The sequence below is a fragment of the Prionailurus viverrinus genome, chromosome D2 (genome assembly GCF_022837055.1).
Source record: "Prionailurus viverrinus isolate Anna chromosome D2, UM_Priviv_1.0, whole genome shotgun sequence".
Taxonomy (NCBI): domain Eukaryota; kingdom Metazoa; phylum Chordata; class Mammalia; order Carnivora; family Felidae; genus Prionailurus; species Prionailurus viverrinus.
The window spans coordinates 88,265,806-88,334,302 of NC_062571.1; the positions used below are offsets into that span (position 1 = coordinate 88,265,806).

General features: G+C 53.6%; 5 protein-coding genes across 7 annotated transcripts in view; 3 read left to right on the forward strand and 2 right to left on the reverse strand.

Moving 5' to 3' along the window:
* The window catches only part of ECHS1 (enoyl-CoA hydratase, short chain 1), a 7,893-nt gene extending 6,431 nt beyond the window's left edge, over positions 1-1,462 (reverse strand). Inside the window, exons 1-2 of the mRNA XM_047825259.1 lie at positions 1,312-1,462; positions 1-155 (exon numbers count right to left, since the gene is read on the reverse strand). The exon at positions 1-155 is cut by the window's left edge and continues 43 nt beyond it. Coding sequence (XP_047681215.1) covers positions 1-155; positions 1,312-1,399 — 243 coding nt within the window. The 5' untranslated portion in view covers positions 1,400-1,462. The remainder of the gene's footprint in view (positions 156-1,311) is intronic.
* A 9,072-nt stretch (positions 1,463-10,534) lies between these two features.
* On the forward strand, positions 10,535-21,428 carry PAOX (polyamine oxidase). Its single transcript, XM_047825258.1, has 7 exons — positions 10,535-10,782; positions 11,374-11,860; positions 14,084-14,283; positions 16,191-16,443; positions 17,920-18,032; positions 18,637-18,794; positions 21,013-21,428. The coding sequence occupies exons 1-7, from the start codon at positions 10,599-10,601 to the stop codon at positions 21,148-21,150; spliced, it is 1,533 nt and encodes a 510-aa protein (XP_047681214.1). The 5' UTR covers positions 10,535-10,598; the 3' UTR covers positions 21,151-21,428.
* A 2,411-nt stretch (positions 21,429-23,839) lies between these two features.
* MTG1 (mitochondrial ribosome associated GTPase 1) lies at positions 23,840-39,887 on the forward strand. Of its 3 annotated transcripts, none has more exons than XM_047825171.1 (11): positions 23,840-24,055; positions 25,093-25,173; positions 28,066-28,157; positions 30,807-30,887; positions 31,427-31,483; positions 31,836-31,926; positions 33,831-33,892; positions 34,331-34,427; positions 34,811-34,892; positions 38,727-38,817; positions 39,231-39,372. In XM_047825171.1, the coding sequence occupies exons 1-11, from the start codon at positions 23,944-23,946 to the stop codon at positions 39,237-39,239; spliced, it is 855 nt and encodes a 284-aa protein (XP_047681127.1). In that variant the 5' UTR covers positions 23,840-23,943; the 3' UTR covers positions 39,240-39,372. The 3 variants fall into 3 exon arrangements, with proteins under 3 accessions (XP_047681127.1, XP_047681125.1, XP_047681126.1); XM_047825169.1 differs by having other exon boundaries at positions 23,842-24,055; positions 38,727-38,839; positions 39,231-39,887; XM_047825170.1 differs by having other exon boundaries at positions 23,843-24,055; positions 25,093-25,157; positions 28,053-28,157; positions 38,727-38,839; positions 39,231-39,887.
* Positions 39,888-41,509: 1,622 nt separating this feature from the next.
* SPRN (shadow of prion protein) lies at positions 41,510-43,657 on the reverse strand. The gene is made up of 2 exons (XM_047825172.1): positions 43,440-43,657; positions 41,510-42,745 (listed from the first exon to the last, which is right to left on the reverse strand). The coding sequence occupies exon 2, from the start codon at positions 42,728-42,730 to the stop codon at positions 42,293-42,295; it is 438 nt and encodes a 145-aa protein (XP_047681128.1). The 5' UTR covers positions 42,731-42,745; positions 43,440-43,657; the 3' UTR covers positions 41,510-42,292.
* Positions 43,658-61,867: 18,210 nt separating this feature from the next.
* On the forward strand, positions 61,868-62,844 carry LOC125148374 (olfactory receptor 287-like). Its single transcript, XM_047826415.1, has one exon. The coding sequence runs from the start codon at positions 61,868-61,870 to the stop codon at positions 62,792-62,794; it is 927 nt and encodes a 308-aa protein (XP_047682371.1). The 3' UTR covers positions 62,795-62,844.
* Positions 62,845-68,497: the final 5,653 nt, after the last annotated feature.

Genomic DNA, 68,497 nt, shown 5'->3' on the forward strand with positions numbered 1-68,497 from the left:
AGCGGGGTCCTCCTCAAAGGCGTCCAGTGCCTGGTTGAGCTCCGTTATCAGGCCATTGCAGAGCGCGTTGAGTGCTTTGGGGCGGTTCAGTTGGATCAGCCCCACGTTGCCGTCCTTCCCCTTCTTTTCTGTGATGAGGTACTGAAAGTCGGCACCTGGGGTGAGAGGGGACAAAGGGATTTCCATTCACGTAGGCATCGAACTAGCGGGACTTAACCCGTCAGGGGACGGAGTGACCCTGACATGTCCCCGGCCCAGTCCTCAGGCAGCAGCACACAGCTTTCAGCCTCATGGGTGGCCTCTGTACCAGTCTCTACCCTCACAGAAGTGTGAACATTTCCTTAAGCTGGAAAGCAAACCCAACAATAAATAGCAGCCCACGGCGGCCTTCCTTCTCCTGCATGTGCTGGTCAACACTGCCCAGAACCTGCACTAGGGACATCCCGTGACCCTGCAGAAACAAGGGATGGGGACATAGGTTCCTTCAACAAGTGCCAACTCGGTGGCAGAACCAAGCTGCGGACAGAACACAGCAGGAGGCACACACAGGGAAAAGGTGACTGCCGCGGCCGGGAGGGTCAGGCCGCTCAGATTTGGGGGGTCAGTAAGGCCTGGAGAGGAAGAAGTGTAACCTGGGAAACCACAGGTGTGTGTGGGGTGAGGATCGGCACCTACCCTGGGGGTCGGTTGGGGAGCGACACGGAAAATACTTAGGAGCAGCACGAATGCTGCCTGGGAAACGACTGCTGACTGCAGGTCAGGGGCAGAAGGGAACCTCAAAGAAACGGAGGGTAAGACCACGGGCCGTGGCAGCGGGCAGTCACGTGGGTACCTGCGTGGGTACCCTCCAAAGGAAGAGGAGGCAGGGATTCGCCCAGCTCAGGGACAAGCCAAGCGCTCCTCGGGAGGCCCGCGCCCCAGCTGAAGGCTGAGTGCGGGACGGGCCGGCCAGACCTGGGGCAGCAGCGGACACGGGCGGCCCGCACTGGAGGCCTGCCGGACCAAGCACGTGGCCGTTTCCAATCCCGAGGCCCCAACTGCACCTTCTCTTGAACTCCCGAAAACCAACAAGCAAACTGAAACGGCCAGCGGTCTCGGCACGTGGTCCTGATCCCAACTGAGGGGGCACCACTAACACCAGAGCCCAGCGGGGGAGGCGGCAGGTGCTGAGGGGCGGGGTCAGGCCCTGGCGGCGACTGCGGGTGCTGAGGGGTCAGCTCCGGAGTCGAGCAGGGTCAGGCCCGGGAGTCCCAGGTGCGGCCGCGGTGCCGGGCCCCCACCCCGGGTCCGCGCCCTCGGCCCCGCACTCACCCGAGGCGAAGGCGCGCAGGGCCGCGCAGCCGAGCCGGGGGTGCAGCGGGCCGCGGACGCAGGGCAGCAGGGCGCGCAGGGCTGCCATGGCGCTCTGGGACGAGTCGCCCCGCCCCGCGGAGCCGCCCCCGGCTCCGCCAGTCAGGGCCCGGCCCGCCTCCTGGCCGGCGTCGCGAGAAGGCGAGGGCATCGCGAGACCAGCGGCGTGCCGGAAGGGGGCGTGACGAGGCCGGGGGAAGGGGTCGAGGCTCGAGGAGCCAAACCCGGCGCGCGGGTGGTGGCGGTGGGCTGAGGGATTTCGGGGGGCTCCGGGCGGCGGACACCAGCCCTGAAGATGCCGAGGGCCAGGCCCGCCGCTGTCTGACCGCCCGTGGGGACCCCAGTCAAGCCGCCTGACGTGCCCAGGAAGGTCGCCAGGGGCTGCCGGGGCCTCTTCTTGACCTTGACCTTTAGCCTTCGGCCCTTGCTACCCCGTTCCGGACGTGTCCCCCCACTTCCGGGACGAGCCCCCACGCGGCTTTCCCGGAGGCCGGGTTCGGGGCAGGGCTCGCAGGCGCGGGGTCCCAAGCCTGTGCGCCCTTGGGGACGCCCTGGGTCTCTCACCCGCCTCCCCCCCCCCCCAACAGTCCTGCACGACAAGCGTGACCGCGGGGTCGCAAAGAAGCTGAACGGAGTGATGGTTCCTGAGCGCTGTCCCGGGGGTGGCTGGCATTCTGTTGGTGCTTCGCCCCCGCAGCCCCGCGCGCTCGGCGCCGCGGAGACATTGTGCTGTCCCTGGCCCGCGTGCGCTCACGGTGGGGCGTCCCTGGCTGCACCTCCCGCGCACACGGTGCGGTGCGTCCCGGGCCCTCGCGCTCGGTGTTGCATAGTCCCCAGCACCGAAATTTTTGTACGTGTAGGTCTAGACAGCGTGCGTGCGTCACCGCACTGATTGTTTACACTGGCGGCCAGGTAGCTACTGAATACTAGATTATGGGTAGCTTTATAAAAGTAATATTTAACTAAATTTTAAGAATGACCTTGTAAGTTTAAATTCTTTTGGTTGTAAGTTACGAGTGCTCAGACACCAGGCTTCCATTTGTATCTTGTGCAGGCTCTGCAAATGGAGACAAAAGACAGTCTACAAGTGGAAAGTACAATTGGAGTTTTAAGTAAATAAAAAATTCAAACCAGAACCGAATACTCGGCAAGGTTTATTTCAAGGCTGAGGGTGGAATAAAGACCTTTTCATGCAAACAGAAACATTGCCAACTCTGTGCTAAAGGAGACTCCGCGTGGGCTACACGGCTGGAACAGGCACACAAAATGAAATGGTTTCAGCATGAGAGAAGTTTCTGGGACCCCAGGGCTGGTGTTGAGGAGGGTGCCTGCTGCCCTCCATGAGGACAAGAGCACAAGTGACAGAACAAATGTATTAACCTGCAAAATAAAAGTCACTTACTTTACCAGCAAAAATGGGTTTATTTGGAAATAGCAGAGAAGAGCAATTAGGGACATGCCAGCTCTAGTCCAGTGCAACAGAGGAGAGGAACTTTAGTTTATGCAGAAGGAGGACTTTGGGAGGCACTGCCTCAAACTAAAGTCTTTTGGAGAGAAGCAAGAGTTCCTGGTGAGCGTTTCTTGGCTGAGTTGCAGGAGTGGTCCTTGTTTTTGTGCACATGCAATGTTCACCTCTTCCTGTAGGGGCCTGTAATTGATGATCCTTTATTCCCAAGGATTCTTATGTTGGGTCTGTAATTCACAATTCCTGTAATCCACATGGAGTGGTATGGCTCCCCCTTTTGGCCTCGGGACTTTTATTTTGGTGAGGTTTCTCTTATTGTGGTGTGTGTATATATACACACACACATATATGTATATATACATATATATACACACATACACACATACATATATATACATACATATACACACATATACATACATACATATATATACATACATACACACACACACACATGTTGGGCCTCAGCAAAGTTTAAAACCTTTGTATTCCAAAGGACACCACGAAGAAAGTGAAAAGACAACCCACAGAATGAGAAAAATTTTTGCAAACAAAAGATGTGATAAGGGTCTTGTGTCTAGAATATATAAAAACACTTTCAACTCCATAATAAAAAGGCAAACCATTAAAAAATGGGCAAAGGAGGGGTGCCTAGACGGCTCAGTCGAAAGGCCATGCGACTCTTGATCTTGGGGTTGTAAGTTCGAGTTCCACGCTTGGTGTAGCGGTTACTAAAAAGGAAACCAAAAAAATGGGCAAAGACTTGAACAGCAACTTCTCCAATAAAGATATACAGATGACCAATGTGCGCACAAAAAGGTGCTCAGTATCTGTAGTCACTAGGGAAATGCAAATCAAAACCACAATGGAGATCACCTCATACTAGAATGGCTATAACCAAAAAGGACAGATAATGGTAACTGTTCGCAAGGATGTGGAGAAATTGGAAGGCTTATTCACTGCTGCTGGGAATGTAAAACAATGCAGTCACTTTGGAAGGTAGTCTGGCAGTTCCTCAAAAAGTTAAACATAGTGTGACCATATGACCCAGCAATTCTACTCCTGCGTATATACCCAAGAGAATGAAAACATAGGTCTACACAAAATCTTGTTCGTGAATATTCATAGCAGTGTTATTCATAGTATCAAAAATGTGGGAAAAAAATCCAAATGCCGATCGCCTTAATGGGTAAAAATGTGGTATGTCTATACAATGAATGCATTAAAATGGATTAGAATACACAATAGAATGTTATTTGGCAGTAAAATGAGGTGTACTGACACCTGCTACAATGTGGGTGAACGATATGCTGAGTGAAAAAGGCCCCGTACTATTGTATGACTCCATTTACACAAATGTCCAGAATAGGCAGATCCATAGCGGCAGAAATCAGATTAGTAATCGCCAGGGGTTGCAGAAGGGGTGTCGTGGGGCACTGCTAAAAAGGAGGTTTCTTCTTGGAGTGACAAGCATGTTCCAAACTTGCTTGTGGTGATGGTTTCACAGCTCTGTAAACATACTGTAAACCAGTGAATTGCACACTTTAAACGGGTGAACTATATGGCATGTGAATTGTGATCAGTAAAGCTGTTTACAACTGGACAACCTGATTTACTTAGGTCACATGGGCAACATCACTGTGTAGTTGCAGCCTCGATGGCCAGGGGTGGCCCTCGGGCTGATCAGAAGCTCATGACAGAAACAAGGGTGTCCTGTGTGTGCTTGAGCTGCTGCTGGTGGCCTCAGACACAGCCAAGTAGTCCAGCCCCGGTCGTGGCCATGGGACTTTTCTGTTTCCAAGAATGTGGGACGAGGATGACAGACCCAGCTACTGCTCACAGTGCTGGTTGCAGCTATAGTTTGATTCAGGCAGTGGTGCCACAGTGAAGGGACACAGGGGCAGGAGATGTCCTTTCCTGCAGCCTGGGGACTAAGGTGCTCCCTCCCCCAGGTGTCAACCTAGCTGTCTTCTCTCCCCAGCCATAAACTCAAGTTGTGAACTTTGCCTTCTCTCCAATCACCCTCTACATGCACCCAGGCCCTCCATTCAGATGTCATCTGCATGGGCCACCACTGGGCTGGGGGCAGGGGTACACATGGAGCAGGTATTCAGTCAAGTGGTCCCTGCCTTCAAGGTGTAGGACTGTGTCAAACAAGAAGATCCAGGGGAGTGGGCCAGAATTAAGTTTGAGTCCCCCAGGCCCTGTTTTGGCCAGCTTCTTATCCAGGAATGATCAGGGCAGAATCTAACTTCCTACATAGGCCCCTGCAACCCCTCATGATCCTGATCTTACCAGTGTTGACGGAGAAAAGAGGCAGAGTTGAAGTAAAACAAAAGCATTATTTGGGGTCTCAGAATTGCAATTTGGGGAGTAGAGATTTGGGTAGCAGCCCAAATTGTGTCCTCCTAGGGAAAAAACATCAAGGTTTTTTATTTTGATCTCTTTCAAGTTTATTTATTCATTTTGAGAGAGAATGAGGGCAACAGCAGGGGAGGGGCAGAGAGAGAGGGAAAGAGAGGACCCCAAGCGGGCTCCACACTGCACAGAGCTCACAAACCGCGAGATCATGACCTGACCTGAAATCAAGAGTCTGATGCTCAACTGACTGAGCCACCCAGGCACCCCAAAAGTCAGGGCTCTTTAAAGACCAAAGGGAATGCTTGTAGGCACTGTTTGCTAAGAATTTTGATTGGTGTGGGCAGTAGGAAACTAATCTTGGCTGAATGTAATCGATTGCTAAGGCTACCACGAAGCAAAGTCTTTGTGTGCTGCGTTGCCGGTGTTTGGGCAGAGTCCTTGGAGCCCAGTTCAAAGTTCAGGGCTTTACCTGGTGAGGGCGTGAACAGGCTGTCCCCTGAAGGCCCCTGGCTCCATCTGAAAAACTCCTTGACAAACGTGACTCCATCTCATTTTACCTTTCACACCAGGAAGAACAGGCTGGCTGCTGGAGGAGGAGAAAGTCCCCACTCGTGAGGTACCAGATGCTTGCGGTATGGACATCATCAAATACCTGTTTCTGGGCAGCCACTGGCAGACGATAAAGGGACAGGATAACCGAAAACATGGCACCGGGTAGTTTCAAGGGTGACAGAGCCAGCTGACAGGACAAGGGCAGTGACGACGCGGCCTGAAAATGGGGCTGCAGCTGTGAGACCCAGCCGGCCACCTGGAGAGAGGGCTGACATCTGGCCAGTTAGTCTGCCCAGAGTGACCAAGGCCCAGACGAGGAGGTCCCCCTCACTGAAGGATGACGTGTGCCTCACGGCCCCATGGGTCGTGTCCTCGAGTGTGGCATTGTGCTGCCACATCAGGGGCAATGGGCGTGCCACTAGAAACTCTCTAACAAGCTCCAAACAAGCCACAATGACCCAGTTTTCTAGCCCTGCTTACAGGGGCTGCTTGCCACCCAAAACTAAGGCCCAGGCCAGAAGCCACGAGCTCTAAAAAAGCCCCCAAGGCCCAGTTTTTGACCAGTTTGATCCAGTTCCGGCAGCGGGCTAACCCTCCAGGTGACCTTGGGATTGTAACAGAAAACACCCGCTAGCACCCTGACAGACCCACTGTGCCCATTTAGGGAAAACAGAGGTTGCGCTGACTCCAAGAAAGCCTCCTTCTGCCCTGAAAAACCCCGCCAGCTTGCTCACTAGCCCCTTAAGTACCCTGACGCCATAAAACCCTGACCCTGAGACCTGATCCAGGAGACGGAACCTTTAGAGCACAAGCTCCCCTTCTCTATTCTCTGGTCATTGAATAAATTACTGGCTTGCCATCAAATACTATTTGGTTATTTGGCAAACAGTACTGAGTAGGAACTAGCCACTTTGATAACAGATGGGCTTCTTGGGCTCCACCACCAGCTTGACTTCAGGGGTCACATCAGGGCTCTCACCACGGGCATACCTGGAGGAGACCCAGAGACCAGCAGCCATTTTCTGGAGTTTGGGACACCAAGAGTCTTTAATCTGTGGGCTGAAGTGTCCTCAGTGGTAGACCAGACATCTGGGACATTGACCACAGCTCAGTGACCCTGCTGAGTTGAACCCTGGGGGAACCCCAGGGCATATAGGGGAACCTCTGAGGAGGAAGCCTCCTGAACCAGCGGCTTTACTCCAGGTGCTACAGTCAGGGGTAACGTTTCCCCCAAAGGGAGAGCTCTCTCTTCCAGAAAACAGGTGATACTAGGGTCAGGGTGACTGTACCCCAAACATGTTTCATTGGATTCATCAGATCGGCAGGGATGTCAGGCTGAGTGACAAGGCCAGGGGTCTGGCGGTCAGCTCTGTGAACTGGTCTTGTCCTGGCACTGCTTCTGGGTTCCCTGCAACCTCCAGTTTCCTCCTGGGGCTTTATGTCCCTGCCAGGGGCTGTGCAGGGGTCAGGTGAGCCCCTCCAGTCAGAGGGTGCACCTCTAGGGACCGGCACCCTCTGACACGCTGTGTTATCCCCACCTTTCCCTGCACCAGACAGCTGTCAAGGATCCTACTGGGGAGCAGGGATGAGGTACGGAGGGAGGAGCCCAGGGCCACCTGCCCAGCATGCAGCTGCACAAAAGCTGCCCTTCAACCACTGTGGTCCCCAGGGGCAGAGATCGTTCCTGGCAGTCACTTGTGGATGTCCCGGCCTGCTTGGTTGCCTGTATGACCGGCCACAGAAACTGTTCAGTGTTGGAAGACAGGTCAGCCTGTGGTCTGGGCACTCTGCAAGAATTCTCAGACACTGCTTCCTGCCTGTGGCAGCACCCCTCCCAACATCATTCTTTTAAGGTGCATGTATTGCTTGCATGTACATTTCATTGAGAGTCACATATTTACTCATATTTTTATGTCTACTTTCTGAATTCCACAAGGGCTGGGATTTTGCCACTATTTGGTCATTATTCAGGGGTGAGTCTTCTGCACCTTGCATCATTTGAATAGGTATTCTCATGTTTAAGAAACTGTTAAGATTACAGGCAGTGGCCCTGGTGACTGTCCGGTGCCATCCTGGCAGCAGCCTGGAAGTCTGTCTCTGCACAGAGGCACAGTTGGGAGTGCGTCTCCAGCACCCAGAAAACTGACTGTCTGCACTCTCTTCCACTCTTTGGCTCCAAAATACTAGCAGGCAGGCATGCATGCTGCATGCAGGACACTGGAAGATGCGGGGGAGACTGGCCAGCCCAGAGGAAAGACTTAGAGATACTGATGGGGCGGGGCTCCCCAATCAACAGGCCCCCTGAGCACCCCAGAGTCAAACTCAAATTTGATGAGTCCCACTTACAAGTCTAATATTTCCAAATAGCCTTCTGGTATATTCCTCCTCACAAGCAAACAAACATTACCTGATGGCATGTAAAGCGTCTTCCTGAAAGGTAGGAACGGAAGAAACAGCAAAGAGATAACTCAGAGCAAACATACCAGGCAGGAGAATGATACTGCAGTATTTCTCATTCATACCCTCAGACGTTGCTCACTTGAAGCAAGAACAGCATTTCTCTAAACACTGACATGAGTGGAAGAAGAAAGAGCTCTTGGAAATTAGACACTGTGACAGCAGAAACAAAAGCCTCATGGGAGAAATGCCTCAGAAAGCAGAGCAAAGGGTAAAGATGGAAAACAGGAGCGACTACGTTCGAGGGTCAGGCTCAGACCTCTGACATCCTAAAACAGGAATTCTAATTTTTTAAAATTTCTTTAGAGAGAAAGAGAGAGAGCACATGAGCAGGGGAGGGGCAGAGGGAGAGAATCCCCAGCAGGGTCCACACTCCCACCACCCTGGGATCACCATCTGAGCCGAAATCAAGAGCCCGATGCTCCATCGGCTGCACCACCCAGGCACCCCCTAAAATAGGGATTCTGGAAAGAGGAACTGTGGAATCGAGGAACAAGTCATTGGTAGAAATGATTGATTAGTGAAACAGCCTACGAAAGAAGTTCCCGGGAGTGAGTGACAGGCGTTTCCCGACTGAGGGCCCTTTGAGTTCCCATCACAGTGAAGGAAAATCCAGGCACTTGGAGCCACCACGTTGTGAAATTTCAATAGATGATCCTGAAAATTTGCAGGGAGGAACCAGCCTCCACTGTGGTAAAGGATTATAAATTGAAAGCCTGTGAATTTCTTTAAAAAAATTTTTTTTAACGTTTTTATTTATTTTTGGGACAGAGAGAGACAGAGCATGAACGGGGTAGGGGCACAGAGAGAGGGAGACACAGAATCGGAAACAGACTCCAGGCTCCGAGCCATCAGCCCAGAGCCTGACGCCGGGCTCGAACTCACGGACTGCGAGATCGTGACCTGGCTGAAGTCGGACACTCAACCGACTGCGCCACCCAGGCGCCCTGAAAGCCTGTGAATTTCTTAACAGCACCCCTAACAATCAAGGGAACAATGCCTTCACAGTCTGAAGGAAGAAGCCTCTAACCTAGAATTCTTTGCTTAGAGTGTGTGAGGGCAAATCGAAGACATTTTCAGGTCTGCAATAACATTAAACAAAAAAGATATCCCAGACACCTCTTCTGAGCTTCACCAAAACAGGTGAGTGAATCAAGGAAAAAGAAGACCAGATGGCCGGAGAGGGCCAGCACAGGTGGAGAGAAGGGAATCCTTCGGGAGATGGACGGGGGAAACCCAGACAGACCATCCGCCCAGACTGGAGCCGACCAAGGAGTTCGCGGCTGAAGCCTGCAGAGCCTCCCGTCCCTGGCCACCCTCGCCCGCGGGCACAGGTGGCCACAGAAAGCCCACGGAAGCCTCCGGGTGGACTAGTGCGTGGCTAAGAAGGAATGACATGCGCTAACACGTGGTTACAGGAAAGCCTTGGGCAGAGGGCAGGAACTTTCTAATTCTTGCAAGACCCTCCTGAACTAGGGGAATTCTCTAGAGAGGCCGGTATGCTTGATTAAACACTAAACGGCTTCTGGGACCAGTGGGGGGAGGGGGAAAGTGCTAGAAAGTTCTTCACTTACCTTCGTTTATCTTGAACTTCGTACATCTTGAACTTCGTACTTGATGTGTGGTACACGTGTGTATAAAGACACGTGACCACGTACACACAGAACAGTGTCGTCGCCGAGAGACTGTCGCGCAGTCCCGCTTTGTACGTGCTAAGCTCTCCCGGTCCCACCCTGACGTCACGGCCGTCCTCGACTTCCACCTATGGGCTCCACGACGCCCTAAGGTGAAGGCGCTCACCTGCTTTTCCGAGGCAGGAGAGAGGCGTCTCCTCCGCCTCCTGGTCGCCTTTCCCACGTCTCCTTGGAAAGGAGACACGAGCCGCCTGGCCGGCCGCCGGCCGCATCCTCCCCCCGTGGGGACACTCGCCCACACGGCCCAGTAGCGGGGCTTCGGCGCCTGCAACCGGGCTGGAGACACGCACGGGCGGCGCCACGCTCGCCCTTGCCCGGCCTGCACTTCTGCGCCACCAACATGGCCGGGAACCCCGAGCCCAGCCCACAGGGTCTCGTGGTGGGGCTGGCGCCTGAGCCTGGCCTCGCCCCGCGCCCCTGGCTCCTTGCTCCACCTCCGGGCCTACGCCTTCTGGCCTCGGGCCCGCAGCCCTTCGCCCGCCGCCCCCCATCCACCTGCAGTCCCGCCCCGCGCCGCTCCACGCCCACCGCGCCCACCGCGCCGCGCTTCCACCAGCCCCACCCCCGCCCCACTCCCACTCCCACTCCCACTCCAACTCCCATTTACCTCCAGTTCCGCCCCGCCCCCTCGCCCCGCCCCTCGCCCCGCCTCCGGTCCTCTGGGTGCTCTCCACACTCGAGAGCGGCGGAGACGCGCGGCGACTGCTCGGGACGGCGCGATGGAGTCGAGTGGCGGCAGCGCGGAGGCCCCGGGTCGCGGCCCGCGGGTGCTGGTGGTGGGCGGTGGCATCGCGGGGCTGGGGGCGGCGCAAAGGCTCTGCAGCCACCCGGCCTTCCGGCGGCTGCGGGTCCTGGAGGCCACTTCCCGCGCCGGCGGCCGCATCTGCTCAGAGCGCAGCTTCGGTAACGGTCTTTCTCGTAACCCCTTTCCGGACCCCCTTTCTGGAACCCAGCGGGTGTCGCCCGAGCTCTGGTCCGGCCTGCGCCTAGGGTTAACAGACCCAGAAGCCTTACCTGGTCCCCTGAGTGAATCTCCGCCCCACCCCACTTAATCAGCCAAAGTTCAATGGTCCCCGAAACTCAGCTGCCTGGTTGGCAGGGCCTGCCCCTGCGGAGGAGGGTAACCCATGTCTCTGCAGTCGCCCCTGTTGTGTCCCACAAGTAGCACCGCCCCCCACCTCTCCCCCCCCCCCCCCCCCCCGGCCCCCCCAGCCTCGGGACGACTCCCAGGTGTCCCTTTTGCCCCCATGCCTGCTCTCCACGTGTCCTCCCAGCGCAGGTGCAGGCCAGCACCCCCTCCTCAAGTGTCCCCCTTAAACCAGGTCTGAGCAGGTGCTGCCATGAAGGACTGTAATCTTTCAGGGACTCTATGACCCTGGGCTGGTTTTCAGAGCTTATTTGGGGAGGGCAGGGCTGCGTGTGATCCAGGAGAAGGGCTCAGGGGTGGCCTTTGTGGAGAGAGAACCTCAAGGTGGCATTTCCTGCCCTTCCCAGGTGGCGTGGTAGAGCTAGGTGCTCACTGGATCCACGGGCCCTCCCAGGGCAACCCCGTCTTCCAGCTGGCGGCCAGGTACCAGCTGCTGGAGGAAAAGGACTTGTCAGAGGAGAACCAGCTGATTGAGACTGGGGGCCACGTGGGCTTGCCTTCCGTGTCCTACACTAGCTCTGGGGTAAGTGTGAGCCATGAGCTGGTGGTGGAGATGGCTGGTCTGTTCTATGGGCTCATCGACCAGACTCGGGAGTTCCTGCACCTGCCGGACGCCCCAGTGCCCAGTGTCGGGGAGTACCTGAAGAGGGAGATCAGTCAGCATGCAGCTGGCTGGACGGAGGACGAGGAGACCAGGAAGCTCAAGCTGGCCATCCTCAACAGCTTCTTCAACGTGGAGTGCTGTGTGAGCGGCACCCACAGCATGGACCTGGTGGCCCTCGCACCCTTCGGGGAATACACCGTGCTGCCGGGGCTGGATTGCACCTTTCCTGGGTATGTGCCTGCCCCACCCGCCCAGTCAGCCCTCCACCCCCCGGTCCCCCTTCATGTCCCCCCACCGTCCCTCCACCCACCCAGGCCCCCCATGTCCCTCCACCCACCCAAGTTCCCCCATGTCCCCCCACCGTCCCTCCACCCACCCAGGCCCCCATGTCCCCCCACCGTCCCTCCACCCACCCAGGCCCCCATGTCCCCCCACCGTCCCTCCACCCACCCAGGCCCCCATATCCCCTCACCGTCCCTCCACCCACCCAGGCCCCTCCATGTCCCCCCACTGTCCTTCCACCCACCCAGGCCCCCCCATGTCCCCCACAGTCCCTCCACCCACCCAGGCTCCCCCATGTCCCCCCACTGTCCCTCCACCCCCCCATGTCCCCCCACTGTCCCTACACCCACTCAGGCCCCCCCATGTCCCCCCACAGTCCCTACACCCACCTAGGCCCCCATGGCCCCCCACCGTCCCTCCACCCACCCAGGCCCCCATGTCCCCTCACCGTCCCTCCACCCACCCAGGCCCCTCCATGTCCCCCCACTGTCCTTCCACCCACCCAGGCCCCCCCATGTCCCCCCACAGTCCCTACACCCACCTAGGCCCCCATGGCCCCCCACTGTCCTTCCACCCACCCAGGCCCCCCCATGTCCCCCACAGTCCCTCCACCCACCCAGGCTCCCCCATGTCCCCCCACTGTCCCTCCACCCCCCCATGTCCCCCCACTGTCCCTCCACCCACCCAGGCCCCCATGTCCCCCCACCGTCCCTCCACCCACCCAGGCCCCCATGTCCCCTCACCGTCCCTCCACTCACCCAGGCCCCCATGTCCCCCCACCGTCCCTCCACCCACCCAGGCCCCCATGTCCCCCACAGTCCCTCCACCCACCCAGGCTCCCCCATGTCCCCCCACTGTCCCTCCACCCCCCCATGTCCCCCCACTGTCCCTCCACCCACCCAGGCCCCCATGTCCCCCCACCGTCCCTCCACCCACCCAGGCCCCCATGTCCCCTCACCGTCCCTCCACCCACCCAGGCCCCTCCATGTCCCCCCACTGTCCTTCCACCACCCAGGCCCCCATGTCCCCCCATCATCCCTCCACCCACCCAGGCCCCCATGTCCCCCACAGTCCTTCCACCCACCCAGGCCCCCCCATGTCCCCCCACTGTCCCTCCACCCCCCCATGTCCCTCCACTGTCCCTACACCCACTCAGGCCCCTCCATGTCCCCCCACTGTCCTTCCACCCACCCAGGCCCCCCCATGTCCCCCACAGTCCCTCCACCCACCCAGGCCCCCCCATGTCCCCCCACTGTCCCTCCACCCCCCCATGTCCCTCCACTGTCCCTACACCCACTCAGGCCCCTCCATGTCCCCCCACTGTCCTTCCACCCACCCAGGCCCCCCCATGTCCCCCACAGTCCCTACACCCACCTAGGCCCCCATGGCCCCCCACCGTCCCTCCACCCACCCAGGCCCCTCCATGTCCCCCCACTGTCCGTCCACCCACCCAGGCCCCCCCCATGGCCCCCCACAGTCCCTCCACCCATCCAGGCCCCCTCTGAAGTCGTGACCTCTCCACGCACCCAGGCCCGCTCCATACACCCTGGGACTTCTTCCATTTACCTCAGGTCGAGCTGGGAAGCAGGGGAGGGTGACAGGGTCAGGGGGATGTTAGTCTTCCCTGGTTTAGAGAGATCGCTTGTTTCTCTAGTTTTGCTCATTTAGGAAAAATAATTATTTTCAAGAAAAGGTGTTTAGAAGAAGGCAGTGCGTCTCACAGAGCTTTCTTCTGCCCGTGTTTACGAGGCCCCTTATGTGCTAAGTGCTGTGTGAAGGCTTCAGCCCCCGTGATGGACAGACAGCCCACCCCTGTGGTGGGTGGCTGTCCTGCCCTCCCCCCCCCCCCCCAGCATTCCAGAGACCCTCGAAGGCTTGTCCGTCTGGGCTCTGTCTGCCTGGGCTGTCCAGGCATTCACCCCAAGGTTCCTGGCAGAGGAGGGCATCTGTGATCAGAAGTAGGGGGCCAGGCCGGGCAGGGAGGAGGCCTTCTCCCACGATTGCCTCCATTTGCTCATGCTCGTGGACTCCTCCTGGTTGCCCCGACTGAGGTGGACTGGAAACCACCAGGGGCAGGGGTGGGGGGAACCCTTGCCCTCCTCCCTCCTTCCCTGCAGGGCACTTCCTCCAGTGGCTTCCTCTGAAGACACCAGCGCTTCTGTCTCTCCTAGGGGCTACCAGGGGCTCACAAACCGCATAATGGCCTCCTTGCCCGAGGACGTGGTAGTTTTTAACAAGCCTGTGAAGACCATTCACTGGAATGGGTCCTTCCGGGAAGCCTCTTCTCCTGGGGAGACGTGTCCGGTGTTGGTGGAGTGTGAGGACGGAGGCTGCTTCCCTGCACATCATGTCATTGTCACTGTGCCCTTAGGTAAAGCTGCTTTCCCCCACGGGTTTCCCTCTGGTCACCCATCCCAGGTGCCCTGGCCTCTGGCTCTCTCCCACCTCAGCTGGCTCTGTGGTGTTTGTTCGGCTGCTAAGCTCGTATTTTCGTTGTAGTCCTGGACAGGATTATTCTAATGTGTTTTGTAGCAACTGCATGCTTTGGAATTGAGTTTCACAGTAAGAGAAAGCCCACGTGTTGCTTCTTCAGGGGTCATTTATGGACAGGTTGGGATTGCCTCCAGGGGTTCCCCAAACCCTGCTTTCTTGGACACGGCAAAGGGTGTGACAGCCAGGTCTCAGGTTCAGTCCTTGTATGATTGACAAAGGAGTCAAGTAGAGGGTTCCGTTTAATTCTAGATCTGATGCCCTAGACAGAAGCCATTGGTGGGAGTTGGAAATTTGACAAAGGATGGGAGCGGCTGGGAGCCGCGCCGTGTCTGTGCTATCTCACTTACTCCCCACACTTAGTTGTCCAAGTTCACCAGCCTAGCAAGGCCAGAGCTGCTGTAAGATGAAGAGTCCCCCCAGCCCGGTGGCTACAGCCTGCACCCTGGGGTCCCTTCAGGACACAGCTTGCTGAACACCTAGTTCTTTCTCCCACATGTGGAATCGTACTGGACATATTAGCATAGTCTTCGGCTGCTCCTCTCTTGCCAACCCTGTCTTTTTGGTTAATACAACTTGTGTCAGTGTTTCCAACTCAGCACATATAGATCCGTGACGTGGGTTTTCCCCCCCACCGATGTCTGTGTTCATTCACTGCTGTGGTGTGTGCTGAGCCTCTGCTATAATCAGCAGGTGCATTACTGTGAATGTTGATATTGTTCACAAGGAGCCAGGACACCTGTCACGTAGCCACATAGTTGTTTCTTATTTGAAGATGTCATTACTCAATATTACTTAAAATCGGTGTAAGTTTCGGTTATTTTCACTTTTTCTGTTTTACGTAACGTTTCCCACGTGCATTTAAACACACTTGTGTGGGACACCTGGGTGGTTCAGTCGGTTGAGCATCCAACTCCTGATTTCAGCTCAGGTCACGATCCCAGGGTCGTAAGATGGACCCCTGTGTCAGGCTCTGTGCTGAGTGTGGAGGCTGCTTGAGTCTCTCTCTCTCTCTCTCTCTCTCTCTCTCTCTCCCTCTCTCCCTCTCTCCCCCCCTCTTTCTCTCCCTCTCCCTCCCTCCTCTCTCCATCCCTCCCTCTGTCCCGCTCCCCTATGCACGCACACACACACTCCCTCTCTCTCAAATAAAATTCAAAACCCCCAAAACCAAAACAAACAAAACACATGTGCGAACGTGTCTGTGGCATGGCTTGCAGTAGAGGAACTGCTGGGCAGACGGGGACTGTGCCGGAGGGCACGTGACCCCCCTGTGGCTCTGCTTCCTGTTGGGCTGTTTGTCCTTTACTCACTGCCTTTCAAGATATCTCTGTCTTAAGGAGATTGGCTTGTGCTGCAAACATCTCACCTCGTTGTTTGACTCTGGGCAAGATATAATTTTTTGTCATGCAGATACTCTTTCTGTAGCTTCTGGATAAAGCCTGTTTGTTGTCTCCTCCAAACCAATCCACGTCAGCATGGACTGCAGACGTCACGAGGTGGAAGGTTTAGAAGGGGAAACTGTCCTGAGAACGGTTCGGGGGTGTGCCACCGGCACCTGCCTGACCAGCTGGCCACGGGGCCCTCTGTGTCCCTCCACGGTGGTGCTGCTCGCTGAGGCTGAGTCCAGAGATGGCCAGAGCCAGCCGGGCATCTGGGAGCCCAGTTGAGCTGGGGCTGGTGTGGGTCCCTGGAGGCCTCTTCTCTGACTCCTCTGACGGGGGTCGGGGTGTGACTCTCGCCTCCAGGTTAAGAGATGTGGTGTAAGTTGGGTCCACTTATGAATTCCAGGTTTTCTTAAAGAACGTCTGGACACCTTCTTTGAGCCCCCGCTGCCCACCCAGAAGGCAGAAGCGATCAGGAAAATAGGCTTTGGGACCAACAATAAAATCTTCCTGGAGTTTGAGGAGCCCTTCTGGGAGCCAGACTGCCAGTTCATCCAGGTGGTGTGGGAAGACACGTCGCCCCTGCAGGACGGCGCCTCCGAGCTCCAGCACGTCTGGTTCAAGAAGCTTATTGGCTTTTTAGTCCTGCCTTCCTTCGAGTACGTATGCTTCTTGAGTTTCTCTGAGGAAGCTTCAGGTGTGAGCTCTGAAGGGGCTGGCTCGTTGGCCTTAGTTTGGTTGAGAATCAGCGGTGTGTTGGTTCACTGGGAGGTGTTTCTGGAGGATTTCTGGGTGGGATCCCAAGGGCAGCCAGAGCCTGATGACAGACACCAGGGGGCTAGCCCCTGCAGGGACAGACAGAAGCCTGCTGTGTGCAGCTTGTCGTATCTCCGGGCCTGGGGGCCTGGAATGTGCCGGTGGCCTGGCAGGAATGTTCAATCAGTAAGAAAGTATTTCCTGAAATCCCCAGGAAGCTGGGGCATGTAGGGTTCAGGAGGAATTTGAAACATGGATGTGTCTGTAGCTGGAAGACAGTATTTAAACCTGTTGCAGTAATTGAGCAAATACCCTTACAAGTCATGGAATCAAAGACCCATCAGTGGCTAAATTGTGTGGCCCAGCCATAAAACATAAATAACGTGGCAACTCTGGACTCGGTGTTTACTCAGAAATAAGACCATGAATAATTTGGGGGGGGTGCTGATTTTTCCAGCAAGATCAAAAGACGTGGTTAGTATGTTGTGGTCCAGTTTCTACACAGAGACGGGGTAGGATCGGGGACCATGTTCTTGGCCTGGAGGACAAAACACAGGCATGCCTGCCGGCATAGAGCATCCCCAGTGGTCATGAGAGTAGGATGTACGGGCTCCTCCAGCCTACGAGGGACCCTGCATGTCTCCTTTGCACTGAGGATGAAGCTGACTCCAGGGCTCAGAAATGTGGCCGTGGTTGTGTGGATGGGTGGTGGAGCAGTGGCTTGGGGGGCCCGGCCAGCTTCCCTACGCCTGGCTCTCTGGCCTATGCTCTGTGCTCAGGACATTGGTGGGCATGACAGTCCTGGGGACACGTCGTGGCTCTCACACTTTGTGGTCTCAGGAACCCCCTTTATACTCTTTAAAAGTATCGAGGATCCCAAAGAGCTTTTGTTTATGTGGTTGTATCTGAGCATTTACCAATTAGAGATTAAAACTGAGAAATTTAAAAATTGTTATTTTTAAATGGTAAGCCTATACCATGTTAACATAAATATCATTTTTAAATGAAAAGTAACTATTTCTTAAAAAAATTTTTAAAACATTTTATTTATTTTTGAAAGACAGAAAGAGAGAGTGAGCCGGGGAGGGGGAGAGAGAGAGAGAAAGGGAGACACAGAATCCGAAGCAGGCTCTAGGCTCTGAGTTGTCAGCACAGAGCCCGGTGCAGGGCTCGAACCCACGAACCGTGAGATCATGACCCCAGGGAAAACAAGAGTCCATGCTTAACTGCCTGAGCCACCCAGGCGCCCTGTGAAATGAGCTCTGACCTCACAGAACCCTGGAGTTTGTGGCCCACACTTGCAGAACTGCCCGGCACAGGTGACTGTGGCCACAGCTGGCTGGGGGCCAGGCATGTCAGGGGTGTGTCTCCCCACGCAGGTCTGCCCACGTCCTTTGTGGGTTCATCGCTGGGCTGGAGTCCGAGTTCATGGAGACCCTGTCCGACGAGGAAGTGCTTCTGTCTCTGACCCAAGTGCTCCGCAGGGTGACAGGTACCGGGCACGGGTGCGGCCAGGGCACCACCTGGGCCCCTTGGTGAACTCTGTAGGGCAACCAGGGCACCAGCTGTGCAGAAGTGAACTGGGAGCTGTGAGCCTCTAGGACAGTCCTCCCTTCTATTAGTGGGGTCACTCGAGTGTTCATCTCTGAGGAACCGAAATGGCTTTGCGAACACTTTCCACTTCTTTTTTTCTGTTTCTGGGGGTTCTGAGTTAAGCAAAGCGGGTAAGACAGAGGCAGCCCTCTGATGAATACATTCGTGGCTTGGGTTTCATTCCGGGTAGTTTCCTGACTTTCCAGCTGCGGGGTCTTTTTTTTTTTTTTTTTTAATTTTTTTTAATGTTTATTTATTTTTGAGACAGAGAGAGACAGAGCATGAACGGGGGAGGGCCAGAGAGAGAGGGAGACACAGAATCCGAAGTAGGCTCCAGGCTCTGAGCTGTCGGCACAGAGCCCGACGCGGGGCTCGAACTCGCAGACCGAGAGATCATGACCTGAGCCACCCAGGCGCCCCGTCCAGCTGCGGGGTCTTAAATGGAAGAGCGGCTGGGGCCAGGCGGCCCACGGTGCAGGGGTAACGCGTGTCTCTGGGTTCAGGAAACGCCGAGCTCCCCGCGCCCAGGAGCGTGCTGCGCTCGCGCTGGCACAGCGCCCCGTACACCAGGGGCTCCTACAGCTACGTGGCGGTGGGCAGCTCCGGGGACGACGTGGACCTGCTGGCGCAGCCCCTGCCTGCGGACGGCGCGGAGGCGCAGGTGAGGCGGCGGGTGGGCGGAGTCCGTGGGCTTCTTGAAATTGTGAACTGTTACGCATGTATTATTTTATCAGAATTCTACATGCGCATAGACTGAAGCATCAGAGAGTTCGGCAGTGCTGGCTAACAAAATAAAATAACACGAGATATAGCAGGCTGGTGGAGGGCCCGACACCCCCTTCCCACACTATTCTGGCGGAGTCTCCTCTCCAGGTTTATCACATCTCCAAATAACGCGTCTACCTGCCCCAAAGCATGCAGTCGTGGAACACTTCGAATGTGTGCTCAAGCAGGTGGAACCTTTGGGTCTCCATCTCCGACTTCTGAGCTGTCAGGTGGCGGCGGTCACTCACCTCCCCCAACCCCGTGATCGTGAAGCGTGCCCCACAGGTGACATCATCTTCCTGCACATATTTCCGTGTGCGTCTCTAAAGGATGAGGGATGCCCTCTGAAGATGTGTCACTATAACATCGTTATCGCAGTTACGAATTTACACTAATTCCTCCATATTGTCCAACACTGTTCAGTTTTCCATGTGCTTTATGATCTCTTTTCGGTTTGCTTGTTTGATAACGTTGCTCCTTGAATTTTCACTTTTAAGCATCACTGAATTCTCGCTATGGCCGATAAGGTGTTAGCTCTCTTCACTCCTGTGCCCCCCAGCTCCCCATGCGTGCAGCAGTACTTTGGGTGAGGCCCTGTCCACCCCTGGGTGCAAGGAAACTGCGGCTCCTTTTCCTGCCTCTTTGTAGATGTGAGCGTGTTTCTCAGTGTGAGTGTGTGCAGCATGTATGTGAGCATGGGAGAGAGTGTGCAGGCTCATTTTCTTTGCCTGGGTTCTGCTGTTTACATTGTCTCCCGCTTCCTTCCCTCGGGCCAGAGTCAGCTCCAGCCCCTTCAGGCACCGCTGTGGCCTGCCCCCCCCCCCCCCACGCCCCGTGCCCATGCCCTACCTGCCCGGAGCCCACACCCTGCCTGCCTGCCCCCAGCCCCACCCTTACTGTGTTGGAGCATTTATTCCAGTAGCTTCCTGAGGAGGGGGTGCATGGAGGTAAATGTTTAGGGAAAGTTTGCAGGTGTGGAAATGTCTTTTTTCTACCCTATACTTAGGTGGTCCAGTCCTGTCACTACAGAACCAACCACCCTAAAACCTACTGGTACAAAACAGATACTTTATTATGATGACAGATCCTATAGGTGGGCACAAGGGACCGTGTGGTTCTGCCATTTGATGTCTGGGGTCTCAGCTGGGAAGACGACCTATGGGGATCACGCAGGGTTGGGGCGGGGGTCATCTGAGGCCTCTTCTCTTGCACAGCTGCCCTGGGCAGGGACCCTGACTGGAGTGCCTGCCCGTGGCCTGTGTGGCCCTGGCTTCCTCACAGCATGGCACCTCATGCGGCTGCCCATGTGGTGCCCACGACTCTTAGCACAGGTGTGCCCTGGAGCAGGACGCTGCTGGGTGCCAGACGGTGCGGCTGGGCCACACTCCACTGCCCAGCGCGGTCACACGCTTGCCCAGATTCCCGGGGCGGGACGCAGAGCCTACCTTTCAGTGGGAGGCGTCTCCAAAAACTTGTAGCCGTGTAAGAGCCACACACTGGGTGTAGACCCTAGTTCGAGAGTCACTGCCCTCAGGTGTGGAAGACATTCTCCGGTGCTGCAGTGGGGAAGTCCGGGGACATTCAGGTTCCTTTCTTTCCTACCTCCTAGGAAGCTTGGAAGAACATTAGGGCCCTGCTCTCACCAAGCACCTGCCCCACTCCCCCACACTGACGCCACCCTGCACCTTGCCTCGCACCTCACGGAGCTTCCACCCTGCGACTGCTGTCAGCTGGGAGAGTCTCTTAGATTTGCTTTCTTCTCTCTGTTCTTTTTTCTTCTCTTTTTCTTGCTGAGATTTCTGTTGTTTGGATGCTGGACTGGTCCTCAAATTTTCTTATCTTTTTCCCTCCTAATTTCCATCTCTTTGGTTTGTCACTCTGCATTTTGGGCGATGTTCTTTAACATTGCATCCCAAACGGTCTGTTGAATTTTCCATTTTGCAGTAACATTTGGTTCCAGGCGTGTTTGCTCATGTTTCCGGATGTCTTGGGGCTCCGTGGGATTAGTGAAGAATACAGCCACGCCCTTGCCCCCAGCTCTGTGGCCACGGTGGCAGTCGTGTGGCCACAGCCTGACTCCTGTGCCCTGTGCTAACCCCGGCTTCTCTTTCCAGGTCCTGTTTGCAGGGGAAGCCACACATCGGGCGTTCTACTCCACCACGCACGGGGCTCTGCTGTCTGGCTGGAGGGAGGCCGACCGGCTCATCGCTCTGTGGGACACCCAAGCGCAGCTGCCCGAGCCCCGGCTCTGAGCCCTGCTCCTTCCATTCCGAGCTGGGCTCTGCCCCTCCTGTGCTGGGGGAGGCTGCCACCATCCTTTCTCTGACAGCGTCTGGCCTGGCCAAGATTTGGGGATATTAATGACAGCCTTCCTTTTTTTGGCGACTGGGGACAGCTCTCATTTCTCACGTGTATCATGGAGTCTGGTCAGGGCCGAGCTTGAGCTGAGTGCGAGGTCTTCCTGGAGAAGTGTGACGCAAGGCGCCAGCACTGCTGCTGAGGGCGTGCACATAAAGTGTGTTAAAGCCTCCGTGTGTCCTCATCCTTCCACCTCAGGGCTGCAGCATCTGTCGCTTCTGTCTTCGCCTGGTCCCAGGCTGGGGTCCCTGCAGGGCCCGGTGCCCCCTCCCCTGAGTTCCCTGGACTTTGGGTGCTGTGGTCGCCCCTGGTCCCAGGCATCTCCTGGTGTCCCGAGCTCTCATTGCTGGTGCTCAGGACCGTGCTGACGAGATACCTTAGCAGACACCCATGGCGTGCTGGGCTGGGTGTCGGCCAGGTGGCGGGAGCCATGAGTGCACGGGGCACCCCGTCCTGACTTGGGGCCAGAGGTTTTCTGGAGGAAGTGGATGAACAACAAGTCCTCACGAACGCAGAGGAGGGGGACAGCTGGTGTGTCAGGGTGAGTGGGGAGCATGCCAGTGCAGCGGGCAGTGTTGGGGTGAGAGTGTGGGGATGCCCTGGGTGTTCTGCTCAGCTGACCTCAGCTTCCCTTCCTCCAACTGTCCCAGCGAGGGGGTCGAAGTACCTCCATTTTCACAGCTGGGGAAAGCACAAAATACCTAGAGGTCGAGTTCAGTAATTGCCCAGTCTCACGACTGCCGGCGTAGAGCTTGGGCATCGTCCCAGGACAGGCCCTGAGGGGAGGCAGGTGTGGCTAGAGGGTGGCACTTTGGAGGAGGCACTTTGGCCACCCTCAGAGGGTGCCTCTGAGGCAGGAGCCTCAGAGGCCTGGACTCTATGCTGCAGGCGGTGGGGCTGCTGGCCCTGCACCCACTTTGAAGTCAGTGGCTTGTGCCTGTCCTCATCTCTGGCTGCAGTCTGTGTCCTGCTCTGGGGTGGGGGCATCCTGGCTCCGGGGGTGAGTGTATGTGTGTTCGGAAGAAGGGCTTTGGGGCCAGGCCTGTCTGGGCTCTTCTCCAATCCCGAGTGGTGCCCAACATGCCCTCGGCCCCAGCACACTCTGCACAGGCCCTTCTCATACCTTCCCCTCCCAGATCAGGTTGCCCCTCCAAGGGGTCTTCCTTGCCTCCACCCTAGAGCTCTGTATGTGTGTCTACTGCTGTGTGTCACTGGAGTGATTTTGCACGGGACACCTACCAGTGAGCTTTGTTTTTTTTTTTTTTAATGTTTATTTTTGAGAGAGAGAGAGAGAGAGAGAGAGAGAGAGAGAGAGAGAGAGAGATAACGAGTGCACAAGCGGGGGAGAGGCAGAGAGAGGCAGACACAGAGTCTGAGGCAGGCTCCAGGCTCTGAGCCATCAGCACAGAGCCTGACGAGGGGCTTGAACTCACGATCTGTGAGACCATGACCTGAGCCGACGTTGGACGCTTAACCAGCTGAGCCGCCCAGGTGCCCCAACAGGGTTTTACTTTAGTTTTACAGTCCTATCTATGAGAGATTGCAGCTTCCCTCAGGCGCAATGATCTGTATTGTTGACATCCATCCAAGAGTTCATTGAGCCACATGCTTTTGGGAGACATTTCTTGTATCCAGAGTGACAAAGGCTGTCCTCTTGGTGGGATGGCTGCTCTGTGATGGGGGGCTGAGGGCTGGGTCCTCTTCTGGTGACTAACTCATCTGGAGGCCACCTGGGAAGGCTGGTGGATTTGTTTCTCCCATGGTGGATTTGTTTCTCAATCTCTGGAATGTTTAGTGCTGAGAATTAGGAGGTTTAAGACCATCACAGTAGTGACATTTTTGTGCGGAGAATCCAAGCATGTTTGCAATTTTAGGAACTTGTTTCAAAAATTACATTTAGAGTAATATTCTTGTACCCAGTGTACGCTGAGTAGCTGGTTGGACTCAGATTAAAGCTAAAACCTGGGGCGCCTGGGTGGCTCAGTTGGTTGGGCCTCTGACTTCGGCTTAGGGCACGATCTTGTCCACACGTGAGTTGGAGCCGCGTGTGGGACTCAGGGCTGACAGCCTGGCACCTGGAGCCTGCTTCGGATTCTGTGTCTCCCTCTCTGTCCCTCTCCTGCTCGCAGTCTGTGTCTCTCTCACCAGAATAAATAAATAAATAAATTTAAAAAAAAGCTAAAACCTGACTACATTTACACAGAGTACCCGGGCAGTGGGAATCCCAGGCTCAGTGTATTAATAGGCTTAATGTAGCAGAACTGCAGTCAGTATTTGCAAACGCTTTGCTTACAACCTGGAGTACTTGAAAAAGAGGATATTACATATATAGGGCACATTTAAAATGTTTGAAAATTTTAACCAAGTTTGTAAAAAGAGGTCAAACATTGGCAGGGGACAGCTAAGTTATATTACAGTTATACTCAGAATACATTTAGGGAAGAACTGGAAAACACTAACGTATTCACGAATTCTCGGGACCCCTGAGAGTCTCCAGAGTGCACAGGCCCCAGGTGGGCTCGTAGACCCGCCCCCTGGGCTCCTTCCGGCGCACAAAGAAGCGTAGTGCGCACGCGCAGACCGCGCGTCTGTCTCCTGAACCCCGGAACCACGGGGCCGGATGGTGGGCCGGTCGGAGAGGTCCGTCGAGGGAGCCGTTCCCCCGCGGCGCTCTGGGTCGCGGCGCCATGAGGCTAGCCTTCCGCGCACTGGGCGGCGCCGCCGGGGTCGCCTGGCGAGAGAGCTTCCCCCTGGGCGGTCGCGACGTGGCGCGCTGGTTCCCGGGCCACATGGCCAAGGGTGAGCGGGGCCTGGAGGGGCCGGTGTTTGCGCGGTGAGGCCCGGTGGCCCGGGCGCCCGCTCGCTCGTCAGGCTGTCCGCGCGCGGGGCGGGAGGCGGCGGCGGCCCGGGGGCGGACCTGAGCCCCGAGCCCCAGCAAGTGCCTTCTGCCACTTTGTTCCCCCAAGCCTCCGTTTCCACATCTGAGTCCACAGAGACGTACTTTTCCGAGTCTTGTTTTGAGCACTCGATGAAATGGTGGTAGGAAAGCCCTCGCCGAGCTGCAAAGTATTCAGCTATTATCGTTGCAACACCTTTAAGACACGGCCACTGCTGTCTTCTGCCTGAAGCCCTCGAGGAGTTTCTTACTGTTGATTTGTAAAAATGGGCCCGAGAAGACGCGCGGGGCCGGCGCGGTCCTCCGTGTCAGCGATCGCCGGGTCCCGCTCCCGCAGCCCTCAGCGCGCTCTGACCTCCGCGTACGTGGTGAGCCGGTGCCCGGTGCGCCGGCCCCTGCGGAGTGCGGTGCGTCGGTGTCCGCCCTCGGGACGCGGACGTCCGAGGCTATGCGGAGGACCCGGTTGAGCGGGGGGTCACCGTGCTGAGGGACACTGCGGGGGAGCGGGTGGTTACTTTCGTTGTGGGTGTTGTTCCTGGTTAACGGTTAAGGGGGAGTTCACTGCTGTGCGAGTGGCTGAAACTTAGGCAGCAGCATGTCCCCACAGCGTGGAGGGCCCAGAGAGTCGGGTGGTCCGAGTTACCCTTTTAAGGCCGAGACCAAGACCCATAGGAGGTTAAATACTGCAGCTGGAGCCCTCCAAGTGGCTCCACCCCAGACATGCTTTTGCCCTTCAGGCAGGACCTCTTCTTTTTGGAGACACCGTTATTGAACTTGGAAGAGGCCCTCAGCAAGGGTGTATCAGTTATGGTGACTTAGGACACTGCACTCAGGTGTATTCTCTCTAGGTGGTGTGTCATTCTGGACCATTCAGCGTCACCCCATCACTCTTGAAAAGCCATAGACGCCTTCCCTTAGGCATCTTTCTTCTGTTTTCCAGGGCTGAAGAAGATGCAGAGCAGCCTAAAGTTGGTGGACTGTATCATCGAGGTCCATGATGCCCGGATATCCTTTAGTGGTGGTAATACTGTGGTTTATGATAAGAAATCTATATATACACACATGTAGGTATATGTTGTATATGTGTGTATATATGTGTGTGTGTATGTATACACACACACACACACACACACACACACATATATATATATTTGGGCTTTGTCCCTGTTTCTGGCACAGAGCTCCTAAAATCCTGGGCATTTTTTTGTAAGTTTATTTATTTTTGAGAGAGAGAGAGGGAGAGAGCGAAAACACTGACAGCAGAGAGCCCGGCGCAGGGCTTGAACCCATGAACTGTGAGATCATGACCGAGATCATGACCTGAGCTGAAGTCTGACGCCAACTGAGCCACCCAGGCCCCACAAACCCTGTGTATTTCTTAAGTGATGAGAGTGGTAAAAAATTGTCTGTTGTTAGGTGACTTTTGGAAAGCCACTAAGTCACCTAAGTTCCAGGGCTGGTTGCCAGGAGAGGTGAGAGTGGCTGGAAGTTGGATGGATTGCCAATGGCCACTGATTTCATTAATCAGGCCTATATAGTGAAACCTCAAGAAAAACCTAAAAGGACAGGGTTCAGAGAGCTTTTGGGTTGGCAAACACGTGGATACAGAGGGAGAGTGGCACATTCAGAGCACGGGAGCTCTGTGCCCCACTCCCTCATACGTCGCCTTATTCATTTCTTCTGTCTGATTTCCTGAGTTACATCCTTTTATAATAAGCCAGTAATCTAGTAAGTAAGATGTTTCTCCGAGGGCTGTGGGCTGCTCTAGCAAGCTAATTGACTCTGAGGAGGGGCTTGTGGGAACCTCCCATCTGTAACAACTTGGTCAGAGGCAGCGGTGACCAACTGGACTCGGGATTGGCACCTGGAGGGAGTGGGGTGGGGAGGTGGCACATTGTGGGACTGAGCATTAACCTGTGGGGTCTGACTCTTCCTCCAGGTAGATAGTGTCAGAGTTGAGTTAACTTGTAGGATGTCCTGGTAGTGTCGCAGAATTGCTTGGTGTTGTCCTCCTCCCCCACTCCCAACTTTATTGGAATTGGGTGTGGAATTGCAGTGGTACAGGAGAGCCCCTCCTTCCTGAATCAGGCTGTGCTCAAGGCAGCAGGAAGCATTCCTGCTTTGTAGCCTTGTCTCTGTCTGGTCCTCCTCCTGTATCTGGTCTCTGCTCTGGTCCAGTCTGCTCCCACAGTGCCTGGCAGCCTCACCTCTCAGAGTTACTGGCATTTAACTCTAAACCCTCAGTGCATGACAGAGTTCCCCCAGGAGGCTTTAAAAATCCTGGTTTGGGTCCCTTTCCAGACCGGTTAATCAGAATCTCTGGTGGGGGTCCAGGCCTTGTATTTTTCGAGCCTCCTCATTGATAGGTAGATAGCATCCATTGTCTCTGACCTCTGCCTGCCTTGCCCAGGCCTTCCAGTTGAGTCCAGCAGTCGGTTCTCGAGGTGGGGCGTGCAACCTTCATTTCGACGTTCCTGCCAGCAGGCTTTCCTCCACGCTTGAGGCGGGAACCGGCAGGGTCTGGTGATCTTGCTCATTACCATGTACTTTCCAGACCCTGTTTTTATTGTATTTGAGCTATGCTTGGATTCTCTTTATGTGGTAAAGGCATTGGTTTGAGAGTTCTTACCACCTCAGGGATAGCACATGAGGGACAATTTTCACTATTTCAAAGACTTGGAACTTTTGTAAGAAAGTACTGAGTTTATTTATTGTAGGCGAAATATTGTAGGATATCTCATGCTGGCCAGAAGTGTTTGCTGGCAATCTTACGATTATCAAAAGTGATGAACCTGTAGTTACTGTTCAGTGCTCTGTAAGAGGACACCTGTCCTGTTGGCTTCTAGATGTTTGCCCTTTTCTCCAGGACAGCAAGAATGCCTACGTTGGGTTGTGGCCCTGGGGTGGAGTCTGAATTATACAGGATTGGTTAACCCTTTAGGGAAGAGAGTAGGCAGCTTAACTGGTGCCTGGACCCAGGGTGTGCCCAAGGCCTCAGGAGTTTCACACCTGGACTCACTAGGAGATGAAGCACCGGGAAGGGGCTGAGTGTTCAGAAGATAGATATATGGGCACCCCCCTCCTACCTGCGTTGGGGTTCCACGAGGTGGGACCTGTCGTGATCCCCGAGGGTCCCTGGCTGAGGGAGGAAGGGCGTGGCAGTGCTAGTAAGGAGGCAGAACCTTCAGTGGTGGTTTCCATGGGGGACCCTCATCTCCCTGGCAGTAACCAGAGGGCGGCATTGGTTTGAGGTATACTAGTTAGGACTTTACGGGAGGCCCTTTTTTTGAGTGATCAGATCATTCATTTTGAATTCCCATATCTTGGCAACTAAACAAAGAACCCATTAATAAGACCTTCCCCTGAGCTTTGTTTTTTGTTTCTGCTGCCACCATTCCCATTTGAGGAGGAACGTGAGAACCACTGCCCTGCTTGCGTGTGGTGGTTCCATGGCAGTGAGACTGTTTCCTTCTTCTCTGCCAGGAGGGTAGGACTGGGGTATGAGGCTGGGCTGGCTGGCATGTACTTGCTTTGAGACTGGGCTTCCTCCTCTGCTCACTCCCTTCTAAAGACGTTCCTCTGGGGGCGCCTGGGGGGCTCAGTCGGTTAAGTGTCCAACTCTTGGTTTCAGCTCGGGTCATGATCTCATGGTTCGGGAGATTGAGTCCCTTGTCAGGCTCTACGCTGACAGTGCAGAGCCTGCTTGGGATTCTCTGTCTCTCCCTTTCTCTCTGTCCCTCCTCCGCTTGTGTGCACATGCTCTCTTTTTCAAAAATAAATAAATAAACCTTAAAAAAGAAAAAGATTTTCTTCTGAAGGTGGTGCCAGTATGCATAACAAGACGAGATAAAATAATGGTCTGGTGAAGCATTAAAGGAATTTTTGCCTTAATTTTGCCACATTCCACTTTCAGGCCGCAACCCTCTGTTTCAAGAAACCCTTGGGCTTAAGCCTCATGTGCTGGTCCTCAACAAAATGGACTTGGCGGATCTGAAAGAGCAGCAGGTGAAGGTCCCTGTCTCGGGCACCTCCGGCACTAGGGTTGTGTCTAGGGTCACCCTTGCAAGCAGACTCTGTGTTGATTCACTCAGGCAGGCTTGCTTTTTAGCAAACAACCCTTTGTTTGCGGAGGTATTCCCACCTGATTTCTCAAAATGACCTGCTTCCCGGGGCGCCTGGGTGGCGCAGTCGGTTAAGCGTCCGACTTCAGCCAGGTCACGATCTCGTGGTCTGTGAGTTCGAGCCCCACGTCAGGCTCTGGGCTGATGGCTCGGAGCCTGGAACCTGTTTCCGATTCTGTGTCTCCCTCTCTCTCTGCCCCTCCCCCGTTCATGCTCTGTCTCTCTCTGTCCCAAAAATAAATAAAAACGTGGAAAAAAAAAATTAAAAAAAAAAAAATGACCTGCTTCCCTCTAATGTTTAATGTATGGTCCAAATGACCAGAGAGCGCACCTCCCAAAGGAAGTGGCCAGGCTTTGCTGCTGGAGCCAAGTGCCCCACAGGGTGGCCTCTGGCCCCATGCGGCTCTGAGCGCTTGAGATGTGGCTCCTGCTGCAGACACGATACTCGTGTTTTATTTCATTTCAGTTAATAAGTTTCCGTAGCTGTTTGAGGCTGGTGGCCATAGGCACAGGCCACAGGTACTGACCTGGAGGTCTCCTGTGATGGCTGCGTTTGGCCCAGGCACCCACACTGGCCAGTTCCATGGCCTTCCAGACACCAAGTGCGCTGGAGGCCCAAAGTAATGTCTTCAAAGCAGGCAGGATCGGGGGACACAAGTGACCAAGTGCAGGGCATGCCCACGTGTCCCAGCATACAAGAAACATGAAGGTCTGGGCATATTATTTTTGAGTGTTCACCTCTGCTTTTCTTGCTGTATTATCGAATCCTTCCAGAAGGGCAGGTGTCAGACCCTTGTGGATTCCAGCCTAGCAGTTTTCAGGCTGTTAGTGGCACAGCGTCCTCTTTGTTGGCAGAGTGCATTCAGGCTTCTCAGTTGGTCGTGGTATGTTTGAATTACTTAGACCCCAACCACAAGTCTCTGTCACAAGGTTTCCAGGGGAACATCAAATATAGGAGCTCTTTGTTTGCTGAGAATCCGAGCAGAGGCCACCCTAACCCACGTGCGGGTACCTCTGGTCATTTAAATCCCTTCTGCTGTGCAGGATGGGGGGTGGACAGCAGAGCCCCCAGAGCAAGGTGTTCGTGGGCTTCACTGCACGCACGCTCTACTAACTTAGCATCACAAGCTTTGCTTTCATTGGTTGAGACTTGAGTCTTACCAGCGATTGCTTCTGGCCTTAAGTGCTAATCTTTGTGGAGTGTTGGGCACATAAAGTGACCTAACATAGGGACACAGCGGTGTCTCAACTGGTTGGGAGGCAGCGGGAGTGTGTGCTCCTCTCAGGTGCTGCTGTGGGCAGAGGAGAGGAGAGGAGAAGGCCCCAGGGATGGCCCTTCATGTCTGCCTCTGGGGGTGGGTGGGGACATCCCATGTGAATGTATACACTTCAAAGCGTGGCTTCAAATATGTCTTTGTTTTGGCCTGTATCCTCATCTGTATCATCATAACAAACAACTGAAATATATAATGAAAATTAAGTTAGCAAATGACTTTTGGTTCATTTAGGCATTGACCATGTTTTAGGTCAGTACGTGGTCAAACAATATCATACCGGTATTAAAAACTATGATTCCTACACTGATTTCACTTAATGTCAAGACCAATAAATTCATATTAACCTTAGTTTACTTTTGAGCTTTTAAAGCGTTGCATGTACTTTGTACTTGGATTGGGTTAAGGCTGGGTTTACAGTGGTCATTTTGTGAGAGCTCGTCAGAATACTCAGGACTAAGCAGATCACTGAATGCAGCCGGAGGTGGCTCATTTTCCATGGAGGTACCTGTGTCCCGAGAGGACAGCCAGTGTCTGTGCTGAGCCCTCATGCCCGCTGGAGCCTGCAGCTCGTGGACCCCTGCCCAGGGCACTTCCTTCCTGTGCTCACACTGGAGCCTCCTCTATGGTCTGTGCTGTCCATGGGGCCCCCTCGCCTGGAGCACGCCTGGCCGGGGTCGGGGTGGGGCTTCAGTCTCAGATCCTTGGATTTTAGCGTATCACATCCACATTTTCATTTAGTTTTTAAAGTGGAAATATCGTACCCCTATGTTCATAGCAGCACTCTCAACAATAGCCAAATTATGGAAAGAGCCTAAATGTCCATCAACTGATGAATGGATAAAGAAATCGTGGTTTATATACACAATGGAGTACTACATGGCAATGAGAAAGAATGAAATATGGCCCTTTGTAGCAACGTGGATGGAACTGGAGAGTGTTATGCTAAGTGAAATAAGCCAGACAGAGAAAGACAGATACCATATGTTTTCACTCTTATGTGGATCCTGAGAAACTTAACAGGAACCCATGGGGGAGCGGAAGGGAAAAAAAAAAAAGAGGTTAGAGTGGGAGAGAGCCAAAGCATAAGAGACTCTTAAAGAGAACAAACTGAGGGTTGATGGGGGGTGGGAGGGAGGGGAAGGTGGGTGATGGGTATTGAGGAGGGCACCTTTTGGGATGAGCACTGGGTGTTGTATGGAAACCAATTTGACAATAAATTTCATATATTGAAAAAAAAATGGAAATATCTCTTTCAGAAAATTATACAGCACTTAGAAGGAGAAGGCCTAAAAAATGTTGTTTTCACCAACTGTTTACAGGATGAGAATGTCAAGCAGGTAGGTGCCTCTCTGTTTTACACCCTAATGCTTTTGATTAAATACATTTAAAAGAAATGGATTATCTCATGCTCTTGTGAGAAGCAGAGTTTTGGAGGCAAGGCAGGGGTTGGCTGGGGTTCCTGGGGTACACTCATCTCTGGTCGAGAGCAGGTAGGCCCTGGGCAGCCTGTGGTGGTCTGCAGGGCCCAGTGCCAGGCTGTAGCGTGTACCCGGGGCTGTTGTTGGACAAGCTTCTGGAGGATGTGGTGCCTGGTTTTCCGCAGTTGTATTTCGAGGATTTCCCTGGCTGGTGTATCTTTGTGGAAGGTGGCTGTGGTCACAGCCGTCACCCTCTGGGGGATTGACCTGCTTGCTGATGGTGGAGGGACAGGTCAGGGTGCAGGTGACCCCCCCCCCCCCCCCCCAGCGCATTCTAAGCCCTGATGTGGACAGAGCCCGGGTTCTTCGATGCTGGGCATGGGGTACACCACCTCCAGAAGCTAAGGAGGAAGCCGGTTTCTGTGCGAGTGTGCTGCTGTGTGGTTTGTCTGTTGCAGATAATCCCGACGGTCACGAGACTGGTGGGGAGCAGCTGCCGCTATCATCGAGGAGAGGTCGGTGGTGGGGCTCAGTGCTGGCTGTGGGGTGGTCCCTCCTGCTGAGGAGCCCTGGGCTCGGTGGCTAAGCAGTGGTAGACCAGTCCCCATGCTGGGCCATCACCAAGCCCCGAGAACTCCTGGGGGCTGTCTCTGTGCTGCCCCAGCCCACAGAGCTGCCCTCTGTCTTCTTGTTTGGAGCAGGGGTGGGGGGTGGCCCTGCTGAGGCTGGCGGGGCCTCCACAGTGACCTTTCTTCACCTGAACTGGCCTGGGTTTGTGGGTCCCGTTGCATGGGCCACATGAGGCTCTCAGTGGGGCTGTGGGTGGTCCGGGTGGACCCCTGACTCCCTGCTCTTGTGCTTCTGCAGAGGCTGGAGTACTGTGCCATGGTGATTGGGATCCCCAACGTGGGCAAATCCTCGCTCATCAACGCGCTCAGGAGACAGCACCTCAGGAAAGGTACTGCTGGCCGTTGTGAGCTGATGCTGTGGTGTTTGCTGGCGAGTGGCCGCTCTTCCTCTGGCTCCGAGAAAAACCTCATCCTTAGCCAGAGCCTCATGGCCCCTCAGGGTTGTCTCTTTGCACCGGATAACTGATATAAGGTTAAATGGTGAGACAGAATCATCTTGTCACACATTTTAAATTTAAAAAAAAAAAATTAATATTTATTTTTGAGAGAGAGAGAGACAGAGTGTGAGCAGGGGAGGGGCAGAGAGAGAGAGAGAGAGAGAGAGAGAGACAGAATCCGAAGCAGCCTCCTCCAGGCTCTGAGCTGTCAGCACAGAGCCCGACGCGGGGCTCGAACCCACGAATTGTGAGATCATGACCTGAGCCGAAGTTGGACGCTCAACCGACTGAGCCACCCAGTCGCCCCTATCCCGTCACACATTTTACTTCGTTCTCTCTCCTGAACATGATGTGTTAACATATTTAACACGTGGATGACTTTCCTCCCTGTTGCTGATTGTGTTCCCCTTCATGGAAATCTCTTGATGCCCATACTCATGGCGTAGCCAGATAGATGGGGCCTGATAACAAGCGGCAGGCGGTTGATGGGGCAGCCCCAGCTGGGAGACGGCATCCTGCCCGACTGCTCGGGGGAGATTCTGGGGAGACCCCGGGCCTGTCTCCTTGTTTCGTGCTCATTTGGATTTGGAGTCACACAGACGTGCCCACACTACTTACTCGCTGTGTCATTACCCTTTTCCATTAAGTATTTTAAAGTTCAGTACCAAGTCCCACATTGGCTTCGTGCTCCACACCAGGGTGCGTTCTTTGTTAACAAACCCAAACACCATGAGCTCCGCTGAACTGTTACTTTACAGGTGGTGTTTTTGGTGCTTGTTGGAGAATTGTCAGATCATCATTTTGTTTTTTAATGTTTTAAAAAATGCTTATTTTTGAGACAGAGACAGAGTGTGAGCAGGGGAGGGGCAGAGAGAGAGGGAGACACAGAATCCGACACAGGCTCCAGTCTCTGAACTGGCAGCACAGAGCCCGACTCGGGGCTCGAACCCACAAACTGCGAGATCGTGACCTGAGCTGAAGTCGGACCAACTGAGCCACCTCGGTGCCCCAAATCATCTTTTTTTTTTAAGTTTACTTTTCTCTAATTGTGGCTTAAAAAAAAAATTGGTGGCATTAAATATATTCAGTGCTGTGCGACCATCACAGTATTTCTAGACTTTTCCTTGGTCTCAAACTGAAAGTCTATAAACATAACCCCTAGCCCCCTCTCCCCTCCCACCGCCTGGGCACCACTAATCTGCCTTCTGTCCCTGGATCTCTGAAGAGTTCCTGCCTCACATGAATGGAATCACACGGTAGTTGTCCTTTTCTGTTGGACTGATTTCACTGAGCATAATGTCCCCAAGGTTCATCCGTGCTGTGGCCTGTGTCAGAATTTTGTTCCCTTTCAAGGCTGAATAATATTCCATTATGTTTAGATACCACGTTTTGCTTTTCCACTCGTCCACCGATAGATACGTGTATCTCTGCTCTTGAGTTTATCCGGCCCCTTGGTCGGGAGCTGTGCTCACAGACAGGCCTGTCGTGATCAGTGCTGTGGGGCTGATTTGCCGGGTGTAGGCTCGGTGTCGGGGGCACAGGGTCAAGTCCAGGAGGGAGGAAGCCGTTGTGTGGGAAGCAGCAGCTCTGTGCTGACTTCCACGGCCAGGCCCTGGCCTCTCCTCACCCTCCCAGGCACCAGGGAGGTGCGTTTTGGTCCCTGTTGGTTTGGTGCTAAGTTGAGCACGAGCTCATCTGGGCCTTCATGGGTTTCCGGCTGTGTCATTTCTTCTTCTGTAGCTTGTGTGCCAGGCTTCTGTGTTCACTGTGTCCGACAGCCCCTTTGCATCCCACAGGGAAAGCTACCAGGGTGGGCGGCGAGCCTGGGATCACCAGAGCCGTGATGTCCAGAATCCAGGTAGGGTCCTCGGCTGCTGGGTCTGGAGCTCCACACGCAGGCACCTGCTGCTTCCTGAGGACTCGGGAGGCACTGCCTCCACCCGCCCCACCGAGTGCTGCCGCACGCCAGGCACTGCACCAGCCTTCCACCAGAGCTGCGGGCAGGCGTGCTTGTCACCCCTGTTTTATGGAGGGGGAGCACGCACCTGCCTAAGGTCACACAGCTCAGCTCAGCTTGTCCACACGTTCCCTTCTTTCCCTGGGAGGAGAAGATTGGGGCCCTTGGGGCCTGTTGCTCCTGTTCTCTGGACTCAGTGGGAGCTGACCCAGTGGGGAAGCCAAGAGTGTGGTGGAAAGGCCTCGTTGGAGCCTCAGGAGCCTAACACCCCGGCTCCAGGGGCCGCCCAGCAGCAAGCCTGGAGGCAGCGGCGCGGCCGACCGTCCTCTGTGTCCGCAGGTGTGTGAGCGGCCGCTGATGTTCCTGCTGGACACTCCTGGGGTGCTGGCTCCTCGGATTGAAAGTGTGGAGATGGGCCTAAAGCTGGCCCTGTGTGGTGAGTTGGGGGTCACCCTTCGTGCCCCCTCCTGCCGCCTGGGTGCGGGGCCCCCAGCCCTGGCACTTTGTGCCTGCCTTTCTAGGCCTGGATGTTGCAGACTCTTGAATGCTGTGCTGAGCGGGCGTCTCAAGCAGCCTGTGCGGTCCTAGCGCAGGGCGCATGTGGGCCAGGCACTGCCGTGACCCCACTGAGCCTCACAGCCCTCCTTGGAGAGAGTGCCTGCCTTCTCCCGTTTTACAGCCAAGGCAGGTCTGTGGGTCAGGTCCAAGGGCCACGGCCGGGCCTTCTCCTCAGCAGCACCTCGGGCTGAGACAGGGAGGGGCCCTGGGGTGCAGATGCCAGGCTGGTTTGCCGGGCTCACCCTGGCCGCCTGATTCTAGGAACCGTGTTAGACCACCTTGTCGGGGAGGAGACCCTGGCGGACTACCTTCTCTGCACCCTCAACAGGCACCGGCTCTTTGGGTGAGTGCAGGATCCGGGGCAGGTGGCTCGCCTCTCTCTCTCTCTCGTTCTAGACAAACATAGTCTAAAAAAGCAGCAGCAGTAAGATGCGATTAGACCAGCAGCCTGCACGTTACTTGCAGCATACAGATCGATAAGTTTGTTACACAGTCAAGAAAAGCCTCCAATTTCCTGTGCTCTTGGTAATTCCTCCTTCCCACCTTTACCCGCGCCCATTTTACAGACGAGACCCCAAAGCCCGCTCGCCACATCCTGGTGACCATCTGTTTTCTGTCTTTCCTTGGACGTCCTGTGCTCTGTCTTGCGGGGTTCCCGTCCCCGCTGTGACTGCTTTCAGATTCCTCTGTGTGGTGCCTCCAGTCGCTCCTTCCTGGTGCAGATTTACACCTTGTTATTCCCCCAGGAGTGAAACATGAGCAGAGGGTGTTTGCTGGGTGTCCTTTACCGCGTCGAGGACCACAGCCTGGCCGGAGCTTTGTCAGTTTTGTTGGTATGGTTTCATTGACTTTCTCCATTGTCTTTCTGTTATTTCACTGATTACCGTTCAGTCTTTATTATTATTTCTGCTTTGCTGGTTTTCCTTCTGTTTTTGCCATCGGTTGTTGAGAGAAGGTACTGAAATCTCTGCCTGTGGTCTGTCTGTCTTGCGGCTCTGTCCGTCTGCTTCACGCATTTCGGAGCTCTGTTGTGCGGTGCAGGGACAGCCCGGGGATCATCGTGTCTCCCTGAACCGATGCCCTTATCAGTCAAAATGCCTTTCTTGATGTTCACAATACTTCCTGCTCTGACATCGACCTCGTCTGGTAGTTACACACCTGCTGTAGCTTCTGATGAGTGCTCACATGGAGCGTGTTTGTGTCTTTATATTTAACACGTGTTTCTCGGGGTGCCTGGGGCGCTCTGTCAGTTAAGTATGCGACTCTAGATTTCAGCTCAGGTCATGGTCTCACAGTTCGTGGGATCGGGCCATTCTCTTCCCCTCCCCCCTCACTCTCTCTCTCTCTCTCTCTCAATAAATAAATGAATATTTAAAATAAAATGAAATAAAATGTGTTTCTCATAGGCTGTGTACAGATAGTGAGGCCTTGTTTCTTATCCAACCTGACCATTTCTGTCTTTTATTTTGGGTATTGGACCATTTACGTGTCATGTGATCATTGACCTTGGGGTTACGTTTGTCATCTTACTCTTCGTCCTATCCGTCCTTTGTTCCTTTTCCTCCTCCTCTGCCTCTGCCTCTGCCTGTGCTGTCTCCATCTTTCTGTCTGTCTCTCTCTGCATCTTTCTCTCTCTTCCTCTGTCTCTCTGTCTGTCTCTCTGGCCTTTTCTGGTTACTGGGATACTCTTATCCCCTCTCTCCCCTTTGTCAGCTTGCCTTCTGTAACATATGGAGGAGGTTGTCTCGGTGTGAGGAGGGTTAGGTGATAGAACCCGTCTCATGGCACATAAGCACCTTACGATAGCGCATCTCCATTTTTCTCGTGATCTTTGGGCTTTTGTTGTTCTGTCTTGCTTTCGTGTATTTTGTAAGCCTGAGATGTACTGTTTTCGCTCATATGGAGACTCCCAAGTGTGAGACGTAATCTTAGCTGTTTGCCCATGGCTTTATGGTTCATGGGCACCGCTTGTTTCTTTGTGTAGATCCACGTTCTGTCTGGTGTCGCCATCCTCTGACGATTTCCTGTAGCGTTTACTGTAATGCAGGTCTGCTGGTGAGGAGTTTGTCTCCTCAGGTTTGTCCAGAGATGCCCGTATTTCATGTTAATTTTGGAAGGATACTTGCCCTGTGTGTGAAAGTCCAGGTGGATGGTTTTTTTTCAGGAGTGGAGGGATTTTGTCCCATCCTGTTCTCACCTGTGCTGTTTCTGATGAGGAATCTGTCACGTTTGTCTTTGTTCCTCCAGCTGCCTTTAGGATTTTCTCTTTATCGTGCTTTTGAGCAATTTATGACAATGGGACCCGTGTGGTTTTCTTTATGTTTCTTGTGCTTATAGTTTGTTGAGTTCTTAGATCTGTGGCTTTGTAGCTTTTATCACATTTTCAACCATTATTTCTTCCTGTGTTTTCAGTTCCTGCCCGCTCCCGTCCTCAGGACCTGCTGGGCACGGCTGCTGCCCCATGGGCGACCTGCCTGCACCCCATGTGTCTGACCCACTGCTAACGCCCGCCAGTGTGTGTCTCACAGCACGGGTCTCTAGTCCGATTCGGATCATGTTTTACATCTTCTGTGTATCTGCTTAACTTTGTAACCACATGGAATGTGGTCACGATGACCGGTCTAACATCTCTGCTAGTCCTAACATCTGGGGCGCTTTCAGCTGACTGATTTCCTCCTCACGATGAGTCTGTTTTCCTGCTGTGCATGCCTGATCATTTTTGCTTGGATGCTTGGTGTTTTAAATTTTACCTTCTTGGGAGATGGGTATCTTTAAGTTCCTGGACACATCCTTGAGCTTTGCTTGAGACAATTATCTGGAAACAGTTCCTTCCAGGCCTGACTGAGGCAGGGCCTCCCCCCACCTCCGCTATGCTCCATGGGTCATGAGGTTTCCGTCTGCTCCTGGCTCTTTGTGAGCACTGACTGCTGCCCCTGTGCCCTCCAGGGTGGTCCTTCCTGGCCTCTGGCTTTGGGAAACTTCCTTTATCATGTGTGCAGATCCCTCCTCTGCTAAATACAGAGGATGGCAGGCTTCCAGAATTCTCTCTCTGGGCAGCTCTGCCCTTTCTGGTTCTGTCGTGTGACTTTTACTGGGCCCACACTCCAGCCACCCTCGGGGCTCCCTGGGGCCTCCGGGCACCAGGCTGGGTGTTTGTTGGTTTACATCCTTTGTAGCTTGATGTCTGGTGCCTTGAAAACCATTGTTTTGTATGTTTCTGGTTGTTTCAGGTGGATCGTAAGTTCAGTTCTTGTTACTCCATTTTGCATGGAAGTAGGATTTCAAATTGATTATTTTGTTTCATTTCCGTGGGAGTCTGTGTGGGCCTCCGCGGTCCCCCAGTGTTTCTGGAGAACAGGCAGCCGTGTCCTGCAGGGCGGCCCTTGTGTGTGTGTAGTGGGGTGCCCAGGACAGAGGGGCCGCAAGTTTGATTTGGGACCTGCCTTCCTCAGGATGCGATGTCCTCCAAGATGGGCACTCCGATACCCAGGTGGGGTCGCCTTGCGGCCGAGCCCCGCCCTGCTCTGTGGACCCGGAGGCAAATCCCGCCATCGCTCCGGCTGTCGTAGGTTCCGGGACGAGTGGCCGGCAGAGGTGTTAGTTGTGTCTCCCGGCTCCTGTGGGGGACGTGCTTGTCTGTGGATGAGGCTTGTCTCCTTCAACCCTTCAGGGTCAGACACACCTGGCCCTGTGCTGGCCTTTCTCATCAGGCCCTGAGGCAGCGTCACGGACGGGGCGTCCACAAGAGCTACTGGACAGTTCTCAGCAGAGGCGGGCGCCGAGTGGGTTTGTGCTGGTCTGTGGGCTACAGAAAACACCAGTCAGACCTGCTCATTCTCCCCTGGAGAGAGTGCTGGCAATCCTGGCGATCCTGCCTCGGGCGGCTGCCCAGAGGCTTGGAGCACCTGTCAGGGTACTGCCGTGCTGACCTAGGGCTCCAGGCTACGGGCTGCTCGGGAACGGGGTGGATGACGCAGTCGTCCCGCCATTGCAGCCACGGGCATCAGCAGGGAAGCGGTCCTCAGGACAGCTGGCTGTGGCCACGTGGGAGGACAGACGTCGGCAGCTCTGCAGTGGGCACTTATGGCCACGTGCACGAGGGGTCCCTGGTGGAGCTGGGCGTGACCCAGCATGTCCCCTCCTGGCTCCCACTCCCCGACTGTTGGTCTGTGTGTAGGTACGTGCGGCACTATGGCCTGGGCGGCGCCTGTGACGACATCGCCAGCTTGCTGAAACAGGTGGCTGTGAGACTGGGGAAGACGCAGAAGGTGAAAGTGCTCACGGGCACGGGTGAGAAGTGGGGGCATCCGCCTCCGGCTGGGCTTGGGGAACCAGCCGATCGAGCGGCCCCTGGTGCTGGGGGAGGACACTGTGGGCACATGTGGCTGTTCTGGGAACACAGGTTCTGCAGCGGGGCGGGCTCTCGGTTCAGCCTGTAGACGGCAAGGCGGCCCTGCCTCTTGGCGCTGGATATACCCTGCGTCCCACCAGTTTGAAACCTGCCGAGGTCAAGGTGCCACAGCCCAGACTCTTGTGTTTTCTTTCAGAACATGTGCTCGTGCCCAGGCTCCACAGGTGCCCACCGTCCGTCCCTGAGGACGGGCAGGGAGGCGTGCGTCTGAATCCTGCGCCTGCCCCGTGGGGAGGTGCCTTCCTCACCAGACCCTCTTCTCTCCCCCAGGTGACGTGAACGTCATCCAGCCCAACTACCCTGCGGCAGCCCGAGACTTCCTCCAGACCTTCCGCAGGGGGCTGCTGGGCCCAGTGATGCTGGACAGGGATGTCCTGCAGAGGTCCCCCGTGGCAGAGCCCTGAACTGGTCCAGTTGGCAGGGGCCTCACTCCTGCCTGGCCGTTGGCACCAGAGATGCGGGGCATCCCAGGCCACAGCCCAGAATCTGATGCTGGGCCTCCCTTTTCCAGAAGCTCCATGCTGGTCACTATCCACTCAGGTCTCTACGCCAGGAAGGAACCTGTACCTCCTGCTGCCCCACAGCCTGGCCAGCTCTTGTTGGGGACTGTGCCTGGGGTCTGGACGTCAGGGCTGACGAAGTCCCTAAGCTGTCCCTGGGTGTCTCAACTGTGCCGAGTATCTCTCAGGGGGAAGATGATGCTTTCTCAGGAGGACGTGAACGTACAGTCTGCAATTTAAAAGTCTCACAAGGCCAGTCTCTGCTGGTGGCTCGTTTGCTGTGCACCAGGAGCACCTTGGGCTCACATGTTAACGTCTCTCCAAAACGACACAAAAAATGGGATATGAACTGCTTAGTGAGTAAGGCCTGTGTTTTGGGGCCTTGGTGGTACCCTGGGTCCTGCAGTAAAGAAGAGTCTGTTTGCCAGTGGAGTGTTTATTTCACGACACGACGAAAATGTGCACACAAAGTGGACAAGAGGTGCCAAGGAGCTGTGGCCAAACCCAAGAACTGTCTGCTCCCTTGGTGCCCCGGGGGCTGCCCTGCTCACCGCCAGCTGCATGCAGGCTGGGAGGGTCGCTGGTGTGGCTTCTCCCCACTTCCGAGTGGCAAGCTGTAGCTACTGGACAGTGGGACTCTCCCCAGGGACCTGTACCTGCCAGCCTGTATTCCAGAAAAGGGCAGAGGAGGGAAAGGGGGTGGGGTGGGCCTGGTGAGCAGCTCTGCTCCTTCTGTGTCCAGTGTGTGTGGCCTTCCTGGAGCGTTGGAGTCTCTGCCAGGCACCTCCCCTCCTGAAGGTGCCCACGGTGGCGCACACTTCCTAATCTGAGATTACCCCCCCTGGGTGCCATCTGCCTCCTGCTGGGACCCTGACCAGTAGGGCAGGAAGTACTCTAGCATGTGACTGTACCAGATGGGGACAGGCTCTGGGAGTCAGGCTGGTGTGTGGTGCCCTGCAGCCTGTGAGGGCGGCTCAGAGGCTGGGCCCATGCTCCTGGCCCTGCAGGGAGAACTGAGTTGGCCCGAGGTGCAGCCCTGATGGGTCTCCCTGTGCTGCCTGCAAGTACGGTGGCAGAATGGTCACACTGCCCGAGGCCCCGGGCAGGGCTTGGCCGCAGCCTGCTGGTCTTTGGTTGCATCAAATTTGGTCTGGAATGGATGGAGAGGCACCTGGGCTCATACCCCAGGAATGCTGGCAGTGCGGATCCGTGTCCTGGTCTTTGGAGAACAATGCTTGTCCAGGGCTCCGCTGGTAGCTTGGTGACCCTCACCCTGACCAGACCTGTGTGTCAGCTGTGGGCGAGCAGAGGTGGCAGGGCCCCCGGAGGTGCTGGTCTTGGCACTGGCCTCTGTCAGCTGAGTCCAAAGGCCCCATAGTCTGGGGGGTGAGGGCAGATTCTGGGAGGCAGCCCAGCGGCAGGTGAGGCTTTCAGTGAGCACCGACGACGGAGGGGGCGATCCAGAGGATCCAGGCCTGGGGCGTTGTCCTGCCGTGGGATATGGGGCAGAGGGCGTACAGAGCCAAGGCCTCCAGGGCTGAGCTCACGAACTGCAAGCCAGGCCAGAGGCTGGAGGGAAATGGGCTTCCGGGCACCTGAGAAGCAATGGGCTGGTCTGCAGACGGGTGTTTGTGTGCCAGAGGCAAACCCTTAGACACTTTCCTGGGTGTCTTCTGTCCTCAGAACACCCTCAGGTGCCCGGATGGCCGCCGTGGTGTTGCGGGGGTCAGCCTCCTGCACGCTTCCTTCTGCTCAGCCAGAGCAGCCCGCATCTGGTCGTACTTGCTGCTGCGCCTGCCTCCAGGGACCTGCTGGTGGCCTGTTTGTTGGTTCTGACTTGAGACCAGGCCTCCGCCGATCACACCTGGCCCTCACCTTCCTGGAGCAGCTGCAGACCTGCCGGAGCCACAGCTGGCTGTCCTGGGGAGCTCTCTCCATCCCTGAGTACCAGCAGGCACAATTCCAGAACGGGAGCCTAAAGCTCAAAGGAAATGAAAAGCTTCTGAAGCTTAGACAGTGCCCCCTCCCCCCGCCCCCCCCCCCCCAACAGGTCCCAAGAAGAGTTAAGTGACTTGTTTCCAGTTAGAGCACAGTGGCTCCAAGAGGCACCTGGCAGTGGCCTTGAGAGGGTCTGCCTGGTGAGGGGGCACACTTCTGGACCTGAGGGTGGGCTGGCCGGGCTCCGGGGCAGCTGCTGTGGCAGGGGGTGCTCCAGGGATTCTCTGGAGAGTGATGGGCACGCCTGGGCTCCAGTCCGCAGACGGCCTCTTCCGGACAGGTGGTAGGCACACTAAAACCTGTGAGGGAAACCTCTCCCCCCAAGTCCTCAAATCCTTTGGTCCATTCTGGCTGCTTCTGTGGGGGAGGCCACAGGGTCCTCAGGGGGGCCGGAATGGCCTGAGCAGCCTGGTCTTGGACATCACTTTGGGCAGCTCTGGAGAGATGGTGGGCCGTCAGCCTGGATGGTACCGGAAACACGGGATGGCACCTGCTTTTCTGACGGTGGAGGGGGTGGGGGGAGACCCTGGCATCCAGGCGGTAGGCGGGGCATCCTGGGACTGAAGGGCCCTGGTCCTTCGGTAGGATGGGGAGGCTGGGGAGGGACCTGGGCCGGGCGGTGGACCGGGGGCGTCAGTGGGCACCCATAGGAGAGGCCGCGGCTCCTGCCCGGGCTGGCTGGAAACCCCCAGGCAGCGTCTCTGGGTCAGAGGCCGCCGGCAGCGGTGGGAAGCGGCGCTCAGCCGCTGGCGGCCTCTGGGGCCGATCCGGGGCGGGGGGCCTGCGGGGAGGGCGCGGGCTGGGGGCCGGATCTGGCCCCGAGCCTGGCCAGGCCTAGGGCCGCAGCAGCCCCAGGGCAACGAGGGCGCCGCCCAGCAGCAGGCAGAGGCGCGGGCCGCCGGTGGGCCCCGCGCCCGAAGTCCACGCCCGGTAGCTGTAGACGCCTTGGCCCGTCCGGTTGCCGCCTGGTGCCGCGTCCTCGTCGTCCTCCAGGCCGCGCTCCCCGGGGCCCGGGGCCCTTCTCCAGCCGGAACCCGCCGCCAGGCCGGCCGCCGCCCCCGCCGCCGCCCCGGCCGCAGCCACGCGCAGGGAGGAGCCCGCGTAGCGGGGCGCCGGCCTCACGCGCACCCGTGGGGTCCCGCGCGCGCCCCCGCGCAGCCCTCCCCGGGCGCTGCCGCGAGCCCCTCCACGGCCGCCCTTGGCCGCGCCAATGTCGCAGAGGAAGGTGGCGGCCAGCAGCAGAGCCCAGCACGTCGCGGCCGTCCAGTTCATCCTTGCGGGGCGAGCCTGCGGCCAACGGAGAAAGGACCTCAGCTTCTGTGAGGGTCAGGGGGCCAGGGTCCCCAGGGCCTGGAGACGGGCTCGGGGACTCGGCATCTCGAGGACGGCCCGCGCAGGGCTGGGAGTGGGGTGGGAGGGTAAGGCACTCGGGCCTGGACAGAGGGTGAGGCGGGTGCGCGGGTTGCGCACCTGGGGGTGGAGTGGGAGCAAAGAATGAGGGAGGGCCCCCACATCCCCGGCTGCGGTGGGAGGACCCGCCCAGACCTCCACGGCTTGCGGGGACCCGAGGCCACACCGGGGTGGGGGTTGTGTTGAAGGACAGTCTCGGGGATGGACAGTCTCCACTGTCTGGACAAAGGCCACACGCGGGTGGCTCCGCCCGCACCCCTTGGGGCAGCGCGCATGCGGCGCGGAGCCAGAGCAGCGGGTTCTGGCCTCGCGGGGGCGCCGAGAAGCGCGGTGGTGACACAGTGCAGACCCCGCCCCCGCAGCCCGGACCCGGGGGACCGTCCCCTCCCGCCCCACCCCGGCCGCCTGGCGGAGCAGCTGGCGCGGGGGACGGGGACGCGGATGCGACGCGGGGCCTAATTCCGGCTCAGGGACCCGGTGGCCGCTCGACCCTCCTCCCGGGCCCCGCCGTCCCCTCGGAGCCCCCGTCCCCTACCTCCTCGCGCGCCCGGACCCCGCCGCGCGGCCTTACCCGCCTCGGGCCTCGGTGGGAACCGCGGGCTGGAGGGGCCGCTCCGGGGGCCGCGGCGGAGCGGGAAGGAGCCGGCTGCGGCCGAGACCTTGCACCGGCGCGCCGCGCCCCGAGTTTGCGCGAGGCCTCCGCCCCAGGATTGGGGGCGGGCAGACGCGGAGGCTCATCCCCCGGGCGACGGGAAGGGAGGAGAAAACGGCAGCCGGAGGCGCGCGCGGCCCCTCTCCCTTCCCAGCACCCTCCTGCTCGCGGCACACCGTCCCCCGTCTCCTCACCCCACCCCCTCCCGATTCCACACGCGTGCGCCCATTCTACCTCCAGCACCCAGTGCGCACCCGGCCCAACCGAGCCGCCGCCTCCCGCCTTCCCCCTCCCCCCTCCCCCTCTCCCGTTCTGCCCCAGGTGATGTGTCCCGGACGCGGGGACCAGGGAATGCTGTGGCAGGCCCTGAGCTCGAGATCTTGGTGTCCAGGGCTCTCCACGGGGAGGCCCAGGGAGGAGAGGATGGCTCTCCAGGTCCCCAGGGTGCCTCTTCTTCCGGCCCTCACGGTGGCCACCCCACAGCAAGGTCACTTGGAGCCCCACTGCCCCAGCCAGCCGGCCTTTCCAGTCCCTGCTGGGTCCGGCTCTGGGGCTTGAAAGGGTGCTATCTTGCTGTCCAGGTCTGTCTCGCCACTACGACCTCTTCCCCTCCCAACCGGGCTTTTACCCCAGCCACTCCACTTGGGGACACCAGGCCCTCTTGATGGCTTTAGAGGTGGGCTCCATGACCTCAACTGTGACGTGATGTGACCTCTCTTAGCTTCCATCAGACCCTCTCGATCCCCAGAGGCTCCAACTCCCTAATTTCTGTGTTGAAGTCCTGATCCCCAGAACCTCAGAATATGACTGTATTTGGAAATAGGGCCTTTACAGAGACCATTGTGGCAAAATGAGGTCATAGGGCAAGCCCTGACCTAATCTGACAGGTGTCCCTATAAGATGAGGCGATCAGGACACAGACACGCACACGGACGGCACTGCGAGGACGTGGGGAGAAGGCTGCCGTCTGTGAGAGGAGCCATCCCTCTCACAAGGAGACAGGCCTCAGAAGGATCCGGCCCTGCCCACGCCTGTCTCAGACCGCCAGACCCTGCTGGGTCTGTGGCACTTTGTCACGGTGGCCCGAGTAAACTAATTGAGAACCTATGGGTTTCTGAAGTCCACGTGGAAACGTAAAGTTCTAATGTAACTCATTCTGAAAACCAAGATCAAAGAAGAACTCACCCCGTCAGATGTTAAGATGTTATAGGAAGTCACGGTAATAAAACAGCCCGGTGTTGGCTAGGAACAGACACAGACCAGTACAGGCAAACAAGAGGGTCACTGACAGACTCAGGGATTTACACATGTCTACGGGCATAAACAAGATTGAGAATTTTGATAGAGGACAGGAAACTAAAAGAACCAAATGGAAATTCTAGAGCTAAAAAATACACTTAAAAACAGAGATTAGATATGGCTAAGGAGAATTAGTAACCGGGAAGATCGGAAGGAAATATCCAGAAGAAAGCATGGAGAGAAAAGAAGAGAGTGTACGTAACAGGCTGCTGGGGGCGGAGGGGACGCGACAGAAGACCCCCTGCGTGGACCAGGGAAACTGAACGGACAGCAGAGAAGGAAGGTGACGAGTGCAGTGTTTATGGGCACACAGGCTGACCGTTTTCAAAAACCAAGGAGGCAAGGCACAAATTCTAGAAGCATCACAAACTCCGAACATGATAAATATGAAGAAAAAGCAAACCCCAGAAACCAAACACGACAAGAAGATCTTGAAAGCTTCCCAAAGTGGGGGGAAACCCAAATACCTAAAACAAGTAAAAATAAGCTGACTTCTCCACAGAAACAGGGAGCAGCTGAGAACACAGAAATGTGGTTTGTAGAGTTCCTGAGCAGCTCGGTGAGCTGACAACAGGTCAGAAGCTGAGAGGCTGGTGCGTACTGGTGCAGATGAAAACCTATGTCACACAAGCAACAGTGAACGAAAAGGAAGCTGGCTCAGCTCTCTTAATGCCAGACCGAGCCTTACAGATTAGGGCAAAAAGCATTACGGGAAACAAAGAGTAACACTTCTTAATGATAAAAGGTTAAATTTACCAAGATGACAAAAGAATTCTAAATTTTCTGTACCTAACGAAGGACATGACCTCAAAATATGTAAAACAAAATAGTAAGAGAATATTTTTTTATTTTTTAAAGTTTATTTGTTTTGAGAGAGAGCAAGTGCGAGTGCAAAAGGGGCAGAGAGAGAGGGAGAGAGAGAACCCATGAACCCACGAACCGTGAGATCATGACCTGAGCTGAAACCAACAGTCGGACGCTTAACTGACTGAGCCACCCAGCTGCCCCAGTAAGAGAATATTTACAGCACAAAATCACTTACATGAATTTAAAACTCTCACAAGCAAAGCAATACGACACATCTGTGGATACATGCATCCTGTCCGAGGGCAAACACCACACATCACACCGGGGTTCCTGACAGGCGTGATTGGAGAGCTGGAAACGTGGGACCAAGTGAGAAGCGCTCACCCCGGCAGTGAAAGTAGCCCAATAAGGAGAGTGCCAGATCGGTCCACCTTTGTACCCAAGTGCCAGAGAAGAAAGGCAGAAACACCAGGTATGGGGATGCCATTTAGTCATTAGACCCATCAAGTTTTAAATAGAATGACATTCTCGTTTCTGAGAAAAGGTGGCACGTGTATGGCCTGTGGCACTGTCTGGACTTGCCAGGTGCACACACACACACCCCCACACCCATCCATTCAGGTGCACACACGCACACACACACACACACACGCTTAGGTGCGTTCAAAACGCAAGAGGGAAGACCCAGGCTGCCTCCTCTGGCTGTGTCCCCGGGCACTTTCCTGGTCTCATCCAGATTGCCTCCCCCAGAAGAATGCTCATTCATGTTTTTCTCTGCTCAGGACCAGGGCCCCCTCTTGCCTGGGGAAGGACACCACTGCCATCAGATGGCCAGTGAGCTCTCTAGGGCTGAGCATAGTCGCCAGCCGCAAGGGGAGGGAGGCTCACCCCCAGCTTTGATGTCCCCATGTAGATCATGCGTCCTTATCTTGTGTTTTCTGGGCAGCATAATGGCTGTTTGGGGGAGATGGACGGAAGCGGTCCACTTGGAGCCGCTAAGGGGCTGCACGGTTCGGGGCTCTGGTCCGACAGCCCTGGAGGTAGGTGTCTGAAGGATGGACGCATTGCGGGGAGGTGGGGGGGCTGGGGCACAGCCAGGGAGGGGCTCCCCAGGCTTTCCTGCCCGTCCGGGAGGAGGGGGGGCCTCAGGACCCTTGCCCACTCCCCCCGGGGGTCTGGGGAGCGGCTGCGCTTTGCGCTGTCCCCGTGGACAAGAGAGGACCAGGGTAACTCCTGCATGACGCATGGTCCTCTGGCGCCTGCTCACCCGAGGAGGGGGCTGCTCCGAGCTGGGGGTGGGGCACAGGCCGGAGTTCGGAGGGGATGAGGGGGACCCGGCGACTTGCTCAGTCCTGTGGGGAGGGGGTGCTCCGAGCTGGGGGAGCACAGGCCGGGGTTCGGAGGGGATGAGGGCTGTGCCCCCAATTCTTGGTGATGCAGCAGGAAGAGGCTGCGTCTGCAAGTGTCTGCAGGACAGAGGGTGGGGCCTTGGCCGGTGGGACCATGTTGGACGCCCCCCCCACCAGGCTGAGGGCGTCGGGGGCTCCGGTATCCGTGCCCAGCTGTCTGTGCCCAGCCTGGCAGCGGGTGTTGTTGACCCCCCCCCCCCCGCTCCGCCCCTGCCCCAGGCACGGTCCTTCCAACCTTCCCCAGACCCTGTGCCTCGACTCAACCGCACCTCGCAGGAGGCGCAGGGCCTCCGCAGGGTCCCCGCAGGTCTCTGAGGGTCTGTCCCCACACATGCCGCGGCTCACTGGGTCCCTGCCACCTCTGGCCCCGGGGGGTTTTGATCAGGCTCACTAGTGGCCGTGCTCCCCACCGCGTCTTCTAATTGCAAATTCTCACCTGGGCGGGACTCTCAGAGCAATTTGTGGAGGGTGCTTTGGGGTCCCTGGAGGGAGGGTGTGAGGCCTTCCCCCTGTCTCCCCAGTGACAAGTAGGTCTTTGCCTGTTACCTGCCACCCGTCCGGAGTACACCCCCAGCCTCACTGTCCTTTCCAGGAGGTTCTTGTCTGTTACAGTTGGCTGCACACCCAGGGTGGGGCTTCAACTCAGACCTTGAGATTAAGAGTCGCAAGCTGATTGGACTGGCGTTTATTTTGACTCCTGCGTAACATTCTGCCCCAGCTCATGGTCTCTGGCTGTCTCCGTGGGTCCCTCCCTGGGTGGTGGGTTGAAAACTCCCAAAGCAATAAGCCAGGACTCACTGCATTTGTTTCACACTGGTCAGGGTCACTGTCCTTCATGGCCTGATGTCCAGGGTCTTGAAATCCACAGTTTTCCATATTCTGTCTGTTTCCTTTCAGGTGGGAGGGTAAATCCCATCTCTGTGTTCTGTCTGGCTGGATGTGGGCGTCTGTCCCCTATATTACAGCTGCCTCAGTGTCCCTGAGCTCTGGTCTGTGTCTCCTCCCCTTGCTGACCAGCAGCCCGGGGCCTCCAGAGCCTGCACTGATGCCTGGAGGCCAGCCTGTCCGTTTCCTTTCTGTCTAGAGTCACAGTCCTGCACTGCCTCTTGTCCAGCATCTGAAAACAGTGTTAAAGACATGTATTATAGTGCTGTATTTTATAATTATAGTATTTACATAATTATAGTATTGTATAGAAGTATAATCATATTATATATTTTGTCTAATTTTGTCGTTGTTTGTGGCGGAGGGCTAGACTGGAGTGAGCTCATTTTTTATGGCTGAAAGCCTGTTTATATATCTCAAAGTTAATTATCTCCTCTATGTTGCAATATCTTCTCTCAGTTTTTAACTTTTAGTTTTCATTGTCTTTAAGGTGTCTTGATGAACACATGTTCTTAAATACTTTTACATTTTAAAAGTTAAGGTATAAGTTAAATACAGTAGCATCTACTCTTTTTAGTGTATGGTTCTGTGCGTTTTGACAAGTGTGTATACTTGTGTAACCACCACCACAATAAAAATACAGAGCAATTCTATCCCTCCAAAAGTGTCCTCTGTGCCCCTTTGTAAATAAGACTCCCATCCCCAGTACCTGGCAAATATGTTTTCTGTTCCTATGATTTTGACTTTTCTAGAATGTTCTATAGATAGTATCAAAAGAGTGTGTCCTGTTTTGAGTCTGGCTTCCTTCCCTCAGCGTACCACTTCCGTGATTCAGCCATACTGTTGTGTAGATCAGCTGTGCTCCTCCTTATTGTGGGTAATATTCCATTTATGGAAGGACCACCGTTTATACATTCCCCAGCTGAGGCACTTTTGGGTCGGTTCCAGTTTTTGCTGATTATGAATTAAGTCACTATAAACATTTGCGTATGTTTTTCTTGTGTGAATGTAACTATGGGTTATATGATAAGTATATGTTTAACTTTGTAAGGAGCTGCCAACCATCGTCCAATGTGGCTATGCCACTTGGCACTCAGTAGTGAGTTTTAAAAACTGTTGTTCTAAGAAGTTGGTGGTGGTATCTCCTTGTGTTGTGGGTGTTTGTTTTTTTTTTTTTTTTAAAGATTTTATTCTTGAGGAATCTCTACACCCAACATGGGGCTTGAACTCATGACCCTGACATCAAGAGTCATACGCTGTACTGGTGGAGCCAGCCAGGTTCCCTCCTTGTGGTTTTTATTTGCAGTTTCCTGTTGACTAATGATGTTGCCTGTCTATGTGATTATTATCCATTCTTTGGTGAAATGCCCATTCAAGTCTTACACCTGTTTGTTTATTGAGTTGATTGTTTCTTTGCTATTAAAGTTTGAGAATTTTAAATTCTGAATGCAAATATTCTATCGGATACTTGATTTGTAAATGTTTTTCCCCCAAATCATGGCTTGTATTTTGAGTCTACTAGTAGTCTCTTGAAGATCAGAAGTTCTTTATTGATGAAATCCTGTTAAAGTTTTTTTCTTTTATGGATTGTGCTTTTAATATTGCATCTAAGAAATTTTTGCCTCATAAACACTTTCTCCATATGTCTAAGGTTTTATGCTTAGATCTACCATCTACTTTGAGTTAATTTTTGTGTAGGGTATGAGATACAGATTGAAGTTCATTTTTCTGCTTATGGATAGCTGATTTTTCTGGCACTATTTGCTGAAGATTGAATTACCTTTCATCTTTGTGGAAATCAATCCTGTGTGCGTCTCATGTTTGGATTCTCCAGTCTGTTCCACTTCTATATGTTTATCTTTTTCCAATACCACACTGTCTTGATTACTATAGCTTTACATGTATTGCAACCAGGCACAGGTAGTGTGAGTTCTCTGACTTGGTTCTTTTTTCCAAATAGCTTTGGCTCTTTTAACTCCTTTTCTTTTCCATAAATTTTAGACTCAGCTTATTGTTTTCTATAACGAAGTTCTGCTAGAATTTTATTGAATCCATAGATCAGCTGGGGGACCATTAGCATCTTTACAATAGTCTCCAAACCATGAACATGGTATATTTCTCTATTTATTTAGGCCATCTTTGATTACTTTCATCAGTGGTTTGTAAGTTTTAGCATGTTTTACAAATACCTTTCTCCAGATTATAGCTTCTCTTCTTCAGTTCCTTTAAGATGTCTTTTGATGAAACAGAAGTTATACATTTTTCAAAATTATTTTAGAACAGTTTTAGATTTATGGAAGAGCTGCAAAGATAGTACAGACAGTTCCTATATACCCCACACCCAGTTTCCCCTAGTACTAATAACTTACATTAATATGGTACGTTTGTTCAATTAATGAACCAATACTGATATGTTCTTATCAATTAAAGTTCATACTTTATTTGGATTTCCTTAGTTTTTATCCAATATCCTTTTTCTGTCCCAGAATCCTATCCAGGATCCCACGTTACATTCAGTTGTCATATCTGCTTAGGCGCCTCTTGGCTGTGAGTTTCTTAAACTTTCCTTATTTTTGTTTTTATTTTTTATGACCTTGACAGTTTTCAATGTTTTATTTATTTTTGGGACAGAGAGAGACAGAGCATGAACAGGGGAGGGGCAGAGAGAGAGGGAGACACAGAATCGGAAACAGGCTCCAGGCTCCGAGCCATCAGCCCAGAGCCCGACGCGGGGCTCGAACTCACAGACCGCGAGATCGTGACCTGGCTGAAGTCGGACGCTTAACCGACTGCGCCACCCAGGCACCCCTATGACCTTGACAGTTTTGAGGAGTTCTGGTCATCTATCTTGTGTAATGTCCTCAGCTGGGATTTGTCTCATGTTTTTCTTATGATTAGACTGGGGCTTTGGGTCTTTGGAGGAAGACACAGATGTGAAGTGCTGTTTTCATCACATCACATCACATCAGGGCACATGCTGTTCACATGGATGATCATGGTTGGTCACCTGGCTGAGGCCATGTGTCAGATTTCTCCACTGTCATTCACTTCCCTTCCATACTGCCCTCTTTGGAAGGAGGTTCCATGCACAGCCCATATTTAAGGGGTTGTAAGTCATGTTCTCCTTCCTGGAGAAAGGAACATGTACACAGATTGTTTGGAATTCTTCTTCATGGGACATTTGTCTGTTCTGTCCATTGATTTGTTTATTTATCCAATCACTTGTTTATATCAGTACAGAGTCATGGATACCTACTTCACACTTTGGGTTATTCCAATACTGCTGTCTTTATTGTCTTGCTGTCTCAGCTTTGGCCGGGGAGACAGTTGTCTTCTTGGCCCCTTTGGCATACCCCATCACTGTGCTTTCTTCTTTCTGAACACTTATTATTAGAAACCACTTGTTGCTCCTGGAGTGTTGTCACTTTTAGGTCCTCTCAGCTGACAGAGTGAGGAGTTTTATGTGTGGATATTAACCTGTGCATGTGCACATATCTCTGAACACTATGTGTGTAGCCATCTGTACCCATATTAAGCTGAACACGAGACCTCACCGACATCTCCACCTCTCATCCACCACTACATGGGTCATTCTGGCCTCCTGCCCTTGCTGATGTGTAAGTCCACTCCAGCAGTGACAACCCTGTCTCCCACAATCCAACATCCACTCATTCAGCTGTTCAATTTCAGCATACATGCATAGCGGCACCAGGATTGCTAACATCTGCTCTGTCAGGAAGAAGCTTTATCAGCTGAAGTACAGTGCTTGTGTAGCTTTCTTGCTGTTGGTCTTACAGACTCCACTTATTTTCAACATTATTTAGATCAGCACATTTACACCCACCCCTATGGTTAGATTGTTTCCCAGATCCCCAAACCTCCTAAATGAGTTTTTAAAATTTGCATACATTAAAGTTCACTTCTTATGTGGTCAAGTCCTATGGTTTCAACAAGTATCACATATCTGCTATTGCACTATCATACAGCTAGTTTGTCTGCCCTAAAAATCCTCTGAGCTTTACCTGCTAAACACTCTCTCCTTCCCCCTGAACTGATCATTTTACTGTCTCCTTAATTTTGACTTTTCCAGAATGTCATATAATTGGAATCATACAGCATGCAGACTTTTTGTTTATCCATTCACCTGTTAAGAGGCATCTTGTTTGCTTCTTGTTTTGAGCAACTATGAATGAAGCTGCTATCAACATTCATGTGCTTGTGCAGTTTTTGTGTGGGCATAAGTCTTCAGATCAGTTGGGTAAATACCTAAGAGTGTCATTGTTGGGTTGTATGGCAAGAGTATATTTAGCTGCATAAGAAACTGCCAAACCACCCTCCAAAGTGGCTTTATCATTTTGCTTTCCCTACCAGCAATGTTGCTCTGCATCCTTGCCACCATTTTGCATTGTCAGGGTTTTGGATTTTAGCCATTTTTATAGGCATGTCGTGGCATCTCCTTGTTTTAATTTGCAATTTCCTAGTAACATATTTTGTTGATCAGCCTTTCGTATGTTTATTTTCCATCCGTATATCTTCTTTGGTGAGGTGTTAAAGATCTTAATTTTTTTTTTATGTTCAATTTCTTTTTTTTTTTAGATTTAAATCCTAGTTAGTTAACATATAGTGTAGTAATGGTTTCAGGAGTAGAATTTAGCGATTCATCATAAACATCTTAATTAAAAATTAAAAAAAATTAAATGTTTATTTATTTTTGAGAGAGAGCGAGAGAGAGCAAGCATGAGTGGGGGGGGAGGGGCAGACAGAGAGGGAGACACAGAATTTGAAGCAGGCTTCAGGCTCTGAGCTGTCAATACAGAGCCCAATGCAGGGCTTGAACTCACCAGCTGTCAGATCATGACCTGAGCTGAAGTCAGATGCTTAACCAAGTGAGCCATCTAGGCTCCCCAAAGGTCTTAATTTTAACAGATTTTCAGAAATTTCAAAAAATTTAAAAAAATTTTTTGTTTATTTACTTATTTTGAGAGACAGAGGGAGGGCGCACATGCGTAAGCAAGTGGGGGAGGGGCAGATAGAGAGGGAGAGAGACAAGCCCAAGCAGGCTCCATGCTGTCAGCACAGATCTTGATGTGGAGCTCGAACTCACAAACTGTGAGATCATGATCAGAGCTGAAACCAAGAGTCAGATGCTTAACCGACTGAGCTACCCAGGCATCCCCCAAATTTTCTTTTATGATTCACATTTTTTAAGGAAGTTCTTGACTACTCTGCGGTGAGAATAATATTCATCTATATATTCGTGGAATTGTTTTAAAGATTTCCTTCTTTTTGACATTATTTTCTTTTTCCTTTCTTTTCTTAGTGAAGTGAAATTCACATGACATAACGAACAAGTGAGAGCATGTGGTCCAGCGGGATTTAGCGATGTGCCGATTCCTTTTTATGACTGGATAATATTCCATTGTAAGTATATACCACATTTTATCTCTTCATTCATCTGTTGGTGGACATTAGGGTTGTTTCTAACTTTTGGCTATTGTGAATATCATTGCTATGTACATTCATACCGGTTTTCAATTCTCTTGGATATATACCTATTAATGGAATTGCTGGGTCATATACTAACTCTTATTTAACTTTCTGAGGAACTGCCACACTGTCTTCCACTGAGGCTGCACCATTTTACATTCTCACCAGCAATGTACAAGGATTTCAATTTCTTTACATTCTCACCAACACTTGTTCTTTTCCATTAAAAAAAAATGATAGCCTATCCTGGTGGGTGCAAAGTGGTGTCTCATTGTGGTTTTGATTTGCATTTCCCTGATGACTAACGGCACTGGGCATCTTGTCATGTTCTTGTTGGCCACTTGTATGTCTTCTTTGGAGAAATGTTTATTCAAGTCCTTTGCCCATTTCTAAATTATCTTGCTTGTCTTTTAGTTGTTGGGTTGTAAGAGTTTTTTAAAAAAAATATATTCTGGATCCTAGGCCCTTATTGGACATAAGATTTGCAAATATTTTATCTGATTTTGTGAGTTGTCATTTCAATTTCTTGATAGTGTTCTCTGATGCACAAAAGTTTTAAATTTGTATGAACTCTGACTTATCTATTTTTCTTTTTGTTGCTCTTGGTGTCACATCTAAGAATCCTTTGCCAAATCCAAGATCATAAAGATTTACCTCTATATTTTCTTTAATGAGTTTTATAGTTTTAAGTAATATATTTTCATCATTGACCCATTTTGAGTTAATTTTGGTATAATGTGTGAGGTAGGGGGGTCAAACTTCATTCTTCTGCAGGTGGATGTCCAATTGTTCCAGCCCATTTGTTGGAGAGACTGTTCTTTCCCTATGGAGTGGTCTTGGTACTCTTGTCAAAAATCAGTTGACCATAGATGTATGAATTTATTTCTTGACTCTCAATTCTATTCCATTGGTCTATATGTCTTTCTTTATTCCAGTACCACACTCTTCTGATTACAATAGCTTTGTAGTAAGTTTTGAAATCAAGAGGTATGAGTGCTACAGCTTTGTTCTTTTTCAAGATTATTTTGGCTATTCTGGGCCATTGCTAATCCATATTGATTTTAGAATCAGTTTTCTAAGAATTTTTGTTCTAAAAAGGCCATTGTTATTCTGATAGGAGTTACATTGAGTCTATAGGTCACTGTGGGTGTCATTGCCAAGTTAACAATATTAAGTCATCTGATCCATGAATATGGGTTGTCTTTCCATGTATTTATGTCTTCATTAATTTTTTGCCACAATGTTTTGTAGTTTTTAGTGTACAAGTATTTCCCCTCGTTGATTAAGTTTATTCCTATATATTATTCTTATATATTCCTATAAATATATTCCTATTTATTCTTTTCTGATGCTTTTGTTAATGGGTTTTTCTTAATTTATACTTTGAATTGCTCATTTCTAGCATATTTCAGAAACACAATATATTCTCTGTGTTGATCTTATACTCTGAAGGTTTGCTGACTTCACTTATTAGTTCTAGTTATTTTTGGGGTATAGATGCTTTGGGATTTTCTATATAAAGAATCATGCCATCTGGGAATAGAGATACTTTTGCTTCTTTCCATTTGGATGCCTTTATCATTTTTTTCTTGCCTAATTGCTTTGGCTAGAACTTAGTGTGATGTTGAGTAGCATTGTGAAAGCCAGCATTCTCCTCTTGTTCCTGTTCTCAGTAAGAAAGCTTTCAGTCTTTCACTGTTGAGAATAATGGCAACTGTGGGTTTTTCATAAATGCCCTCAATCATTTTGAAGAAGTTCCTTTCTGTACCTAGTTTTCTCAGTATTTGTATCATGAAAGTATGTGGAATTCTGTCCTTCGGTCTAATGGTTTTCCTGCATTAATTCAGTCAATCCCATATTTCTCTCCTTCATTCTATTAGTGTGGTCTATTCTATTCTATTCTATTCTATTCTATTCTATTCATTTTTGGGTGTTGGATCACCCTTGTATTCTGAGGATAAATCCCACTGGTCATGGTGTATAACCCTTTTAACATGCCATGGATTTGGTTTTCTAGTGTTTTGTTGAGGATTTTTGCATCTACATTTGTAGATATTGGTATGTAGTTTTCTGGTGGTGTCTTTGGCCTTCTTATCAGGCAGTGCTGGCTTCACATTAGGAAGTGTTCTTCCCTCTTCTATTTCTTGGAAGATTTGGGAAGGTGTTGATTCTTCTTTAATTGTTTGGTAGAATTCATTAGTGGAGGCATCTAGTTTTGGGCTTTTCTCTGCCTGGAGGTTTTTGCATATGGATCGATTTCTTTACTTGATACGGGTCTGTTCAAATTGTTTATTTCTTCTTGAGTCACTTTTGGCATTTGTGTGTCTAAGGATTTGTCCATTCCATCCAGGATATCTAATTTGTTGGTATTGCCCTGCATTCTCCGGTAACCCTTCTTATTTCTGTGAGGTCGGTGGTGATGTCCCTGCTCTCGTTTCTGACTAATGTGCATCTCTCCTCCTTTCTTTGCCAGTGTAATGGGAGGTTTGTCAATTTCACTGATCTTCTCAAGAACCAATTTTTGGTTTTGTTGATTCTATTTTTATATCCTGTATTTCATTTGTCTCTGCTCAAAGTTTATTACTTCCTCCTTTCCATTGGGTTTGAGTTGAGTTTGCTTTTCTTTTTCAAGTTCCTAAAGGTGTTTTTAGTTTATTAGTTTGAGAATTTTCTTCTTTTACAAATGTGTTTACACTCGTGTTTCCCTGTATGCGCACGGCTCTTTCTACATCCCACGAGTTGGTATGTTGTGTTTTCACTTTCAAAGTCTTTCAGCTTTCCTACAAAATCTGTATCTGCAGTTTATTATTGCGCATGGTTTAAGATAAGCATTTATTTCACAACAGTTTTCCAGTGCTGAACAGCGTTTTCCTCCCTCAACTGTCTGCTTGGCTTCCTCTGTCCTACACCACACATTTGGCTGTTTCTCTGAGTTCTGTTGTAGAGATGGTGCTTGTGAGGATGTCCTTAAAGAAGGTACTGCCACTAAACCCAGGCAGACCTTTAGTCACTAATTGTATTCAGTTTTTGTCTTTAGTTTTTCACTTCTTTGTAAAACTTGTAGTTTTCCCAGGTGGAGGCTTCTCAGTGATACTCAGAGCCCGCCTGATTCCATATTTTTCTTTAAATTTGTTTTTATTTTTATTTGAGAGAGAGAGAGAGAGAGAGAGAGAGAGAGAGAGAGAAGGAGCTGGAGAGAGGGGTAGAGGGAGAGAGAGAGACAGAGAGAGAGAGAGAGAGAGAGAGAGAGAGAGAGAGAGAGGAGAGAGAGAATCTTAAGCAGGCTCCGTGCTGAGCACAGAGCCCCACTCTGGGCTTGATCCCATGACCCTGGGATCATGACCTGAGCCAAAATCAAGAGTTGGACATTCAACTGACTGAGCCACCCAGGTGCCCCCCCCTCAATTTTGTCTTCAATATGCCATGGTTCTCAAAGAGGGGGACCTCCTCCTGCTGGCAGAGGGGCACTCCTGTCCTTCTCTGTTGGGCATGGGGGATGGAGGCCCAGGACCATCCAGCCTGGAAGAAACCAGGTCTCCCAGCAATTTCTATGTCAACTATGCAGCATCAGTGGACATTTTGGTGCAGGAGCTGGAGGTCATAGGGTGAGGTTCAAACTCTGAAGTTCTCAGGCAGGAGGTCTGCAGAGAAGGTGGGCCGGGACAGAAGGTGATTCTGTAAGGACCAGGCTCAGAAACTGAGAAGGAAGCTAGGTGTGGGTCAGCCATGGTCCTGGGGTCCCAGGTGTGAGCCAGGTCACAGGAGCCCTGGTGCACCCTGGGGCTGTCCTGGGCCCCGGCCCAGCCCTGGAGGCGGGGCTCTGAGGTGTCTGGTCAGCATGATCATGAGCCCCCGCACCCTCCTGCACGTGATCACATTTGATTCCGGGGCAGAGGAAGCAGGACAGACCATCGCTCTTTCACAGAGAAAGGGGTCCAAGAGGGGGTGCCCAGCTCATGGTCTGGCTCTGCGTTTCTGGGCACAAGCCCCTGGGCCTTGTCACCTCTTGAGTGGCTTTATCAGTGGGGGAATTAGGGATTTGAACTGCTCTTCTTCTATTGTAAGGAAATTACCAGAACCATGAAGAAGCTTTTGGTCAACATAGGTTTGTCAGGCGAACGTGATAACCACTACACTACGGAAACTGGTCAACATAGGCTTGTAAGAGCGTCCCTTCATAGGAGCCAGAACCCAGCTGTCCCTGCATGTCCCTGTCCCTGTGAAAGCCTGGTGTGTGGCGCTGAGCCTGAGGGTCAGTCTTCAGTGGGAAGCTCTTACCTTCTGTGCAGAGAAGGAGGGAGACTTTCCGAGGCGATGGTGACCATTTCACAGGTGTATGCGTATCTTCAGACTCACCAAGACGTATACTTGAAGCATGTGCACCGTTCTTGTATGTCAACCATAAGTTAATAATGAAAAAAGAAATGGGGCGCACAAGTGTGTCCCTGTCCGTGACACAGGGAAACATAATCCCAAGGAAGGGAAGTCGTAGCAAATCTCCACACTGATCTGTGCCTTGAAACTCTCTCTTCTACTTCGACATCTCCCAAATTCCTAGAGTGTTACCAGATTTGGAAAAAGTGTTTATTGAATCAAACAAAGCAGCGCTCTGTGTTTTCCCAGACCAGTGGCAGCCCCTGCCTTTGGCGCTAATTGATGAGGCACGGCTCCTGCCCCAGGGGACACCCTGCGCCAACTTTTAACGAACTCCCAATTAGGGGCATTCAGACACCTGTGTGGCACTGGAGTCCCAGGGCAGTGTAACACTTGTCGCCCCGGAGCAGGCCGGCAGGGGTCAGCATACGTCCTGACTGCCACAGTGCCCCTTGTCCCTGGGGCCTCTTCAGGACCCCCTTTGGCCAATGCTGATGAGGGAAACGGGGGGAGGCTTGTGGGGAGCACACTCCCACCATCTCCCAGGACCCCTGCCCTGGGCGGCTGAGTCTCTGCCACTGAGGCCCAGGCCCTGAGTGACCACCTTCCCATGGCCATGACCCCAGTTCTGCATATCCTGAGTGCTCCCCGTAGGTGTGCCCCGAGGTGTCCCCAAGGTTGATGCTGGCAGAGTGCAGAGGGTGGGCTTTTGCTCACGGCCACAGCCACCTGTGGACACGGCACGCCGGGCTGGACGCCACCTTGGGAAGCTGCCTGGTGGCAGACAGCCCCCAGCTTGGCTCTTTTTACTGCAGCCATTTCCAGCGAGCCTGTGTGGGGGCGGGGAGTGGGGGAGCCTGCTCTGCCTGTCAACCTGTGGGGCGTCATCACCTTGTTTCCAGAGGGGACATGGAGGCGTAGCTTACAGATGGGGAAAATGCCCCACTTGCAGACGGGAGAACCAGACACAGAGCACCTGCCAAGAACACCAGTGTCCAGGGTGCAGCCAGCCCATGCCCTGGGGTGCATGGGGCCGCTGCTGTCCCCAGGTGCGGGCACCCCGTGTAGGGCATGGCCCCAAGAGACAAGCCTGGCATGGGGAAAATGCACTTGAGCTGTGGGTGAGAAACGGCCTCCAGGCACAGCCTAAGGGCAAGAGGCCCTGCTTAGGATGCTGGTTGCTGCCCAGGACCACCCTTGGGGCCCTCGCCAGCCCCTAGAGCCAGTCTCATTGCAGCTCTATCATTAACAAGTGGGTCCTTGCAGGCCTGCTCCCGAGGGAGGCTGGGTGAGGGCAGAAGTCACCAGAGTGTCGGAGGGCACAGGGCTCACCCTCTACCCTCCCCATTGGTGGGTGGGCAGGTGGGGGGCTCTCCAGTGTGGGGGATCCCCCTCCCTGCCCTATATCAGTTGCATCTGGTCCCTGGGCTGTGAGCAGGAGCGCCAGGGCTGTGTGTTAGCTGACGGCCAGCGGGGCTTGGTGGAATCACCGTCCTGCAGGAGAGGAAGAGGGGACACTGCACGGCCACAATCTGAGGGAAGGACAACAGCCCAAGGAACAGGACAACAGGGGAGGTGCCACTGGCTTCCTTCTCATGGCGGGGGCTGGGGCAGCCTCCACACCTGTGCTCCGGGGTCTGTGCTGGGCTCACCAGTACTGGCCACTCTGAGTACCCAGAGTCAGGGTCTCCTGGGCAGAGTGGCCTTGCATGCCTGGGGCCCCCCACAGGGGGCTTGGGGACTGCACTCCGCTCTCATGTTGGTGGATGGCCAGGCCGTCTTCCCGGACAGCCCAGACCTGCCTCCCGGCCAGTGCCATGGACGCCCTGGAGCTGCAGATCTGCAGCAGCTCCTGACCCCCCACCTCTGTTCCTTCTTGCTGCGTCTCCAGCAGACGGGCAGTGGGAAGCAAGCGGTCAGGCAACAGGAGACCACAGGGGCCCCCTGCCCCCCAGGACACAGCCCTGCCTGGAGGGTCCTTGGAATCATCCCGAGCTCACCCTCCTGGTCTCTGGGCTGCTTCGGGGGAAATCCTGGGTCGAGCTCACACCCCCTGGGTGAGTGACCTTGATCATGCTATGTCCCTGCGAGCTGACCTGGGCGAGTGGACCCTCCCACCCACACTGTCCCTCTTGAGGAGTCAGGCCACTGTAGGGGGGAGGGTCCCAAGGTAGACTCATTTTGGGACTGCCTGCCCATTTATTTAGTTCTATCTTCTCTAGCCCTTATGGGACCCCTTGCAAGATGTGGAAGATTCCATGGGATTTGAGTGGTCCTCACACTGCACAGCCAAGAGGGCCTGACGCCCCTGCACGCGTAGCTCCAGGGGCACAGGAAGGCGGGAGATTTGGGGCCGGAGAACTGCGAGAGCCCTGGATAGGTCTCTTTTTAGTCTTTGTAGCCATAATCTTGAGCGGTGAAAAAGGTTTCTAAACGAAGCTTGTCCTGGAGTCAAGGCTGAGCAAAACAGCCCAATTCTCCGGGTCAGGACCCAGTGCCCCGGGCAGAGTGCTGGGCTGCAGGGGCAGAGTGAGGGCTCACGAGCCGTGCAGTGGACTCAGGCCCTGGTGCAGCCTGGGCAGCGGCCTGTGCCCACCTGAACTCTGGAGGTGGCAGCTGAAAAGCACGCTGGCCCCCAGGAGATGGGGTCATGGGGGCCCTGCTGCGAAGACTGCTTCTTCCAGGACCCACAGTGGCCCCACTCCTGGGACCTGAGGGTGGGGAGGGGACTGGCCAGTCTGCTGGGGTTGGCTTTTGCCCGAACGTTCACCACACAGCTGCATGGCTGCGAAAGGCGGGGGCTACAGCCCGACCAGGTGTCCTGTGGCTGTGGCTGGAGCTTGGTCACTTTGTTACCGATTGGCACTGTTGGGGGTAGCTTTGCTGACTGCACTGTGGGTCTGGGGAGGGGACGCAGCCAAGGGACCCCCAGCCCATCAGGAGCCAGGGTGACTGTTCCAGGGGCTGGTTCAGGTAGTGAGTGTGCACACACGTGTGAGCACAGGCCCATGCGTGTGTGTGTGGTGTGCACGGGTGTGAGATTCTGTGTGGGTGGTGTGTGCACCTGTGCATGGCAGGGGGTAGGAGGGGCCCAGGCAGAAAACTGCAGGGGTCGCTGTGACGCCTGAGTGCAGTCCTCCCCGGGTGGACCCAGGGTCTGGACACTGTCGGGGAGAAGGCTTGCTCTGGGCTCCACGCTCGTGCGGTCACTTCCTGCCTCTGCCCAGCTACCCCCTCGGACACTCACTGGGTGCTGTGGGCCCAGAGCAGCCGGCTGGGCAGAGTCCAGCCCTGTAGAGAGGGGTTGGGGGTGGTGCCGAGCTCAGTTCCCATTAAACCCCCTCCTCACTGGTGCCGCAGCCCCTCACTCTCTCATGCAGGCAGCCACCCTCAGGTGTCCCCGCCCCTCCAGCAGGTTCCACCGCCCCTCCTCCCCAACAGTGCCACCTGCAGCTTCTTGCCAGGAGGGGGCGCTGGTGATGGAGCTGTTTGCAATTCCACACGTCAGAGCCTCCTGGCTGCCGGGTTCCCAGCTAAGGAATAATCCGGGGTGACAGCCCCAGGCAAGGAGAGCAGGGCCCCCATGGGCTTCCTCTGACCGTTGTTGTGCTGGGTGTGTGTGTGGGGCTTTACTGGGCACAGAGGTAAGAATGCTTTCCTAGGAATCAATCTGGTTTGTTGGATGAAAATGCGAAAAATGAAGCCATACGTAATTTCATTTGTGAAAACATGACAATTCCTGTCCTTTCCCTGGCCTCGTGAGTCTAGAATAAGGACCCCTCCCACAAGGTGACAAGGAGTCTAGAATGAGGAGATGTCCCCCCTCCCTAGGTGGCAAGCAACTGATAACCTGGGTCCAGTCTCCTGAGCGGCTTCCCCCCAAGAGGGCGAGGTCCACGGTCATCCGTGGTCCACGGGCTCCCACAGGGACACCAGGCCTGGCTGGAGCACTGGGATTAGAGACGAGGTGAGTGGACCCCAGGGAGAGGGAAACGGGCCGGGCCCCTCCGTTCCTAGGCCTCAGTGAGGGCTTGGGGTAGGAGGTCCCTCGTACTGGCGAGGGTGGTGGGTGTCCGGGCCGCCTTCATGGCCTGGGGCCGCAGCCAGAACCTCTCCACATTCATCCTACTGGGCTTCCCGGGGCCACAGGGCCTGCAGACCTGGCTCTTCCTCCTCTTCCTGGTCGCGTACGTGCTCACAGTGGCCGGGAACCTGGCCATCATCTCCCTGGTCGGGGCGCACCGGCGCCTGCAGACGCCCATGTACTTCTTCCTCTGCAACCTCTCCTTCCTGGAGATCTGGTTCACCACGGCCTGTGTGCCTAAGGCCCTGGCCACGTTCGCCTCGCACAGTGGAGCCATCTCCTTGGCCGGCTGCGCGGCGCAGATGTACTTCGTCTTCTCGCTGGGCTGCACCGAGTACTTCCTGCTGGCCGCGATGGCTTACGACCGCTACCTGGCCATCTGCCTGCCGCTGCGCTACAGCAGCACCATGACGCCTGGGCTCTCCGCCCGCCTCGCTCTGGGCTCCTGGCTGTGCGGCTTCTCCGCCATCACCGTGCCCGCTGCCCTCGTCGCTCGCCTCTCCTTCTGCCGCTCCCACGTCATCAACCACTTCTTCTGTGACATCGCGCCCTGGATCGTGCTGTCCTGCAGCGACACGCGGGGTGTGGAGCTGGCGGCCTTCGGCATTGCCTTCTGTGTCATCCTGGGCTCCTGCTTTGTCACGCTGCTCTCCTACGCCTACATCGCTGCCACCATCATCAGGATCCCCTCGGCCCGGGGCCGGCACAGAGCCTTCTCCACCTGCTCCTCCCATCTCACCGTGGTCCTCATCTGGTACGGCTCCACCATCTTCCTGCACGTGAGGACCTCGGTGGAGAGCTCGCTGGACCTGACCAAGGCCGTCACGGTGCTGAACACCGTTGTCACTCCCGTGCTGAACCCCTTCATATACACCCTGAGGAACAAGGACGTCAGGGAGGCTCTGCGGAGGTCGGTGCGGCGGAAGTGAACCCTCCGAGCCCACACAGTGGGACCGGGCCATCGGACTGCCCCGTCCGTGGGAGCCAGCGCTCAGCATCGCTCTCTGCACAGGCTGGAAACAGCATCCTGATGTCCCAGTGTGGGCGGGGGCTCTTGGGCGGCAGGGGGCTCGGGAAGGGTGCTTGGCGGTGTGGGAGGGGCCCTCCCATCCCGGCCTCAGGCTTGGGAGTGCTCAGCCCCCGGGGTCCAGACACAGATTGTGGAAGCGAAATGAGGACACGACGCCCCGGGAAGCACTATGTGCCCCGGCACATAGCCGCTGCCCGCCAGTACTGGGCGCTGGCCCAGCCCGTGAGCCCCCGGCCCGGTCTGGGTCCCGGGGGGCTGCGAGCTGTCTTGTCAGTGAGGGGTGGGCTGTCTGCCCTTGGGTTTTTCCCCACTGCTAACACGCGTGGCTTCCTGAGTCTGCCCTCATTGGTGGCACACGGACTCTCGTTTGGAGTCAGCGTGTGGGTTTGCCTCAGAGCACCCCCCTCAGGGCTCACCTGCTCCTGGGGTCTGCACTGCGGGACGCACCCGTGTCAAAGGGCGGGGGGCTTGGTTCGGCCTCTGAGTGGCTCGGTGGTGTGAGGTCCTCGGGGTCTGGAACCTCTGTGGGAGGCCTGGTCTGACGCGACAGCCCATCATTACATATTCTCAGAGCAGCAAGCACAGGCTCCGAATCCAACCCTCTGCCGGCGTGACTTGGGCAAGTCACATAACGACTCTGTGTCTTTGTCTACGAATGGAGACGGCGCGTGCGCAATCCCATGGGGCCCTGATGAGTGTGCGGGGAGCCCGTGTGTCCAGGGCCCGACGGGAGCAGGTGCTCGGGAGGTGCTGCTGGTGGCACCCATACTCAGCAGGTGCACTGTCCCTCTTCCCACCTCACACACGGGTCAGGCAAGGCCGAGGGACGCCACGTCCAGGGTGTTTATTCTCTGCAGTGACCCTGTGCCCACAGGTACCGGTAAGCGTCTGCCCAGTGGGTTGAGGAGACATCTCCCAACAGTGGGAAGGTGGGGTTCCCAGACGCCCCGTGGGCCCAGGGCCAGAGTAAAAGTATACTGCCTCTCTCCGACTCGTCCACTCGGTCATCTGTAGCTAATGATGCTCGTGAAGCCTGTGCTTTTGTGACGTTATCTCCGAATCATGAATTAAAGCGTGTCTGCATGTAACCGACTCTTGCCTTTGCTAGAGGGGTGTGGTCAGTCAGAACACCTCACGTCAGCATGGTGTGTCCACAGCCGCGGAACCCGGGTGGGAGACCGGCCGGGGCAGGGCAGGGAGGGGGGCCAAGGTCCTGTAACTTCATTGCTGTGGCACCGGAGGCCCAGAGAGGCTGACCGACCCCCTCAAGGCCACACAGAAGGGTCAGCACAGCCAGAAACCACTTCAGTGGGCCAGCCGCTTGCTTGGAGGGGATCTCGTTCTCTTGTTCTCTCATCGAGGCCTCACTGTCGATGCTTTTCCCCAGAGGCAGAGGCTGTTTCGATGGACGAACTTCAAGAGCACCAGTTGGGGCAGGGGATCCACCAAGGCTCCTCCACGGCCCACCCTACCTCTGTGCCCCACCGCCCCCACCCACACGTCCCTCCCCTCTGGTCCCATGTCCTCAGCCAGTCAACCTCCAGAGGGTCCTCGGCTCGGGGAACTGGACTCTGGCCCTTGCTTGTCCCCCACCCGCCCCGGGTAGCGCTCCAGGAGGATGCCCTGGTCTGCGTGGCCCTGGGTGTGGCCGCAGGCAGAGGTCCTCGCCCATGTAGGCTTGACCTCATCAAGCCACCAACAAATGCTTCTTGTCCCTGCCCCTGTCAAGGGTTTCCCTGGGCTAAAGACCCAGAGCAGGGGCGGCACAGCTCCCCTCCTTCTGGAGACACAGTGCGCTCCGTCCGCACCCGCTTTGCTGGGCCCCAGAGCAGGTCTGGGACGGCCCTCCTCCCCTCCAGGCCGTGGGTGCCACGGCCTCGGATCCCCAGTCGCGGGGGCACCTCTCCTCCTGGCGCGGGGGGGGGCCCTCCTCCTGGCTCAGAGCCGCTCTGGGGGCCCCCTCATTGGGAACGCGCCAATCCTTCAGTGTCCCCTCTCTGGATTAGGAATTAGGCGGTTTCTGGAGGCCTGAAGGGAATGCTGTGTTCCATTATTGGCCGGTGTGAGGGCCGGGCTGCAGGCCTGAGGTCGGGCCTGGTGGGCTTGGTGGGTACGAAGCGCTTCTGGCGGTTCCCCGGGGAAGAGGGGTGCAGGGCGTGCTGGGGACCAGGGAGGGGGCTCCAGCTGGGCTTCTCCGTCCAACTTCTGACCTCCCCGAGCCTCGGCTTTCTCATGGCAAATGGGGTGATGCTCACGGTGAGGACCGCCAGCTGTCGGGGGTGGGGGTTCATGACCGTAAGGTGCTCTATGCGTTTATCACTGAAGGGTTTTTGTGCAGTTTTTGTGACCCAACGAGTCACGCGAGGAGAAGGCCACCTCAGTGATCTGGTGCTGGGCACACCTTCCTCAGGGAAGTTTGGGTTTCAAAACCGGGGTCCAGCAGGAGGGGGGCAGGGGTCAGGGAGCAACATTAGAGCAGCTCAGGGAACAGTTTGAACCTGAAGCTCTTTGAAATGCGGGTGCTGCGGTGTAAGCCAGGGTCCCGGCCCTGCTCACACTCACCTGGGGGCCGCTGTCAGCACAACAGGGTGCCCCGGACAGAAGCCCCGCCCTCTGGGCCCAGCCGGTCTTGGCTCTGAGGGTCTCAGGGTCCTCAGTAAGTCAGTGAAGGAGAACCAGCTTTTAACATTTCCTGCTTTTTAATCCTTTCCTTTCTTCTTAGGGGAAAAGCTTTTTTTTAAATGGTTTTTAAAATAATAGACTTTAAGGGCACTTTTAGGTTTACAGAAAAATCGAGCAGGGACGTAGAGCTCCCATATACCCCTCCCTCAGTTTTTCCTTATTAACATCTTGCATTAGTGTTGAGTATGTTCATTACAATTGATGAACCAATATTAACACATTATTATTAACTAAAGTCCATAATTTACCTCAGGGCTCACTCTGAGTGTTATACGTTCTATGGGTTTTGGCAAATGCAGCTGTAACGTGTCCGCCATTACAGAATCGCACGGAGCAGTTTTACTGCCTAAAATCCTGTGTGCCACGTGTTCGTCCTTCCTCCCTCCTTCTTGAACCCCTGGCAAGCTCCGATCTTTTTATTTTCGCTATAGTTTTATGTCATATGAGTGGAATTGTGCAGGATGGGGCCTTTCCAGATTGACCTCTTTCCCTAAGCAATATGCATATGTTTCCTCCATCTCCTTTTGTGACTCGATAGCCTATTTCTTTTTTATTACGGAATAATATTCCATTGTCTGGATGGACCACAGTTTACTTATTCTCATCTATTCAAGAACATGTTGACTGCTTCCAGATTTCGGCAATTATGAATGAAGCTGCTATAAACATCTAGATGTAGGTTTTTGCTAGATGTGTTTTCAAATTACTTGGGTACATACCTAGGAGTGTGATTGCTGGATAGTATGGTAAGGCCATGTTTTAAGTTTTGTAAGAAACTGGCCAACTGTTTTCCAAAGAGGCTGTACCGTTTTGCATTCCTTCCAACAATGAACTAGAGTTTCTGCTGCTCTACATCTTTGCCAGCATTAGTGTTCTCAGTGTTTTGGATGTTAGTCTTTCTACCGGTGTATAGTGGTATCTCATGGTTGTTAATTTGCAATCCTTAATAAGCATCTTTGCATATACTTATTTTCCATCTGTGTATCTTCTTTGGTGGGGTGTCTGCTCATATCTCTTGCTCATTTTTAAATTGGGTTGTCTGTTTTCTTATTGTTGAATTTTACGTGTTCTTTGTGCATTTTGGATACAAGTCTTTTATCCAATGGATGTCTTTCACAGAGCAGAAGTTTTAATCTTAATGATGTCCAACTTATCCTTTCATGGATTGTGTTTTTGGTGTTATACCTTAATAAGTCATCATCAAACCCCGGATCACCTCAATTTTCTCTTATGTTACCTTCTGGAAGTTCTATAGTTTTGCATTTTACATTTAGTTCTAGGATCTATTTTGAATTAAGTTTTTTGGTGCAAGGTGTAAGGTCACTGTCTACATTTTTTTTTTTTTTGCATGTGGATGTCCACTTGTTCCAGAGCCATTTGTTGAAGAGACTGTCCTTTCGCCATTGTATTGTCTTTGCTCCTTTGTCAATGATTAGTTGCCTGTACTTATAGGAGTCTGTTTTTTTTCAGTGATTGATTAGTCTCTTCTCTCACCAATACTGTGCTGATTACTGCAGCTTCACGTAAGTCTTGAGGTCGGATAGTGTCAGTCATCTGACTTGGTCTTTCTTCAGTATTGTGATGGCTACACTTCAGAATCAGTTTTTGACACCTACAAATTAACTTGCTGGGATTTTGATTGGATTACATTGAATTTATAACTAAAATTGGGATGAATTGGCATCTTGACAATATTGAGTCTTCCTATGCATCAGCATGGAATATCTTTCCATTTATTTAGACTTTCTTTGATTTCTCTCATTGGAGCTTTATAATTTTCCTCATATAGATCTTATATGTATTTTGTTATATGTATATGTTATATGATTTATAACTAAGTATTTCATTTTTGCCAATGGAAATGCTATTGTGTCTTACATTTCAAATTCTATTTGTTAATTGCTGATATATAAGTAATATATAAAAGAAACTGACTTGTACATTGAATTTGTATTTTGCAACTTTGTTGTAATTACTGTTTAATTACAAGAGTTTTTTGTCATTTTTTGGATGGGATTTTCTACAAAGACAATCATGTCATCCTAGAAAAATTTTCTTTCTTCCCTCCCAATCTCTATACTTTTATTTCCTTTTCTTATCTTATCACATTAGCTTAGTCTTTCAGTATGATGCTGAACTTAAGTAGTGAGATGGGACATACTTGCCTTTTTTCCAGTTTCAGGAGGGGAAATATCTAGTTTCTCATCATTAAGCATGGCGTTAGCTGTAGGTTTTTTTGTAGGAAAATTGAGGAAATTCCCTTCCATTCCTAGTTTGCTGAGTTTTCATCATGAATGGATATTGGATTTTTTCAAATGCATTTTCTGCATCCATTTATATGATCATACGACTTTTTGTCTTTAGCCTTTGGATGTGATGGATTACGTTAATTGGTTTTTAGAGGTTCTATCTTGCATACCTGGAATAAATCCCACTTGATTGTGGTGTATAGTTTTTTTTAAAAGAGAAATTGTTGGATTTGATTTACTAATATTTTTTGAGGATTTGTATACCTATGTTCATGACCTGTATTCCATAGTTTTTCTTTCCTGTAATGTCTTTGTCTGGTTTTGTTACTAGGGTAATGCTGCCTTTATAGAATGAGTTATGAAGTTTTCCCTCTGCTTTTAGTTTCTGGAAGAACTTGTAGAGAACTGGAATCATTTCCTTCTTAAGTGTTTGGTAGAACTTATCAGTGAAACCATCTGGGTCTGGGGCTTTTTCTTCTTGAAGATTATTAATTATTGATTCAATTTCTTTAATAGATAATATGAACATTTTTAAGGGGACAAATAACCTTCCTTTTTCTCCTTATTAGTAAAGCATATATGCTCATTGTAAGGGTGGTTAAGAAATGACCATATCCATGGCTTAGTATAGGTTGTTTAAAATGCTTTTCTAAGTATATCCTCACTTTTAT

Bases quoted from the DNA above. Each gene is read 5' to 3' on its own strand.
- PAOX (XM_047825258.1), top strand. From the start codon at position 10,599: ATGGAGTCGAGTGGCGGCAGCGCGGAGGCCCCGGGTCGCGGCCCGCGG. The intron at 10,783-11,373 runs GTAACGGTCTTT...TGCCCTTCCCAG, and splicing joins CTGCTCAGAGCGCAGCTTCG to GTGGCGTGGTAGAGCTAGGT. The intron at 18,033-18,636 runs GTACCGGGCACG...CTCTGGGTTCAG, and splicing joins AGTGCTCCGCAGGGTGACAG to GAAACGCCGAGCTCCCCGCG.
- MTG1 (XM_047825169.1), top strand. From the start codon at position 23,944: ATGAGGCTAGCCTTCCGCGCACTGGGCGGCGCCGCCGGGGTCGCCTGG. The intron at 28,158-30,806 runs GTGAAGGTCCCT...TATCTCTTTCAG, and splicing joins CGGATCTGAAAGAGCAGCAG to AAAATTATACAGCACTTAGA. The intron at 34,428-34,810 runs GTGAGTTGGGGG...GCCTGATTCTAG, and splicing joins CCTAAAGCTGGCCCTGTGTG to GAACCGTGTTAGACCACCTT.
- SPRN (XM_047825172.1), bottom strand. From the start codon at position 42,730: ATGAACTGGACGGCCGCGACGTGCTGGGCTCTGCTGCTGGCCGCCACC.
- LOC125148374 (XM_047826415.1), top strand. From the start codon at position 61,868: ATGGCCTGGGGCCGCAGCCAGAACCTCTCCACATTCATCCTACTGGGC.